This window comes from Mesoplodon bidens (assembly GCF_964165515.1).
Source record: "Mesoplodon bidens genome assembly, chromosome: 17".
NCBI lineage: Eukaryota > Metazoa > Chordata > Mammalia > Artiodactyla > Ziphiidae > Mesoplodon > Mesoplodon bidens.
The window spans coordinates 27,204,813-27,276,901 of NC_138174.1; positions in this window are offsets into that span (position 1 = coordinate 27,204,813).

Below are 72,089 nucleotides of genomic sequence, written 5' to 3' on the forward strand. Positions count from 1 at the left end.
AATAATGTGTACAAATGCCCTGCTTGAATATTTATCTCTCTAATCTACTTAGGGAGACATGTCCCTTAGTAAGAAAAGGAATTTTGCCTGAGAGTGGTTAATTGAATCAGTCCATTAGTTGAAGTTGTGGGCAGAGTTAAGTGATGTTCATGATTTCTCTCTGAGATACAAAATAAGAGCAGATAAGACACCCTCTCCATTTGGCTAGAGCAGTAGCCCAGATAGTTTCTCCCAATGCTTTGGTGCTCTCTCCGTTGCCAGCTCCTAATTACAAAGGAACAATACCAGGTTGGGGGCTCAGGATTCTGCTCCAAGTGAAATATCCTCCTGTCATACAGAAGGATGAAAACAGTACAGATTTTATTTAAACATATTCTGTCTATTGAAATTGAAAGAAAATAAAAAGGCAAATACTCCCCTTTTGACAGGTTTAAGTCTCTTAATAGTATGGAAGTTTCCTTTCATTATAATTAAAAGATTCAAAGTATAACTTCAACTGGAAATTAGAGGCATCCTAACTTTGTCCTAAGAAGCAAACACAGTTAACATAGGTATGAATTAGTGTTTGAGCATATTACATGAATGTTGAAAGATTTAAACTCCCATTCTTCACTCCCCAATGGGGGAAAAAAAGTTGCATGGATAAAATAAAAACATTTTGGACGTAATACCACTTGTTACCTTTTTCTACAAGCGCGTTTGTAATGTAACCTAGAGAATGGAAGAGGAGGATGCACTCTAAGACCAAGTTTATTTTGTAGAAATTGGGTCAAGGTTTGACAATATAAGATAAAGAAATTTCTCATACAGATCAGATGTGTATCTCCAAAAAACATGTTATTGCTTTGCTGTGACAAATGTGTTTGATTGATTTCAGATATTGTAGGAGAGAACCAACTACGGCCCAGAAAGTAGATATGCTGCATTCATGTACACCTTTTTCCTTGCCGAAGGTCATAATTTCTTATATTTTCCCCCAAATTGTTAAGGCTTTGTGGTATTTACTGGAACACTTCTATGAAGAACTATAAGTTGAATCATACAAAATTAGTTGAATAGAAGCAAATTCTATTGGGTCTCATCAGAATGAAGTATAATTTTTATTGGAGAATAATAGGTGAGGAGGTATATACAATAGGGAGGGGACAAAAGTACCCAACACCTCCTGCACCCCATGGCCATCTGAGAGGCATTTGCCGTTTCCTCAGTATGAACCACAGAGACCAACTAGGCCGGAGAAGCAGGATGATCTCTCTGGTAAATTTTCTATACCTTACAAATAGTAGAGGTGTACCATGAGGGACAGAAAAGCAAAGAATATGTCATACAGTTCATATTTTCTGATCTCACCTAGAATCTTTGGACTTTACTACAGTACCCCTTGGACCATAATCATCTAGAAGCCAGGCCCCAGAACCTATATATGAGTCGGGTGTAGCTCTGTCTCTTCCCCTAGCCCTACTTTGTGAATCATAGCCACTAAATTGAGTTTAAAAGTTGGGAGAAGAAGCAAAGCTGGCACTCAGAATATCCTTGCTGAGTGAGAGAAATATGATGCAGGCAGAAATGACACCAACCCTAGAGTGGCTGAAAAAGTGGAAAGACCTGGTGTTTCCCAGGGCAACTGCACTCCATGCTATTCAAATATGCAGTGTCCATATCCAAGTGTCCTCAAGAGCTATCAGCAAGGTTAGGCCACAGAGCATGCTTAGAGTAAACTGAGCACTATAAAAAGTTACAGTCATGTTTTTGCATGAGGAAGAAGAGGAAGCTCCATATCTGATATGGAGAGTTAGGACTCACTCTGCATACAGATGTCCAGCCTGAGATCTTGCACTATTGACCAGACCTGAGCTCCTGGGTAGGTCATGAGGTGGACAATACAGTCTGTTATTGTTGGCACTTTATTCTGGAAATTTTTAGTATACTTTGAGGTGAGTATGTCTAATTGTTAGCAACAGCAGGTTTTCTTTTTTTCTTTTTTTTTTTTTTCAGTCCTTTTAAGCCTCTTTATCAGTTCCATGCTGCTTTATGATGGGGTTGAGGGCAGGCTGCCCCAGAATGTGTCACTTTGCTGAGTGGATTATTTTGAGCTAAAGACAATCAAGGCCAAACAGACTCAAGAAGATCTTTTAACTTCTTCCTAAACTGCCAAAAAGAATTTAGATGGGGGCTTTACCAGGGAGAGAACTATTACCAGAGATAACTTTTTACGTCAGAAAGACTTACCTGCATGGCATGGCACACATTTGTTTACCAAACATTTGCTCTTCCTATCTTTCTGTGATTTGTCTTTCTCCCCTTTGACGTCCCAGACTCCTATCCCCTTCGCCTAAGCTCAGGATGGCATATAAGCTGCAACTGCCTGACTGTCAGGAAGGCTCATATTTGAGGGTTCCTATATGTATGAATTAAATTTGTTTTTCTCCCGTTCATCTTTATTATGCCAATTTAACTATCAGATCAGCCAAATAACTGATCTTTGGAAAGGATGGAGAGAAAAGTTTTCATCCTCTACATTTAAAACAGAATGAAAAATCCCTCAGTTTAGAGAATGTATTAATATGAAAATTCTCAGCCTGTGATTCCTCCAAGATTCTCTATAGTGTCAGCAAGCCCAGGCAGTGTTCAGGACTTAATATCTGTGCATGGAAGATTTAGACCAAAAAAACTACATGTGTTTCCCATTTCACAGAATCTTTTATGTGATCAGGAAGATATAATAGATGAGCTTTAAATGACCCTGTGGAAAAACATTACTTAGTTATATCCTGATTTAATAAAAATAAACAGAATTGTATTTGTATTCTCCTGATCTGCCCTATTTTATATCAGTGAGGGAATTATATACTATTATTCCACTATGGTTTTGATGTGAAAGATAAACTTTCCTCAGATGAGTCCCACCTGGAAAGTTCCCACTAGAAATTTTTCAGTGTTAGACACACACAGCCCTTTTGCCCTCCTTGTGTCTTCCATTCCTTACTCCCATGGCTACATTAAAATTAAGGATTATCACTATTTAACATTTTATAATTACCATGCCATATGTGTCTATTTAATTGAATTAAGTAATTTCTGTTGATTATATCAACATTAAAAACAGTCAAGTAAACACCAAACCAAAGTTCTGATAAGACCCTCCACTGACTTCTACTTAGCAAAAAAGTGAGTATATAATTTCATGGACATAGTGATAAAAATATTGATTTGCAAAAGACATTCTATGACAAATTTTAATAAAAGTTTTGTTGGATTCTACTTATTGATACAGTTCTTATTTCTCAGAAGCTTTATGAATCAGGAAGATGTAATAGAAAACATTGAATGACACTCTTAAAATATATTATTGAATTATATACTGAAAATCATTTTATATCATCACTAACCATGTTTATTTTTTATTCACAACTGACCCAACTGTAATGACAGGTTCAGAGAATTATGATAATGAAGATAAATAGCATTTCTATCTGTCTCAGCAAGTTTCTTGATGCTATACATTAGATTTTCCACTTCTATATAAATTCTTCCTTATCCATAGACAAGGCCTTGAAGAGACTGAAGTAAACTTATTTCAGATAGGAGACATTTGGGTCTGTTATATTTTTCTTGGTTGATTGCTACACATACCCATTTTAAAGTGTATCTATTTATTTCAAATCATATTCTGTTGGGGAAATATAGCTAAAAACAAAATGTCCCAACCCAGAAATCCTCTCCACAAACGTAGTGGAGCAAGAAAACACTTTTATTGTTGAATAAGCGTTGTTAAAAAACAAAATTCAACTGAATAAGTTTAAAGATCTACTTGGCTTTATTCAACAATTCATAAATGAGGCAGCATCCCTTTTAACGCCTAGAAGAGAGCTCCAGGAGTTGTACAAAATAGGAGGTTTTCATAGGCAGGAGGGTGGGACAAGGAAGTTAAAATATCAGATTGTTTCAGGCAAGGTCCCCTTTCCTTAGAGGAAGGCAAGAATTTTATCAAGATTACCTCAATAGTCTTGATCAGGAAATTCCAAATTGGTTTAAAATTCCACTCATGAAACTTCAATTATGTTTGCTATTATGGCTAGATGGGGCTTAGCATAGGGGAGTCCATTAGGAGCTGTTGTTTCTTTTTAACAGCATTAAATCAGAATATGATGTGTGTCACATGTAGTATGCTAAGTTAAGAGATGGCAAAGATGGAAAAAAAAAGTTTATTCCCTTATATAGTCGGCAGATGCAATTTATTACATGCATGTAATAAGATAAACAGTAACTAGTTCACAAGTAAGAGAACTTGACAGCACCATTTGTCACACATGTACATACTAACTCTACCTGGTAATTGGGGTGACCATCTGTGTTAGCTGATTGGCTACTAGAGGAAAAACAAACTTCTCATAGCTTCATAACAGGAGATAGTTTTCCAATTCAGAATAACTGAAGTTAAACTCCTACCCCTTCACAGAAACTGGAAATAATAATGCAATATCCCTTAATTTTTACATTTTAAAGAGATGACTCCTAGGTCTTTGAGAAAAGCATTCCTAGGTCATAAAGCTAACAAAAAGCCTGTCTAGTTTTTAAAAGGATTTATATACATTTCAAAGAAATGAGAAATACTTACAGTGACAAGTTTTCTAATGTAAATGTTTTAAGAAAATTGGGAGAGGGAGGAGTAAGTTCTTCCCTTATTTTCACAGAGGAGAATTAAGGATCTTATTTTTAATTTTTATTTTTCTTGATAATTATTCCAGTAACATCCCATAATATTCTAACAGGAAAAGACACAGTGTTTATGTTAAATATAACAGCATTACTTTCAAAGCTTACTAATTTTCCATAAGTACTATGTAGACATGAAACAGACTGCCAGATATTTCCCCAACAAAGATGGGTTCATTCAGGATCAGCAGAGGATTGCAACTCGAAGTCTGCAACCATTGCAGCCACATACAAGTCCTTGCATGGCAAGGGAAGGAGAACTCTTTTTTAGAGGAGAAAGGAAGTTGGGAGGCTACAGTCCATGGCTTTTCATTGGCTGAGTCCTTGCCAGGAAGGAAGAGGACTCTTTCTTCTTCCTGTTGGGCTCTGCTATAGTAGCTGGGCCTGAAAGCTCCTCCTTCTGGTTTCCCAACCCTATTTTTTTTTCTTAGTTTTAAGAAGATGTTGGGGGTAAGAGTTTATTAATTAATTTATTTATTTTTGCTGTGTTACGTCTTCGTTTCTGTGCAAGGGCTTTCTCTAGTTGTGGCGAACGGGGACCACTCTTCATCGCGGAGCGCGTGCCTCTCACTATTGCAGCCTCTCTTGTTGTGGAGCACAGGCTCCAGACACGCAGGCTCAGTAGTTGTGGCTCAGGGACCTAGTTGCTCCGCGGCATGTGGGACCCTCCCAGACCAGGGCTCGAACCCGTGTCCCCTGTACTGGCAGGCAGATTCTCAACCACTGTGCAACCAGGGAAGTCCGCCAGCCCTATTTAATTGAGATTTCTGTTTATTAATTTTTTACAACTACCATAGAGTGTGTCACTGTAAAAATGAAGACAAAAATGAATAAAAAAAGAAAGCCTGAAAGGCAATTGGGGTGGCTGTTTTCTTAAATGAGGCAGCTGTTGACTTAAAAACAAAACAAAACAAACAAACAAAAAAAAACTCACAACGTGAGAGTTGCGAGTTAAGTTTTATTTGGGGCAAAATGAGGACTGCAACCAGGGAGACAGCGTTTCATATAGCTCTGAGAAACTGCTTTGAGGAGGCGAGGCAGGGAAGCCAGGTTATATTGAAGTTTTGTAACAAAGTGCAGGTAGTCTGAACATCAAAAGATTATTGTTAATTAAAGAAAACCAGGTATCTTGAGTTAAGGAATTTAGCACTTTTCTATCTATGGGAAGATGCAAGAGTCTGGGCTCACTGAAATCATTTCTTTGATATGCACCTCAGCTCTCTGGGGTGAGTGTCCTGTATTTTCACATCCTGAGTTTCCTCAGGTCTCACAGTAGGGAGTGGCTTCGGGGAGTGGCTGCACTCTGATAGCTGCTAGATGGCAGATGTTCTTTTCAGCCCTCCATTTCCTCAGGGCTCACCAGCTCATGTTGGAGGGCTGCAATAATTGATGAGTGTGACATCCTTTGTTTACTGATATGGCAGGAAATATTCTATTTCTCAGAGTCATGGCATGCTAAGGGAAAGACTACTCCATGGTGTCACATGCTTTCCATTTTTTTACCACTGATGTTGTTATTTTACAAATCACTCTAAAGCTATAAGTGGCAGTCCTAACCAGATGATTTCTGGCTCTTAGGTTTTGTCCATGAATAGATTTTGACCTCCAGTAAACACAGGTATACTAGCCTTTCTCCAGTATCCATAAAGAAATTGATGGGACCATTCCTAATATTTCAGTAAATATATTTTTTTCTTCTCACCTTCCTTGGAAGGCATGAAATACATTTTCTTGTTCTCAGGACACTAGAAATTAGACTTTCACAGTGATACAGACCCAAAACACAGCACTTCATTTTCATGTTTCTGACATTTTTATCTGTTGTCATACATGCATTTCCTTATGTCATATTGGGAAAGGAGATCTCCTGTTGCAACAAGGATTCAGCAGAAGTAAAGAGGGAAAATGCAAAAGGTCAATGGAGCATTGGGCACGTATTTTCATCAGAGAAAAACAGACAGTGTATCCTTTTGGCAAGGCTGGAGCTGTCAGTCCCTGGTGTAAAACACAATGCAAAAGAAGAATACCCTAGAGGAACAAACCTAAATGGGAGACAGGGAATGACAAGAACAAACCAGTTAAATGCTCCCTGAGGGAAACATACATACAAAAGTACAAGAATTGAGGTTTAAAGCACTTTTTATAACTTTTATTTTGAAAAGGTAAAAGTGAAAAACAGTATGTCCACTTCAAGCTGACTTCTGACGCACTTAAATAATAAAATGCTTAGTGAGGAACATTGACACCTTCCTGTGGTGCTCCTGTTCCCCTTAATAATGGAGTCAAGTTACCTTGACACTTAGGCCCAGTGTTCCTTTAACAGGTACAAGAAGGCTAACTGTTTTTTCATATACCTCAAAGCTTATTTGATTGAATATTGGAAAGTATCTTAAACGTTCAAGCAGTTTCACTAACCCAATGAGGAAAATCAAACAGATGCCACATGGCTAATTGTGTTTTCCATAGTTTCAAGAAAAAAAGAAATGTGTTAATAGGGAGGTGCCTAAGGTCGCCTTTCTTCAAATTAGATACCTAATTATTTGTGTACTGAAATACATGAGCATCTGTTTTCCAAAATATATACATTCTAGTTTATATATATATATATATATATATATATATATATATATATATATATATATATATATGTATGTGTGTGTGCATGTAGTTTATATATATGTATATATATATTTATATTTAAACTTATTTACACTTTAGTGCCTTCCTTATCTCTTTAGAACTGTCACTTCTAAATATATAAATAATGACAATATTGGTTATAACAATCTAAAATGTAAAAGTACTACTCCTAAAAAATTACAATTAGAGTTGAAATTATACAAAACCTATAGATTAGAAAAATGAATAGAAACAAACTGTATTGCCCTGATGTTGCAAATACTTCACAAATTGCTTAGCCTGGCAAGACTCTGTGTCAAAGACTTTGTAAACGTTGTAGTATTTAATCTTTATAACATTTTTGAAACGGAGGCATTATTTGCTCCATTTTTATAGGAAGGAAAATGAGGTTCCATGAGGTTTGTCATAACTAATAAGTTCCATGAGGTTTGTCATAACTAATAATTATTTAACTAATAAATAAATTTAATAATTTTAAATAATGCCTGATAAAGGCCCTGTCCCCTCCCTAGACTCTTCTTACAATGCATTCCCTTGAGAACAATACTTTTCTATTAGATCCTCTATCACTCGGGCAATTCCATGCCTCATGGGTCACTCCTTTTACCTGGACAACTCACTTAACCCCACATCTTTGACATTTATCAATTTCTAGTCATTTTTCAGACCTGAAGTCAAGTGTAATTTCCCTGGTCAAAACTTCCCTAATACTTAGGACAGAAAAGATCTCCTGTTCATCTTTCATAGTACCATACATGCTTCTTCAAACTACTTACCAAAATTTTCAATAGTTCCTTTGATATTCAACTATTTAATGTGTGTCTCTTCTGGGCTAGAAGGTAAGTTGGATGATGGCAGGGGCTGAGTCTCTCCCGCTCACAACTATATCCTCTTTCTGTAGCACAGGGTCCTGTAGTGGCTGAAAGACTTAGTAGATGGGTAAATACATATAAACATAAAATTCAAAATTTTGACTCTAGACCACGCATCTTTTTTTTTTTTTTTTTTTTCCGACACGCAGCCTCAGAGGCCAAGGTTCATGGGCCTAGCCGCTCCGTGGCATGTGGGATCTTCCTGGACCAGGGCACGAAGCCGTGTTCCCTGCATCAGCAGGCGGACTCTCAACCACTGTGCCACCAGGAAAGTCCCTAGACCACACATCTTTAACTAATGAACTAGGCTTACCATGTGACTAAATTTCTAGAACAAATACTCTTAGCTCATATGGAACTGAGAAGCATAAATCTAATTCTAGAATGATTTTCATTGCTCCTGGGAGATTAAGGCATTTAGAAACACAATTTTGGTATAAAAATATCATTATGTTAATGACCACCAATATAAATAATTCCTTAGTTTGGGGTGAGACAAAAACTACATTAAATTAGTCAATATGTTGTTGTTAATGTAAGAAGATCAAAGGGGTTCACATTCAGCATGGCGACAAACACTCTTCCAGTAGATTTTTAGTCTCCCATTCAGAATAAATTTAGATAACCCAAGAGGGGTCAAATTCTTTGGAATTATCTTCACTTTTTTGTACAGTACAACAAATGGCTAATGTCTTGTGGGATCCCGATTTGCCAGTGTTGGAACAGTGAAATATACTTTGTTCTGAGCACAGAAAGGTTACATGTAATTCTAATCATATCAGGCAAAAAGGATGGATAAGACTAGTCTGTGGACAGGCATTTGCTGTAAGCTGCATCGCAATTTAGCATTTATTGCTGTGTACTATTGCCACTGCCATGTATTTGAAACCTAACATAGAAACTAAAACCAAAGAAAGACATAGAAGTCCATTTTTTATATATAATAAAAGTCAAATATAAAAATTTATATAAAGTTCATGGAATTTAATTTACACTCTTTCTTGCAGCACAAGATAAGATTATCTAGAACAAAGTTTATATCAAGTTCTAATTTAGAGGGAAACAAAAGTTCTAGACTGTCAGTAGTGGCCACCTAAATCTTTTAAAATGATGAAGTATTTATAATTATTTTTTAAAATTATTTTTTCTGGTGTATAGTTGCTTTACAATATTCTGTTAGTTTCTACTGTACAGCAAAATGAATCAGCTATACATATACATATATCCTCTTATTTTTGAACTTCCTTCCCATTAAGTCACCATATAGCATTAAGCAGAGTTCCCTGTGCTATACAGTATGTTCTCATTAGTTATCTATTTTATACATAGTATCAATATTGTATATGTGTCAATACCAATCTCCCAATTCCTCCCACCCCCGCTTCCCCCTTGGTATCCATACATTTGTATTTTTAATTTTTATTGCACATTTGTTATAATACTTACAGGCTAAATTTGTGACCCAAACGAGTTGTTCAATTTTCGTTTAACATATATTTACAACATGGTGAGATAGCCTATATGATGTGTTTGACATTTACCCATTTATTGTCTCACAACTGGAAATTCAAGCTTTGTATACCTGCTCTAAATAATAGACTCTTCGAACATTTTTTCCTTTACAGTGAGCATGATTTTAAGCTTCGTCGGTAGAGGGCGCTGGAGAAAGGCGGTAAGAAGGTTCTCCTTTTCAGGTTAGGATAAGTGTTATTTTGTTTTTTCTTGCTCCTGACATGCTGTCTGTCTGTCAAGGAGCAGGTGTGTGGGAACATTTAGCGTCACTCTGCCCCATCTGTGCACCCAGAACACCCAGTCCCTTGGTGACCATGCTGCCCCAGCCCAGAAGTTTTCTTCCCTGTTTGCTTGATGTCTGTAAACTAGCTTTGGCTCAGACAATACAACAAACTTCTTTACTCTTCACTAGGTCTGAACCCTATCCTGGCCCGCTGTGGGAGAGGGGGGTAGCATGGAGGGAAGTATGTCCTTACTTAGGTACATTTTCTTAGCTCTAGGAAAAGACAGAGGAATCCTTCAGAGTACATTTTAGAGTTCTCTTTTATTTTTACAGTTATGATTCTGTCATAGCTTAATAACTATTTATATTAAACTTCCCCTACTTCAGTTACTATGTCTCTCTGTCTCCTGATTGGACCCAGACCAATACACAGCCCAGATACACTATAATGAACACGTTTAAAATTTTTGTAACATGTTTTATTTTCTTACTTTGTAAGTAATTACAATAGCTGATATGCGTATATGTATATATATCATCATGTTTGATCAAGACTTCAGTTTAGAATAATGAACTTTATTTCCTCCAGGAAAAAAACATCATACACATACCAATCATATGCTTTATTTCAGTGCATCACAAAGAAAATCTGTGGTTTTATGTATAAATAAGTATGCCATATTTTTCTGCTGTGAGAATGCTGCTTTGAAAAGCAAGTATAAAAACTATCACTTAACTAATAGGTGACCTGAAAGTCAGAGCCTTTGTAAAATGTACACATTAAAAACACTGAGATTCAATTTGTAAATCTGCGGCCTTCAGTTATTATTTCTGTCAAAGAAAAGGAAGAAAGCACAACACAATTATTTTCTTCAAAGTTATGAAAAGAGGTAAATTTTATTAAAATCTTATTAATGCAATTGATTTACAATGTATTTTTAATTATTAGAGTGATATAACTGCCTGTTAGCTGTTGTACAACAATTGTTCTCTAACCAATCTGGGACTTGGCAGTGGCAGAAAAAGTTTAGATTGGATAGAAGTGGGACGCTAAAAACTAATGCTGACATAAAATCATCTCTTAGAAATTGTACAAGAATAAAGTGATGGAAATCCAGACAGACAGACAAAACATTTCATCTGGAGAATACAACAGTGAATACTAGGCAATAATGGATCAAGACAGGTGGACAGACAGGCAGGCCATCACACTCATGTCCAGAAAGACAAGCAAGAGTGTAAAGTTAGGTGTTAAGTAACTTTAAGTTAAGGCAGCTAAGTACTAAAGCAAAGATTCTAGACAGGATTACAGAAACACCAAATAAATTGAAGAGGACTGGCATAATTCTTGCTTCAGGGCTAAAATTTTCAAGATGGATTAGAATACAGAATCTACGAGAACATCGTGGGACTAAAATCCTAGGTACATAGGGGAGATGGGCAGGAAATCCAAACCAGGACCCTGGCATGAGGTTAAAAAAGGGCAGGAGACTCAGCTACTTGATATAGAATGTAGGATGGCTTCATCAAAAGCAAATCTTGGAAGGAGAACGTGACTGTAAGAAAGAGTGAAGTTTCCAAGAAGTTACCTCAGTGTTGAAATGCTGATTTACTGGATTGGAGTCTTTAAATTCTATCTGATGAGAATCTTTCTTGATCCTGGTGCTGGATTTGTCAGGATGTCAGGATGAAATTAAGTGTTCCTAGTTAAATTATAAGGGATGACAGTGAATGGGGCAGAGGAATAGATCAGGGAATAAATCTTCATCACATAAATAATGAATTTATATTTTGAAGTCCACTAAGAATTAAAAATTCAGCTATGTTTATTTTCTTCTTATGTGGGCTGAGTCTTAAAATGTTAAATAGTAAAAAAGAAATGTTAAATAATACAAGACAGTAAGATAAAAATTAAAAAAAGAAAGGGCATAAACATATTTGACTTTCATAAAGTTGATTATTTAATTTCTAAACAGTATAAGATAGCACTATATTTCTAAATATGCACTTTGTTAGGACGAAGAGGTATAGTTGAAATAAGAATAAGCCCTGGGTCTTGGCTTCACATCCCTGTCCTCCCCCGTATAATTGCATGAACTTGTGCAAATTACTTCATTTCTCCTTGCCATAATTTTTCTGTTAAAGATTTATCTTGTAAAAGAGAAGGGTTGTGTTCCAGTTATCTATTACTGTGGAACAAATGACCACAAAAGTTAGTGGTAAAAATCCAACAGTCATTCTACTGTATCCTATAAATTGTGTGGGTTAGGCCATCCAGTAGAGATCAGCTGGATAATTCTGCTACTCCATGTGACATAATAGAAGTCACTTGATGATATTCAATTGTTAAACCATCTGAACTAGAAGGTAGAATTTGCTTACTCACATATATGGTGACTTGGAGGGTATATGTGAAAAACTGAGTTCAGTTGGAATTGTCAACAAAATGCCTAATTGTGACCTCTTCCGTATGGCAGCCTCAAGGTTGAATTCTTACATGGTGGGTCCATGTGCCAAGATAAATTCTTCCAGTGAAGGTGAAAGCTGCATGAAGTTTTAAAATCTAGCACCACTTTTGCCCTACTCTGTTGGTTGAAGCAGACCCAACCAAGTGCATACTCAAGGTGGGGGACCACAGACATGAATACCCATGAGAGAAATTTCAAATAATTTGCTTCCATGTTTGAAACCACTTAAGTTAATGCCCTGACCACAAAATTACTGATCTTTCTTCCTCATGCAAGAACCACCAAAAGTCTCATCCTATTATGCTGTAAAGTTCAGGTTCAAGGTCCTGGATCTCGTCATTGAAATCAGATCTAGCTACAGAAGAATCTCCTTGGCCTTTATGCCTTGGATAAAGTTGCTGTTAGTCTAAAGACTTATGAAATTAAGAGACTATTTATCTGCCCCCTGTCCACCTAATGTCCAAAGATGAGACAGGCAAAAGATAACTAGATAAACACTCCTGTTCTACAAGGGGAAAAATGAGAGACATGTAACAATCACTGTCCTGCAGCAATTCTTAAATATAATCTTGTAGATGTGTTCATTTCCCTAATTAAGTCTCATTCTTGATCTCTGAGTATAATTCTACATGGCTCTGGGTTTTGGACCTGCCCTCTGAAAGTGTCCTAGTCCATATGCAATAATGTAGCTTTTTCCATAATATCTAGTTTCCTTAAAATCCAGTTTTCTTAGATTTTTTTCCCTGCTTAGAGAATTTGGGGCTTCTTATTATTATTTTTTTCTATTCTTTTGGTCCTTCTCAATCTATGCTAATATAATTCCTTTAAAATCTTGTGAGCCTCTTGTGTATCAGTTCCTAATCTATCCCATTAGATAAAACCATATCCATAAATCTATTTAAGATAAATTCTTCTCTAACTTTGTGATAAAAGAAATTTTCACATATTGGGTATGGGGAAGTCATTCTGGATTATACATGAGTTAACTTAAATTTTATGCTAACTATAATAGCCTACTTGTGGCCTCTCAAACATATATTATACATCTGCTTTAATTATTGAAGAAAAGGTCATATTGACCAGAAGTAAAGAATGCCCATGTTAAAAATAAAGATTAAATGCCTCCCTTCCTGGGATGCCAATACTGGTACTCCTTCAATGATAAGACTCCCTTCCCAAGTGCCAAGTTCATACTGAGTTTGTGTACGTGCTGATCTTTCTGGTTTTTTTTTTTTTTTTTTTTTGAAACCTTGAAACAATGTATCCCTGACTTCTTTGATATTCTTTTTTCTGACAAGGTATAAAACTGTTATGAAAACCATGCTTCTCCAGAGCAGTTCTTCAGAGTTATCTAGGAGGGTCTTCCAGGCCATAGTCCTCAGTTTGGCTTCAATAAAATGCTTTTCTATTCCTATTATAGATTATTTATTGATTATTTTCATCAACATTGGTTTTCCTGTGAGATTGCTCTTTCACTATGCACTAAGCACCGTTGTCTGTCTGAGGGTATCTATATGGCGTGCCTTTTTTTTTTTTTTTCTTTTTTTTTGTGGTACGCGGGCCTCTCACTGCTGTGGCCTCTCCCGTTGCGGAGCACAGGCTCTGGACACACAGGCTCAGCGGCCATGGCTCACGGGCCCAGCCGCTCCGCGGCATGTGGGATCTTCCCAGACCGGGGCACGAACCTGTGTCCCCTGCATCGGCAGGCGGACTCTCAACCACTGCACCACCAGGGACACCCCCTTTCTCTTTTTGTAACTAAGATATAGACTTAAATCCTTCTGAAGTCCTAACCAAGGTCCTTATGACCACAGCCTGGATTCGCTAAGGCTGGGTTCTCCTCAAAGTGCCCCAAATTTGATCTTTACCCTGAGACTGTCTCCTACTTTGAGGAGAACTTGCTGCCTGGAGAGGCTGTCCAAAGTCTTTTACATTAACTCCATATTCTATAAACAGTTTATTATTTAGTCCATCTCTCTTTTCTCTCCTTTAGGTAGACAGCTGGAAGAAACCAGGTGGCACCTTCAACATTTTGCCCAGAAATCATCTTAGCTCTATTATCAAGTTCATTAAGTCTATTTTATATTTCTAAGGTTATGTCGGGTGGCAATATTACCAAACTTTCTGCCAGCTCTCAGTATAATATTTTTTTCAATCTCCGTCAAGTCCTCTATACCAGTCACTTCAAGGCTTTTCAGACTTTTTATGTTGTCTTATCCCTAAACCAAAGTCACACATTTTAGATTTTGTAATGTTAACACCTCATTTCCAGGTACAAAATTCTATTTATCTATTGCTACATTAAAGAAAAAAAATGGTCCCAACTTAATTGCCTAAAATAATAATTTTATTATATTTAATAATTTTATGAAAGAGTAATTTGGCACCATTCAAATGGGTGATTCTTCTTTTTCATGTGACTTTGATGGAAGTCACTCAGGGGTATTCAGCTGACAGATGGGCTGGTATGGAGGGTCCAAAACCAATTCCAGTCACATGATGTTTCATTGGGAGTGGCAGGAAGGCTAACCTCAGCTGGAATCATCAACTAGAATTTTTCCACATGGCCTCTCCAGCATGGCAACCACTTCAGCATAGTGGAACTTCTCACAGGGTGCCTGAGAGCTTCTGGAGCAAGCCTTCTAGCTTTCACCTCTTGACGGGAGGAAGGAAAATAATTTGTGGTCCTGGTTTGAAAATGCCAAAACTGGATGAAATGATCATTAACATTGTAGTTTTTTGTCTCTAAGCGGTCTGTTTCAAAGGCAACAATAAAGACTTAGAATGAATATGAAATAAAAGGAAAAGCATTTTAACTTTTTATGAGTTATAAGCATCTAAACCTGCTGAAACATTAGTCTATACCATTCATCTCACAAAAGATTTAATTCCAAAGATAAATGTAGGTGATAAAGACATATATAGTTGACATCAGATGGAAAATATCTAAAAATATGTAACTTTATATCTGTTTCTATAAAAATGGCTGTATTGCTTATCACCTCTTGTGAAATGCTTTATTTTCCATGAAAGCCTATAAACAAACCTGAAAAACATAATTTTTAAAGATGTATTTTCAACTATATTGATAATATGAAAAAGAGTACCACCTGAGAAGTCTTTAATGAAATTCATTATTTAAGATAAAGTTACCAAAGTCAATAAATGATATTCTCCTCTTGATATGGTTCTATGTGGTACCTGAAGTAATAAAGCTATAGAGATTGGAATCATCTCAGAGAGCATCTTGACTAAATCCTTTCTGTCACAGATGAAAGAAGAGCCCTAGAGGGACTGTGAAGCTTGTCCAAGGTCTATTATCTGGTTAATGGGTAGAGTCAGGAGCTCTTTCTATGACCATGGTTCTGATAGTTATAACAGTACCCTTGAGAGAAATAAGCTTCTCAAATGATATGACTATTCCCTTGCAGTTTATGCTTTCATTAATTTTCTTTAACAAATCTTCATTCATCTGTTGTACATAATTTTTGACCCACCTTACTAAGTTTGAAATAAATTCTAATCAGGCTGAATTAGTGAAAATGAAGTTTCATCATTAAAAAAAATAATAATAAGTAACATTGTAAGCATATTTCTAAAAATAGTGAGAAATTAGTAAAGAAAAAAGTGTTTATTGCTTTATTTCTTTCATTCAGTATTTAAGGAATCACAGATTTTCTGCATGAGATGCTATTTTAAAGGCTACCTCCCTTTTGACTCAATTAGGAAATATCTTCTTAACCACTCTGAAATACAAGCATACCATGTAGGTTTGAATACTTCCAGTGATCAGTTGCTCTTTTTTTCTGGGGGGAAAAGAAAAGAGAATCTTTGGTATAACAATTGTAATTATTATTATATTCTACCTTATAAAAATATCTGTCTCTAAGCAATTTTTTAATCTATTTTTTTGGTCTATGTGCCATCACAAAATATGTCAAAATCCTTTTTTAGGTGAACATCTCCAAATATTTGAAGAAAAGTGTCAAGTTGTGACCAAGTGTTTTATAATTTAAATATACAGTAGTACCCCCTTATCCACGGGGAATGTGTTCCAAGACTCTCAGTGAATGCCTGAAACTTCTAGTAGTAGTGATTCCTACGTATACTCTGTTTTTTCCTATACATACATACCTATGATAAAGTTTAATTTATAAATTAGAGAATATCCAAATTGCCAGCATCATTACTCTTGGGCTTTGGGGACATTATTAAGTAAAATATGGGTATATTTTACAAGCAGTGTTATACCAAGGCAGTTGACTGGATACCTGAGATGACTACTAAGTGACTTATGGGTGGGTAGAGTATACAGTGTGGATACTCTGGACTAAGGGATGATTCAAGTCCCAGGTGGGACTGACCTAGAGGACACAAAATTTCATCCCACTACTTAGAATCATGTGCAATTTAAAACTTATGAATTGCTTATTTCTGGAATTTTGTTTTTAATATTTTCTGACCATGGTTGACCTTGGGTAACTGAAATCACAGAAAGCGAAACCATAGATAAGGGGGGAATGCTGTAAGCAATTTTCTCAATTAGAAAAGATTCTAAAATAGGATATATGCACATGGTTGAGGATAAGCTAAACTGGGCACTCAGCTAAAAGGACAATGTTATAGACCTCATTTATTTTGCTTCTGTCCCATTTCTCTGTATTCTTCTCATAGTGTGATTTTATCATTTATCTGCTTGAATTTACTTTTTTATTTAAAATACCTTCATGCTGTGTCTGTGGTTATATAAAACTGACACATATATGTGTGTGTGTGTGTATATATATATATATATATGAAATTATTGTATTTGCTTGATATTGTACATAAAGAAGGCAATATTTTTTCATAACAAGTGTTGAAAAATAAGGACTTTTAAAATTCTCATGTTTAGATGATATGCCTCAAGATACCAAGATTTCACAAGGTTATAAATTACTGACTGCATGAAATTCTTGTGACTAAACAAACTGGGGGCAAACTTGCATTTGTAGGACCACACTCTTAATTACTTCTGATGATTTTTTTTTAATAAGTAGGTTTTCATTTTGATGGAAGGAAAGAACTTTTGAACTGAACATAATAGAGTGCACCCATAAAACCTACGTAATTAACAGTGAATGTTTTTCCTTTGTGTAGATACGAGGTGTTTGCATTGCCTGCTCCCTTAATGCTACCAGCATTATGGAGTCATTCCATTTATTAAGACTTTATAATACCAGCTGAACTTTGTCCTCATTACATCATCCAAGAAGGTCAAGAATATAGTGGGTTGAAAGATGAGTTCAAATATAGTAATGCCCTCAGTTACTCTGTGCATAGGGTGCTTTCCTAAGTCAACTGCATTCATCCTTGGAGTATATACTCATTTTTTAAATTAATTTTTTATTGGAGAATAGTTAATTTATAATGTTGTGTTAGTTTCTGCTATAAAGCAAAGTGAATCAGTTATACATACACGTATATCCACTCTTTTTTAGATTCTACTCCCATATAAGTCATGACAGAGTATTGAGTAGAGCTCCCTGTGCTATACAGTAGGTCCTTATTTGTTATCAATTTTATATATTATAGTATGTATACCTCAATCCCAATCTCCCAATTTATTCCTTCCCCTGCTTCCCCCTCAGTAACCATAAGTTTATTTTCTGTATCTGTGACTCTACTTCTGTTTTATAAATATTTTCATTTGTACCATTTTTTTAGATTCCACATATAAGTGATATCTTATATTTGTCTTTCTCTGTCTGATTTACTTTACTCAGTATGACAATCTCTAGGTCCATCCATGTTGCTGCAAATGGCATTATTTTGTTCTTTTTTATGACTGAGTAATATTCCTTTGTATATACATACCACATATTTACCTATTCCTCCATTGATGGACATTTAGGTTCCTTCCATGTCCCACCTATTGTAAATAGTGCTGCTATGAACATTGGGGTACATGTATCATTTTTGTCTTTTTAAGATTTTTTGATGTGGACCATTTTTAACATCTTTATTGAATTTATTACAATATTGCTTCTTTTTTTTGTTTGTTTGTTTTGATTTTTTGGCCACGAGGCATGTGGGATCCTAGCTCCCCAACCAGGGATCGAACCCTGACCCCCTGCATTGGAAGGCGAAATCTCAACCACTGGACTGCCAGGGAAGTCCCACATGTATCATTTTGAATTGTGGTTTTCTCCAGAAGTATGCCCAGGAATGGGATTCCTGGATCATACGGTAATTCTATTAATCCCATTTCTCACAGGATTAAGAGGTATTATCTCACACGCTTCAGATGAATTTGTTATTTCACATTATGACAGTTCTTTAAGGATAAGGACTTTATTTTATATATCTTTGTAACTAGTTAATGAATCTAGTGTATGAAAAGTAGATAATTCAAATCAATTAGTAGATTTAATTTTAAGGTTTTTAGATTATTTAAAGTCATTTTAAAAAAATTGTTGCCTAGAAGTGAACCTGTTACTCTATTTGAGATATGACCCTTGCATAAGACTATTGTATAATTATCTTCCTTAAAAATCTCAAGTACATAATTTATTTCACTAACATAAGGATAACATGCATAGACAGTATTTTTGAGTTCATATTATACAAGTCATAGTTAACTAAAATTCTCAGATAGTATTTCCATAATTTTTTTCATGTTTTTTATCATCTAAGTTTCTCAGTTTTCTAAAAATTAAATTTAATACCACTATTCATTCCTGTGTAATTCTTGCCCTTGGTATTTATAGTAATATGACTTACTGTTTTATTTGCTTTTATTGTCCACCAAATATTTACTAAGTTTTAAGTATTTCATTCATTTTTTGGGGGGGGGGACTTCTTAACATTTTTATTGGAGTATAATTCCTTTACAATGGTGTGTTAATTCCTGCTTTATAACAAAGTGAATCAGTTATACATATACATATATCCCCATATCTCTTCCCTATTGCATCTCCCTCCCTCCCACCCTCCCTATCCCACTGCTCTAGGTAAACAAAACACCGAGCTAATCTCCCTGTGCTATGCGGCTGCTTCCAACTAGCTGTCTACTTTACATTTTTTATATATGTCCATGTCACTCTCTCACCTTGTCCCAGCTTACCCTTCCCCCTCCCCATATCCTCAAGTCCATTCTCTAGTAGGTCTGTGTCTTTATTCCCATCTTGCCCCTAGGTCCTTCATGACTATTACTTTTTTTTTCTTAGATTCCATATATAAGTGTTAGCATATGGTATTTGTTTTTCTCATTCTAACTTACTGCACTTTGTACGACAGACTCTAGGTCCATCCACCTCACTACAAATAACTCAATTTTGTTTCTTTTTATGGCAGAGTAATATTAAATTATATATATATATATATATATATATATATATATATGCCACATCTTTTTTTTTTATTTTTTTACATCTTTATTGGAGTATAATTGCTTAACAATGGTGTGTTAGTTTCTGCTTTAAAACAAAATGAATCAGTTATACATATACATATGTTCCCATATCCCCTCCCTCTTGCGTCTCCCTCCCACCCTCCCTATCCCATCCCTCCAGGCGGTCACAAAGCACCGAGCTGATCTCCCTGTGCTATGCGGCTGCTTCCCATTAGCTATCTACCTTACGTTTGGTAGTGTATATATGTCCATGCCTCTCTTTCGATTTGTCACAGCTTACCCTTCCCCCTCCCCATATCCTCAAGTCCATTCTCTAGTAGGTCTGTGTCTTTATTCCTGTCTTACACCTAGGTTCTCCATGACATTTTTTTTTCTTCTTAAATTCCATATATATGTGTTAGCATATGGTATTTGTCTTTCTCTTTCTGACTTACTTCACTCTGTATGACAGACTCTAGGTCTATCCACCTCATTACAAATAGCTCAATTTCATTTCTTTTTATGGCTGAATAATATTCCATTGTATATATGTGCCACATCTTCTTTATCCATTCATCCGATGATGGACACTTAGGTTGTCTCAATCTCTGGGCTATTGTAAATAGGGCTGGTATGAACATTTTGGTACATGACTCGTTTTGAATTATGGTTTTCTCAGGGTATATGCCCAGTAGTGGGATTCCTGGGTCATATGGTAGTTCTATTTGTAGTTTTTAAAGGAACCTCCATACTGTTCTCCATAGTGGCTGTACCAATTCACATTCCCACCAACAGTGCAAGAGTGTTCCCTTTTTTCCACACCCTCTCCAGCATTTATTGTTTCTAGATTTTTTGATGATGGCCATTCTGACTGGTGTCAGATGATATCTCATTGTAGTTTTGATTTGCATTTCTCTAATTATTAAAGATGTTGAGCATTCTTTCATGTGTTTGTTGGCAGTCTGTATATCTTCTTTGGAGAAATGTCTATTTAGGTCTTCTGCCCATTTTTGGATTGGGTTGTTTGTTTTTTTGTTATTGAGCTCCATGAGTTACTTATAAATTTTGGAAATTAATCCTTTGTCAGTTGCTTCATTTGCAAATATTTTCTCCCATTCTGAGGGTTGTCTTTTGGCCTTGTTTATGGTTTCCTTTGCTGTGCAAAAGCTTTGAAGTTTCATTAGGTCCCATGTGTTTATTTTTGTCTTTATTTCCATTTCTCTAGGAGGTGGGTCAAAAAGGATCTTGCTGTGATTTATGTCATAGAGTGTTCTGCCTATGTATTCCTCTAAGAGTTTGATAGTTTCTGGCCTTACATTTAGGTCTTTAATCCATTTTGAGCTTTTTTTTGTGTATGGTGTTAGGGAGTGATCTAATCTCATATTTTTAAATGTCCCTGTCCAGTTTTCCCAGCACCACTTATTGAAGGGTCTCTCCTTTCTCCACGGTACATTTCTGCCTCCTTTATCAAACATAAGGTGACCATATGTGCATGGGTTTATCTCTGGGCTTTCTATCCTGTTCCATTGATCTATATTTCTGTTTTTGTGCCGGTACCATACTATCTTGATTACTGTAGCTTTGTAGTATAGTCTGAAGTCAGGGAGCCTGATTCCTCCAGCTCCGTTTTTCTTTCTCAAGATTGCTTTGGCTATTCGTGGTCTTTTGTGTTTCCATACAAATTGTGAAATTTTTTGTTCTAGTTCTGTGAAAATTGCCAGTGGTAGTTTGATAGGGATTGCACTGAATCTGTAGATTGCTTTGGGTAGTAGAGTCATTTTCACAATGTTGATTCTTCCAATCCAAGAACATGGTATATCTCTCCATCTATTTGTATCATCTTTAATTTCTTTCATCAGTGTCTTATAATTTTCTGCATAAAGGTCTTTTGTCTCCTTAGGTAGGTTTATTCCTAGATATTTTATTTTTTTTGTTGCAATGGTAAATGGGAGTGTTTCCTTGATTTCACTTTCAGATTTTTCATCATTAGTGTATAGGAATGCCAGAGATTTCTGTGCACTAATTTTTTATCCTGCTACTTTATCAGATTCATGGATTAGCTCTAGTAGTTTTCTGGTAGCATCTTTAGGATTCTCTATGTATAGTATCATGTCATCTGCAAACAGTGACAGCTTTACTTCTTCTTTTCCGATTTGGATTCCTTTTACTTCCTTTTCTTCTCTGATTGCTGTGGCTAAAACTTCCAAAACTATGTTGAATAAGAGTGGTGAGAGTGGGCAACCTTGTCTTGTTCCTGATCTTAGTGGAAATGGTTTCAGTTTTTCACCATTGAGGACGATGTTGGCTGTGGGTTTGTCCTATATAGCCTTTATTATGTTGAGGAAAGTTCCCTCAATGCCTACTTTCTGGAGGGTTTTTATCATAAATGGGTGTTGAATTTTGTCGGAAGCTTTCTCTGCATCTATTGAGGTGATCATATGGTTTTTCTCCTTCAATTTGTTAATATGTACCATGTTGATTGATTTGCATATATTGAAGAATCCTTGCATTCCTGGAATAAACCCCACTTGATCATGGTGTATAATCCTTTTAGTGTGTTGTTGGATTCTGTTTGCTAGTATTTCGTAGAGGATCTTTGCATATATGTTCATCAGTGATATTGGCCTGTAGTTTTCTTTCTTTGTGACCTCCTTGTCTGGTTTTGGTATCAAGGTGATGGTGGCCTCGTAGAATGAGTTTGGGAGTGTTCCTCCCTCTGCTATATTTTGGAAGAGTTTGAGAAGGATAGGTGTTAGCTCTTCTCTAAATGTTTCATAGAATTCTCCTGTGAAGGCATGTGGTTCTGGGCTTTTGTTTGTTGGATGATTTTTTATCTCAGTTTCAATTTCAGTGCTTGTGATTTGTCTGTTTCATATTCTCTATTTCTTCCTGATTCAGTCTTGGCAGGTTGTGCATTTCTAAGAATATGTCCATTTCTTCCAGGTTGTCCATTTGATTGGCATAGTGTTGCTTGTAGTAATCTCTCATGATCTTTTGTATTTCTGCAGTGTCAATTGTTACTTCTCCTTTTTCATTCCTAATTCTATTGATTTGAGTCTTCTGCCTTTTTTTCTTGATGAGTCTGGCTAATGGTTTATCAATTTTGTTTATCTTCTCAAAGAACCAGCTTTTAGTTTTTTTGATCTTTGCCATCGTTTCCTTCATTTCTTTTTCATTTATTTCTGATCTGATTTTTATGATTTCTTTCCTTCTGCTAACTTTGGGGTGTTTTTGTTCTTCTTTCTCTAATTGCTTTAGGTGCAAGGTTAGGTTGTTTATTCGAGATGTTTCCTGTTTCTTAAGGTGGGATTGTATTGCTCTAAACTTCCCTCTTAGAACTGCTTTTGCTACATCCCATAGGTTTTGGGTTGTCCTGTCTCCATTGTCATTTGTTTCTATGTATTTTTTAATTTCCTCTTTGATTTCTTCAGTGATCACTTCGTTATTGAGTAGTGTATTGTTTAGCCTCCATAGGTTGGTATTTTTTTTTTTTTTGCTTTATAACAAATTTAATCAGTTATACATATACATATGTTTCCATATCCCCTCCCTTTTGCGTCTCCCTCCCACCCTCCCTATCCCACCCCTCCAGGCGGTCACAAAGCACCGAGCTGATCTCCCTGTGCTATGCGGCTGCTTCCCACTAGCTATCTACCTTACGTTTGGTAGTGTATATATGTCCAAGCCGCTCTTTCACTTTGTCACAGCTTACCCTTCCCCCTCCTCATATCCTCAAGTCCATTCTCTAGTAGGTCTGTGTCTTTATTCCTGTCTTACCCCTATATTCTTCATGACATTTTTTTTTCTTAAATTCCATATATATGTGTTAGCATATGGTATTTGTCTTTCTCTTTCTGACTTACTTCACTCTGTATGACAGACTCTAGGTCTATCCACCTCATTACAAATAGCTCAATTTCATTTCTTTTTATGGCTGAGTAATATTCCATTGTATATATGTGCCACATCTTCTCTATCCATTCATCCGATGATGGACACTTAGGTTGTTTCCATCTCCGGGCTATTGTAAATAGGGCTGCAATGAACATTTTGGTACATGACTCTTTTTGAATTATGGTTTTCTCAGGGTATATGCCCAGTAGTGGGATTCCTGGGTCATATGGTAGTTCTATTTGTAGTTTTTTAAGGAACCTCCATACCATTCTCCATAGCGGCTGTACCAATTCACATTCCCACCAGCAGTGCAAGAGTGTTCCCTTTTTTCCACACCCTCTCCAGCATTTATTGTTTCTAGATTTTTTGATGATGGCCATTCTGACTGGTGTCAGATGATATCTCATTGTAGTTTTGATTTGCATTTCTCTAATGAGTAAAGATGTTGATCATCCTTTCATGTGTTTGTTGGCAGTCTGTATATCTTCTGTGGAGAAATGTCTATTTAGGTCTTCTGCCCATTTTTGGATTGGGTTGTTTGTTTTTTTTAATTGAGCTGCATGAGCGGCTTATAAATTTTGGAGATTAATCCTTTGTCAGTTGCTTCATTTGCAAATATTTTCTCCCATTCTGAGGGTTGTCTTTTGGTCTTGTTCATGGTTTCCTTTGCTGTGCAAAAGCTTTTAAGTTTCATTAGGTCCCATGTGTTTATTTTTGTCTTTATTTCCATTTCTCTAGGAGGTGGGTCAAAAAGGATCTTGCTGTGATTTATGTCATAGAGTGTTCTGCCTATGTTTTCCTCTAAGAGTTTGATAGTGTCTGGCCTTACATTTAGGTCTTTAATCCATTTTGAGCTTATTTTTGTGTATGGTGTTAGGGAGTGATCTAATCTCATACTTTTACATGTCCCTATCCAGTTTTCCCAGCACCACTTATTGAAGAGACTGTCCTTTCTCCACTGTACATTCCTGCCTCCTTTATCAAAGATAAGGTGACCGTATGTCTGTGGGTTTAACTCTGGGCTTTCTATCCTGTTCCATTGATCTATCTTTCTGTTTTTGTGCCAGTACCATACTGTCTTGATTACTGTAGCTTTGTAGTATAGTCTGAAGTCAGGGATCCTGATTCCTCCAGCTCCATTTTTCGTTCTCAAGATTGCTTTGATGCCACATCTTTTTTATCCATTCATCTGTCCATGGACACTTAGGTTGCTTCCACATCCTGGTTATTGTAAATAGAGCTGCAGTGAAAATTTGGTACACTACTCTTTTTGCATTATGGTTTTCTCAGGGTATATAACCAGTGGTGGGATTGCTGGGTCCTATGGTAATTCTATTTTTAGTTTTTTAAGGAACACCCATACTGTTCTCCATGGTGGTTGTATCAATTTACATTCCCACCAAGAGTGCAAGAGGGTTCCCTTTTCTCCACACCCTCTCCAGCATTTATTGTTTCTAGATTTTTATTGATGGCAATTTTGACAGGTATGTGGTGATATCTCATTGTAGTTTTGATTTGCATTTCTCTAATGATTAATGATGTTGAGCATTCTTTCATGTGTTTGTTGACAATCTGTCTATTCTCTTTGGAGAAATGTCTACTAAGGTCTCTGGCCCATTTTTGGATAGGGTTGTTTGTCTTTTTGATATTGAGCTGCATGAGCTGCTTGTAAATTTTGGAGATTAATCCTTTGTCAGTTGCTTCATTTGCAAATATTTTCTCCCTTTCTGAGGGTTATCTTTTCATCTTCTTTATGGTTTCCTTTGCTGTACAAATTTTTTGTAAATTTAACTAGGTCCCATTTGTTTATTCTTGTTTTTATTTCCATTTCTCTAGGAGGTGGGTCAAAAAGGATCTTGCTATGATTTATGTCATAGAGTGTTCTGCCTATGATTTCCTCTTAGAGTTTAATAGTGTCTGGCCTTACATTTAGGTCTTTAATCCATTTTGAGTTTATTTTTGTGTATGGTATTAGGGAGTGTTCTAATTTCATTCTTTTACATATAGCTCTTCAGTTTTCCCAGCACAACTTATTGAAGAGGCTGTCTTTTCTCTACTGTAGGTTCTTGCCTCCTTTATCTAAGATAAGGTGAACATATGTGTGTGGATTAATCTCTGGGCTTTCTATCCTGTTCCACTGATCTTTATTTCTGTTTTTGTGCCAGTACCATACTCTCTTGATTACTGTAGCTTTGTAGTATAGTCTGAAGTCAGGGAGCCTGATTCCTCCAGCTCTGTTTTTCTTTCTCAAGATTGCTTTGGCTTTTCGGGGCCTTTTGTGTTTCCATACAACTTGTGGGACTTTTTGTTCTAGTTCTGTGAAAAATGCCAGTGTTATTTTGATAGGGATTGCATTGAATCTGTAGATTGCTTTGGGTGGTATACTCATTTTCACAATGTTGATTCTTCCAATCCAAGAACATGGTATATCTCTCCATTTATTTGTATCACCTTTAATTACTTTCATCAGTATCTTATAATTTTCTGCATACAGGTCTTTTGTCGCCTTACATATGTTTATTCCTAGATATTTTATTATTTTTGTTGGAATGGTAAATTGGTGTGTTTTCTTAATTTCACTTTCAGATATTTAATCGCTATTGTATAGGAATGCAAGAGATTTCTGTGCATTAATTTTGTATCCTGCCACTTTACCAAATTCATTGATTAGCCCTAGTAGTTTTCTGGTAGTATCTTTAGGATTCTGTATGTATAGTATCATGTTATCTGCAAACAGTGACTGCTTTATTTCTTCTTTTCTGAGTTGGATTATTTTTATTTCTTTTTCTTCTCTGATTGCTGTGGCTAAAACTTCCAAAACTATGTTGAATAATAATGGTGAGAGTGGGAAACCTTGTCTTGTTACTGATCTTATTGGAAATGGTTTCAGTTTTTCACCATTAAGCATAATGTTGGCTATGGGTTTGTCATATATGGCATTTATTATGTTGAGGTAAGTTCCCTCTATGCCTACTTTCTGGAGACTTTTTACCATAAATGTGTGTTGAATTTTGTTGAAAGCTTTCTCTGCATCTATTGAGATGATTGTATGTTGTTTTCTCCTTCAATTTGTTAATATGGTGTATCACATTGATTGATTTGCATATATTGAAGAATCCTTGCATTCCTGGGATAAACTCCAGTTGATCATGTTCTATGATCATTTTATGTGCTGTTGGATTCTTTTTGCCAGTATTTTGTTGAGGATTTTTGCATCTATGTTCATCAGTGTTATTGGCCTGATGTTTCTTTGTGACATCTTTGTCTGGTTTTGGCATCAGGGTGATGGTGGCCTCGTAGAATGAGGTGGGGAGTGGTCCCCCCCTGCTATATTTTGGAAGAGTTTGAGAAGGATAGGTGTCAGCTCTTCTCTAAATGTTTGATAGAACTCGCCTGTGAAGCCATCTGGTCCTGGGCCTTTATTTTTTGGAAGATTTTTACTCACAGTTTCAATTTCAGTACTTGTGTTTGGTCTGTTCGTATATTCTATTTTTTCTTGGTTCAGTCTGGGAAAGTTGTGCCTCTCTTAGAATTTGTCTATTTCTTCCAGGTTGCCCATTTAATTGGTATATACTTGCTTGTAGTAATCTCTCATGATCCTTTGTATTTCTCTCGTGTCAGTTGTTACTTCTTCTTTTTCAATTCTAATTCTATTAATTTGAGTCTTCTCCTTTTTTTTCTTGATGAGTCTGGCTAATGGTTTATCAATTTTGTTTATCTTCTCAATGAACCAGCTTTTACTTTTATTGATATTTGCTATAGTTTCCTTCATTTCTTTTTCATTTATTTCTGATCTGATCTTTATGATTTCTTTCTTTCTGCTATCTTTGGGTGTTTTTTTTGTTTTTCTTTCTCCAATTGCTTTAGTTGTAAAATTAGGTTGTTTATTTGAGATGGTTCTTGTTTCTTAAGGTAGGATTTTATTGCTATAAACTTCCCTCTTAGAACTGTTTTTGCTGCATCCCATAGGTTTTGAGTCATCGTGTTTTCATTGTCATTTGTTTCTAGGTGTTTTTGATTACTTCTCTGATTTCTTCATTGATGTCTTGGTTATTAAGTAGTGTACTGTTTAGCCTTCATGTGTTTTCATTTTTTACAGATTTTTTTTCATGTATTTCATATCTAGTCTCATAGCATTTTTGTTGGAAAAGATATTTGATATGATTTCAATTTTCTTAAATTTACCAAGGCTTGATTTGTGACCCAGGATATGATCTATCCTGGAGAATGCTCCATGAGCACTTGAGAAGAAAGTGTAATCTGCTGTTTTTGGATGGAGTGTCCTATAAATATCAATTAAGACCATCTTGCTTCATGTATCATTTAAAGATTCTGTTTCCTTATTTATTTTCATTTTGGATGACCTGTGCTTTGGTGAAAGTGAGGTGTTAAAGTCCCCTACTATGATTGTGTTACTGTTGATTTCCTCTTTTATGGCTCTTAGTATTTTCTTTATGTATTAAGGTGCTCTTATGTCATGTGCATAAATATTTACAATAGCTATGTCTTCTTCTTGAATTGATCCCTTGATCATTATGTATTGTCCTTCTTTTTCTCTTGTTATAGTCTTTGTTTCATTGTCTATATTGTCTGATATGAGAATTGCTACTCCAGCTTTCTTTTGATTTCCATTTGCATGGAATATATTTTTCCATCCACTCACTCTCAGTCTGTATGTTTCCCTAGGTCTGAAGTGGGTCTCTTTTAGACAGCATATATAAGGTTCTTATTTTTGTATCCACTCAGCCAGTCTATGTATTTTGTTTGAACATTTAATCCATTTACATTTAAGGTAATTATCAATATTTATGTTCTTCTTACCATTTTCCTAATTGTTTTGAATTTGTTTTTGTAGGTCATTTCCTCCTCTTGTGTTTCCTGCCTAGAGAAGTTCCTTTAGCATTTGTTGTAAAGTTGGTTTGGTGGTGCTGATTTCTCTTGGTTTTTCCTTGTCTGTAAAGGTTTTAATTCCTTCGTTCTATCTGAATGACATCCTTTTGGGGTAGAGTATTCTTGGCTGTAGGTTTTCCCCTTCATCATTTTAAACATGTCTTGCCACTCCCTTCTGGCTTGGAGAGTTTCTGTGAAAGATCAGCTGTTAACCTTATGGGGATTCCCTTGTATGTTATTTGTTGTTTTTCCCTTGCTGCTTTTAATATTTTTTCTTTGTATTTAATATTTGATAGTTTGATTAATATGTGTCTTGTCATATTTCTCCTTGGATTTATCCTGTATGGGGCTCTCTGTGCTTCCTGCACTTGATTAACTATTTCCTTTCCCATATTAGGGAAATTTTCCACTATAATCTCTTCAAATATTTTCTCAGTGTCTTTCTTTTACTCTTCTTATTCTGGGTACCCTATAATTCGAATGTTGGTGCATTTAATGTTGTCCCAGAATTCTCTGAGACTGTCCTTAATTCTTTTCATTTTTTTTTCTTTATCTTCTCTGCAGTAGTTTTTTTCACTATTTTATCTTCCAGGTCACTTATCCTCTCTTCGGCCTCACTTATTCTGCTATTGATCCTTTCTAGAGAATTTTTGCTTTCATTTATTTTGTTGTTAGTCACTGTTTGATTGCTCTTTAGTTCTTCTAGGTCCTTTTAAAGGTTTCTTGTGTTTTTTCCATTCTGTCTCTGATATTTTGGATCATCTTTACTATCATTATTCTGAATTCTTTTTCAGGTAGACTGCATATTTCCTCTTCATTTGTTAGGTCTGGTGGGGTTTTATCTTGTTCCTTCATCTGCTGTGTGTTTCTCTGTCTTCTCATTTTGCTTAACTTACTGTGTTTGAGATCTCCTTTTCACAGGCTACAGGTTCGTCATTCCCATTGTTTTTGGTGTCTGCCCCCAGTGGCTAAGGTTGATTCAGTGGATTGCATAGGCTTCCTGGTGGAGGGGACTAGTGCCTGTGTTCTGATGGATGAAGCTGGATTTTGTCTTTCTGGTGGGCATGTCTATGTCTTGTGGTGTGTTTTTGGGTGTCTGTGGTCTTTTTATGATTTTAGACAGCCTCTCTGCTAATGGGTGGGGTTGTGTTCCTGTCTTTCTAGTTGTTTGGCATAGGGTGTCCTGCAATGTAGCTTGCTGGTCCTTGAGTGGAGCTGGGTCTTGGCATTGAGATTTAGATCTCTGGGAGATTTTCACCGTTTGATATTACATGGAGCTGGGAGGTCTCTTGTGCCTGCCATCTTGATTCTCCCCTTTCTCTAAGATCTTGAGTACATTTCTGTAAACCCAGAGAACCTTCTCAGCCAGGAGAAAACCACTCCCTCTTTCCTGAGTGTGAGCAGGTGTCAAAACTCCGTTGGTAGAGTGCTGTCAGTCTCTGTGTGTTTTCACAAGATGTCTGAGGCAGCCCTGCTCTCTGCTCAAGGCAGCGTCACCTGGGAACCTCACATTGTAGACTCTATTTATCTTTCAAAAGTTGAAACCCAAACCTATTACCGACAGACAACCATATCTATTAGAGATGAGTGTTCTACTTCACTGGCCACATGTAAGTTTCTTTGAGTATTGAGTTTGCCTTTTTTGATATTGCTTTGTAAAGTACTATATCTATTAGGTATTCTAAAATAAATGTTTGAGTACAGAATATTGGATTTTTGTAAATGCCATATTGGAATGGAAAATAATACAGTATTTTGTGACTGACTTGGGACATGGGTTGCATAATTTCTCGTTTCTGTGCTTAGATACTTAAGGATAGGCATTTCTGGTTTAGTTTTTAAAATTTCACACAGAGCTTTCTCTTGTAAATGCAGGCTGAATACCTTTCTTAACAATGCACAGTTGATGGACAGAAAAACTAGATATACTTATTGAATTTAAAGTATACCATCTTTAAAGTCTGAGTTAAAAGTAAGTCTTGTATCAAATCCAATATATGAAGAAAACTTAAATATATGCCCAAGAAATTTAGCTGTATAATACATTTTTTTTGGCTAGATACATATTTTTATAAGTACCCTTCTTCAATGATACTTGCTGATTAGATTCCCAAGTAGCACTTACATTTCTGTTATTTTCCATTAGAGATGTATTTGTACATTTCTCTACATCCATTAATATCTTATGATTTTACATAAATCTCCTTCACTCTCTCACCACAAAATAAGTGCAAGATCATTTCACTGTTGTATCCCAACAATTCTATAATAATGATTCTATTACTAAAATAGCTCTCTTTCTTATAACTATGAGTCACTCTCAAATTTTCTCTTTTTATACAGTTACTATAAACTGATGGAAAAACAATTTACTACAAACTCTAATAGATGAGTAAAAATACTATAATTTTCAGGGAAACTATTCCTAAAGTGTGTAACTGTTACTTTAGGATACATTTCTTTTCTACCATTATGATCATTATTTTTGCTTGATTTTATATGTATTAAGAAACTGAAAAGGATATGTCTTCCTTTTCGTTTATTTTTTATAAATTGGGAAGACACTGGTTCTCTTTTAATGTCACTTCCTTTATATATAATGGAAGCGTTCATTTAGATCCATTAAAGGAATTTACTCCTGCTCAAAGTTAGTTGGAAACTTTAGGAATGAAATTGCATTTTTATTTTCAGTTAAATATATTGGACTAGACTGAAAATGTGAATGGCAAGAAAGGAAGCCAGGAAGTTCTTGGCCCAATTATTTATAATGGAAACTAGAACTTAAAGAATCACTTGAGTTCTCTAAATCTACTCTCACTTTTTCTTTGTATGTATACTTCTACTACCTGAAATACACTAATAACCATCCCTACTACTCATCTATAATTGTGCTACTCTGTGTAGTTTATTCCTCTGGTCCTTAAGATGCAACTCAGGCATTACCTTCTCCAAGAAGCCCTCTTATGACCTAAGGGCTTCTCTCATACCCATTTTTTTTTCTGTTGTAACATTGTCTCAATCTATTGTAATAAATCATTCATTTTTCTGTTATTTTCCCCTATACCCATTAGATTATGAGCACCTGGAAAGCAGGATTGTAACTTATTTCTATAATCTTGTTTTTATCCCCTTCATTTTACTCAAACCCACATTATTAAGGATTCCAGAGTTCCATGTATCTAACATAATTTATCCAGATTCACCATGCTTGATCTCAGTAGCATTTTGTTTTGCTGGTTTACTCCTGGAATGCCTTTCTTCTTTTGGATTCTGTGGCACTGAGCTCTTTTGCTGTTCTTTTACCATTTATATTGCCCTATGTATCTTCATTTTCTATTTCTTCCTGCTTTAAAGGAGTGCAATTATTTCATTCATTAATTCAACATTCTACCAAACATTCTTCTAGATCCTAAGGTTTAGGGGCACAAAATAATAATTAAAGGAAGGGTATCTTACGATTCTCTTCTGGTCCCTCTCTTTATGCTAACTCTATCCTGAGACACTCTTATGATTGTTTTTGACTTCCAATATCATGTACATTTTAAGGACTTTGAGGCCAGATCTCAATTATGAAAATAAAGTGATCTATTTAAATTCCTGTTTAATATTTCTGCATATAAATCTCACAATAAAGATATCTAAAAGTAATTTTGTTTTCCAGAAGATACTCTACATCTTACAGATAGAATGAAATGGAGAAAATTATTCATTACAAAAGGGCTTTTTGTGTGTGAAATTAAGCTCAGATTGCATGGAAAGACTCTGTGTCATAATGAAAAGGACCTTGAACTTGCATTCTGAGCCTAACTCTGAAAGTTTTGTCAATAACTAACATGGTAACCCTGGAGACCTCTCAGAATTTTATTTTAATTGCCAGGAAAATATTTTAATTTCTAAGATCTAAAAATGTCTTGTTTTCTGTGATTCTAAGGGCTGTGGTGCTGCTATTATAATGACATTTGGAAGAGGAATGAAAATGAAGGAAAAAAAACTGAATCTAGATGAGTTTTTCCAGGCCTGTTCATCAGATTATCTTGACTTTGCATTGTTGCTTCCTTTTCCCTATGGTTTGATCTTTTAATATCCCCTCTTGACTTCCACACCTTTTCTCCACTCCAAACCCACTGGATAAAACACAGAAATAAGACTTGATCATATGCATGATTTCCAAGCATGGGTCCTGTTGTTGAAAGAGCTTTTAGAGGATAATATGTCATTTTGCTTTACCATCATTTGATGTTGAAACTTACCAAAATGTAGGCAGTCTTTTTTTTTTTTTTTTTTAACAGTCAAATTTAAACTGAATTTGAATGTTAAGTGTTCCCTCAGAAATAACTATGCTGGAAGCATTCAGCTCAGTGGAGGATTAGCAAATGTGTTATTGTGACAGAAAACAAAAAACAAAAAAGAAAAAAAAAAAACCCATATGTATATCAACTGCAGATAGACCCAAATACATGATGTGTTGTATAGTCTAGCAGTGGTGACCTCAAATGTTAGTTGAAGATGTGGTGAACAGAAAGAAAGCAGTCATGAGAAGGGCAGGGAAAATTCAGCTGTAAGGAAACTGAGGAAATTGGGGAATGGGATGAAAGAGTGGTTTAGAATCAGAAGAGCTGACAATCCATGGAAGGGAGCTGGTCTGGGTAGAATCACACATGACTTGTTCTCGTCCTCACTTCAGTGGGCCCTCCTCACTCTGAGTGCTCTGGCCAGGTGGCTAGGATTTTCTTTTACCTTTGAGAGATTTACAGTCCTTTTGAAGAAATGTAACATATGCTTCTATTACTATTTATATTTAGCCTTACTCTCATTCCATCACTTTTAATCTAAAGAATTAGGAAATACATTTCTGATTTTGTAGAAAGAACAGTAAATGAAGTCTGGGAATGAGAATTAATTCTATCATAAATTCCATTTCTGGAGACTAAATTTCTGCACAGTAAAAGGGCTTATAGTTCTATGAACTATGGCAAAATTTATTTTATTTTTTGTTTGTTTTTATTTTTTAAATTTTTTTCTTGCTCTTTTTGATCAACAGTAAATTTAAGACTTTTTTTTGCTGTTGTTTATCTTCTTTTGTTTGGTTTGGTCATTCTAAAAAGATAGTACCTTACTTCTGTGAAGCCAAATAAAACTCTGATATATATATTTTGTATTAGTTTAGATGTGCTATTATTGATTGGTACAGTATACAGCCTCACTCATGATAATCAGTTATTAAAACAATCATATTAAAATGTCATTATTTTGCCATTCATATTTAATCAAATCTATTTATTTGTTAATCATAAAAAGGTAAATATTTTAAGTAATTAAGGATATCCAGTAAAAATTATACCTAATAATTTCCCTCATGGATATTTTATTCAAAAAAATAGCATTATACAGAGAATAGGTCATGCAAAAATTAAACATTCATATGCAATATTTAGGGGGCTTCCCCACTAAAAAGTATTTTGAGATAAGCAAATATTTAAGTGATTAGGACCTTCATTTATAAAATGTATATACTATGTTATTTTAAAACCAAAATAAATATTTAAGAAAATTTTTCATGAATTCTGGTGAAATACCTTATAGATAGGTGAAAAGAATGCTGAATTTGGAATAAAGGGAAATAAATAACCAGTGTTCTCATCATGGTTATTTCTCTTCCTAGCTAAAGGATTCTGAGAGGTTTATGACCTTTCAATTTCAAGTTTGATCATCTATTAAATTTGATAATAAGAATGGTACTAACCACATAATATTTTATTTTGGGATATTAGTTATATTAGTATATTAGTTACCCAAGTAATATGAAAACATTGAAGAGATTTATCATTGTAAAAATTAACATCATGTTCTTCCAATTTCCTACAAGTTCACAAATCAGTTTTTTTCTCCTTATTCTTCTTCCATAGTGTTTTATAGCACTTTTTTTTCTTTTTTGCAGAAATTACCATAAATAAAAATGAACATATCTTAGTGGTTTTGTGTAAGGTGACAATGTTGGGTTTTTCTACTTACTTGCTTACTTGGAATATTTACTGAACTACTCTATTTGTTTTGCTTTTAATCAGAAATGGGAAAGCAAAAGTAATTTTCCAATTCCCTGTTACTTAGTTTGTATATGCTAAAATACTGTTTCCAAAGTATTTTTTCTGCTTTTAAAATAATACATGGATAATGCATGGCAACAATTCTAGAAATGGCATGTCAGGTCTTTCAAGTAGCAGATAACAAAGCTACCAACTGATATTTAACAAAAATATGGATGTGTTTCCATTTTGTGTTTGTATTTTAGGGTTTACTATTATAATTTTATATATTGAAGGTAATGTAATTTTTCATTTTCTGGAAAGAACCTCATCAGTTTATTTTATAGCCTTAAACTTTAATTATAATACATGAAAGTTCTTTAGACAATGTACATTTTTAAAATATTCTTTTAAAAAATCTACCTAAATAAAAATTATCTACATATATAAAGGTACTTTAATATATGACACTCTATTTTCTATCACATAACCAAAAACTTAGAGCAGAGTAAGTGAGAATACCTATATCTCTATCTATACAGACACATATAGAGACATGTATATAATCTGGTGCACACAATATATATTATGTGATATATATAATGTGATATAAGCATATATATATATAATCTATTAACTTACCACAAGCAGAAACTAATAATAGCAGAGATCCTAAAAACCAAGCCTAGCTTATTTGCTCTTGCAATCAGCCCTTATAAACTTAAAGTGGTTAGTATGGACTTGGCTTACCTAAAGATTAATTATCTTGTTAAGTTGTACTTATATTACCATGTAAATATTAAGTCCTTATTAATGCAAATGGTTTTGTGCCCTCTGTAAAGCTTCAAGAAAAATATTTTTTTCTGATTTTGTTTAGTTATGAAAGTGAATTTATGAAGGTAATTAAATATATGTGTACTTGAGAGATTTAAGTTCTACCAGGCTAACCAAATCATTTATGTAACATTTTGTAAAGTAAGGGAATTCTACATAATGAACTAGTCAACATAAAGTTAAAATTCTCTTGTGATGCTTTCATTCTTGTTAAATGTCTTTCATGAGTTATAAAATCTGCCTAGCAGTTATGCAATACACTAACCTTATTCTCATATTATTAATGGTCAAAAATTCAAGAGAGACTAGAAGATGAAGGGATGGAAGACTAGAAAGATATAAAACAAAATACCTGGGGCCTGTTCCTCTTGAGATTTGCATAACAATTTTGATGACTGTGATGACTATACATAAAGTAAAAAGAATCAGAGATTTTATTGAGGGTATTTTTAAACGAAAAAGAAAAAGAAAAAAGGAGAAAGAAAGAAAGAAAGAAAGAAAGAAAGAAAGAAAGAAAGAAAGAAAGAAAGAAAGAAGAAAGGGGAAGAAGGAAGGAAAGAGAAAGAAAGAAGGAAAGAGGGAAGGAGGGAGGCAAGAAGGAGAAAACGAGGGGTTTTCTTTTTGCTTACTAAAATATAAACAATTACACTTATTTAAAACTTCAAATGAGGAGTTGTCTCTGGAAAAGTTGTTCCTAAAGCAAATACAGTCCTGATCAGAAAGCAAGGTAATTATTTTCTATCTAAGAAAAAATGAACTTATTAACAAAACAGAAGTAGAGTCATAGATGTAGAAAAAAAAACTTATGGTTACCAGGGGGTAAGGTGGGGAGGGATAAATTGGGAGATTGGGATTGACATATACACACTACTATATATAAAATAGATAACTAATAAGAACCTGCTGGATAGAACAGGGCACTCTACTCAATATTCTGTAATGACCTTTATAAGAAAAGAATCTAAAAAAACAACAAGGGGGGGGAAATATATATATATATATATATATATATGTATAACTGATTTACTTTGCTGTACACCTGAAGTTAACACAACATTGTCTGTCAATTATACTCCAATAAAAATTAAAAAACAAAACCAAAAACAAACATAAAAGAAATGAGGGTAGTCACCCCTGCACTGGGTCTAGTTGATGGTTTTGTCAAGTGGGGATTTCCTAGGTAAATAAAATAAACTCCCTCTCAGGAAACATCAAGAAAGACTTAGAAAACACACACACAAACAAACAGGGAAAGCAGAGATACACTTAAATTTTTTGTTTTCTAATGTATAAGCATGTGTATGTGCATGTGTATATGTGGGTGATTAATACAAACATATATAGGGATAGCTGATATCTCCATCAGCAGATATCTATATCATACATATATATATACATGTATCTTATATGTCTGTAGCTCAACTACACATATTTGTAATCACATTCAGTTTAATAACTAGATCAAATCAGAAAAAAATGTATGTATACCAGATAAACATGACACATGAAAGCAGATATCTGATTAAATTACAAAAGAGCCGTTTGTGATTTTTATGTATGGTTCAGCACTACATTGTTTTCTTTCAGCCAATGGCATATTGGTCTGGCTGTGAGCCCAGGTCTCTCACATAATGATCAACCTGAGACTAGCACAGTATCATCTGGTCATGTCTAAGGTAGGAAATACATTAAAAATATCTACCAATTTATGCATTTCATCCCAAAAGCATAAGAACACACAATGATATGACTTTTTTCAGTAATGGAACTTCTTGCAAATAAATAAAGTAGATAATATTTTATTCAATTTTTGTAGAAGAATGAAAAAATATACAAAATCTAGGAAAGTGGTGCAGAAGAATGACTTCTAACATGGTGTGAGAAATTTGAAAGTAATCACACATTTCTAAATATGGGGAGGGCCTAAACTAGTTACACAACTAAGGAGAGTGTAAGGAAAGATAGAAGAGCACTTCTGGGCCAGGACTGTGGTGAATCTAAGAAATGTCATCAGGAAACAATTCACAATCTCTGACTTTGATTACATAATAAAACAATGGAAAAATGACATTTTCCTACTAAATTATTTTGTTTATGAATTTAGCCCTTTATATAATCTGCTTGTGCCTTTGTCTTTCTGTTATCTAGTCATATAAATAGGTATTTAATTATTTTTTTACTTCATGTAAGAATAAGCCTGCTACTATGTGGTGATACTTTCTTCTTGTGTTCCATTGTTATAAATATCTCAGGTATTAAGTATTTGGTATTGGGATTTGCAGGAAGACAAGATTTTTGTTAACTTTACCTATTGCTAGGTCAAGAGTCTACCTTATACATGCTGAATTCATCCTATTCATTGAAGATTTGAGCATAATTTAGAACATTAGGTCTGTGTTCATAAAAGGTGGTTCATTTTCTTCATTTTATATTTTACTTTATTCATAAAGATGCCTTCATTAAGGATCTTCATTAAGATTTTTTTATGCTCTTCAAACTACATGTAGCTACTAAAAAGGTTTGATGTGCCTAGTAATATGGAACAAATAAATCTTGTATGATGATCTTATAAATACTTCTTTTAACTATAATGTAAAAAATGTCCTCTGATATATTTTCTTTTCTAGAAAGGACATTAGGGTTTACAACATGGTCAACACCACATTACTCTGTTATAGGTTAAAAAATGTTACAAGTAGATTCTTTTGCTGCTTACTCTAATGAATTCCCTTAGAATTCATTGGAGGAAGTATGAGATAGAAATACCTCGGACACAAATTCATCTTATAATAGGTCACGGTAGAGCAAGATTTCAGGGCATTTAGATATGAATTTCTTTTTTAGTTTATTGTCTCCTTTATTTTCCAAACTGAGGTTTTTTGAAAATGTAAAAATGTTTTTCCAAAATTCATCCTAATACAAGTGTTTTTCAGAGTCTAAGGTTGAGTAAACTTTGACATTGGTGGAAACAATAGTCTATGTACATTTCTCTTTATTCAAACTTTTCTTAACTCATCATTTTTCTAACTGATTTACAGTTCCTACTGCTGCTCCCATCCATTGAGAGATAATATTTTGGATATAGACATCACCTAAAAAAAATCTACTTCTCCAATTCTTACCTCAGTGTTTTCCTCAGTTTTACTAATGGACTTCAGAGCTGGTGGATGGTGACTTTAAATGCTAGATCAGAACACTAGATCATGAAAACTCAAACATGACCTTTTATTATAAAATAATAATAAGATTTCATCAAAGAATGATGAAATCATAAGATTCAGTAAACAGATATATCTAGTTTTATTATATGTTTAAGGATGTCTCTATTAAGTAAAAGCCACAATTAAATGGTTTACCTTTCTTTGAAAAAATATAAAAGCATTTGGTAATTACAAAACACAAAGATGCCAAAATTGAGGATTTACTGTTATTATAATTCCTACAGAGAGAGCACATTATTTTATAGTTGTTATCAATTGATTTGTCAGTGAATATATTAAAACAGTACTTTTATGTTATTAGGTCATGAATTCTAAATATCATATATGGCTACATTTTCTGCACATATGCAGATATTTCAGGAGAGATACATGTTAAGTTTGACAAAAGATCTTAGAAAATTTCAATCCATTGTTAAGTACTTTCTGAGAAAATCTTACTGTCATCCCCAATTACTTCACAAACTGAGAGAACTTAACATGTTTAACCGTTAAGGGGCCCAGAATTGTGATTAACGTTGCAGATAGAAATGGTAAAAAGCAATGTTATGCTAACAACTATATGCTTGTTCAAATGTTTAAATTAGAAATTTTAGCAAACTAGCTTTTTTAGCACTAGATTTAATCCCTTAAGGAAATGACAGCTACAAAATACTGACAGCTCTTTTTCTCTTTTTAACAAGCTATATGAGTCACTAGTTTAGAATAAAAATAGTTTGGGTGAGAAATATATATTTTTATGTTGTGATTAAAATTTTTTTTTGCTTGTTTGTTTTGTTTTTGTGTGTGTGTTTTTTTTTTTGTGTGTGTGTGTGTGTGGTATGCGGGCCTCTCACTGTTGTGGCCTCTCCCATTGCAGAGCACAGGATCTGGACGCACAGGCTCAGTGGCCATTGGTCATGGGACCAGCTGCTCTGAGGCATGTGGGATCTTCCTGGACTGGGACACGAACCCGTGTCCCCTGCATCAGCAGGCGGACTCTCAACCACTGCCCCACCAGGGAAGCCCTAAATTGTTTTTTTATAATTTATTCTCCACAATTCAGTCCATTGTGATATTTACTTAGAAATATTTTATGAATTGATTAATATGCCTATTTGATATATTGCACATTTTATTCTAATGTAAGAACATAAGACAATTTCTATTCTGAAGCAAGAGCGCGCTCTCTCTCTCTCTCTCTCAATGTTTAGCAAAACTTACTAAGGCAAGGAATGTTTTCCAGTCTCTGTTAATCTAGAAGGCAAATAACCAGAATTGTGCACTGTAGACCTATATTTTACTGCTATGGAAGAGTGCTTACCATCATCCAAACAAATCACAGCATTGAATATCTTACATATTTTATACTGAATATTATTATATGTACATATCACTGTAAAATAGTGCTTTCATTCTGAGCTTGTATAGCTTGCAGTAAAACACATTATATTTAAAGGAAAAATAAATTTAAAAGGAGGTTTAGTACAGTGCAATTACATGTACTGTAGCTTCTGTTTAAAGGGATTCACAGCTAAAATTTATTTTCACTATTGGCTTTCAATAGAGATTTGGATTTGTTGGGCACAGCCCTCTTTTGTATTTCTTTAATTTTACTTTGCTTTGGATGTTGGACAATTTTCTTATTTTTTTAATTTATTTGTTGGCTAAGGTAATATTCAGTAATATTAGACCACTGAGGGAAAGAGAAGAAAAGAGTTTGGGTTTTCTTTTGTTTGTTTTGTTTTGTCTTCTCTTGATTCTTTAAGTGTCTTCTGATTCTCAGAAAGAGGATTAAGGATTAAAAGAGGATTAAAATTAATAGAGGTATTCAGTTATTATTAACAGATGATAAATACTTGTTTCCCAATATATAAGAAAAGTATGCTTGGAAATTATGGTGTCCTTTTAGCTTGTCATTAGTTACAGTGTGACACTTTGGTGTAATATCTGACAATATTACTCAAGTGTATTCCTTTCATTATAGATATGACACCAGGATATATTTTGAAGTGTGCAGCAGGTACTTTTTCTGTAATTATTGGAATAATCATTTTCCCCCTGTGTTATTATAGTGAATTACATCTGTTTATCTTCAAGTGTTGAAATAAACTTCTATTTGTTGGATGATTCTCACATGATCAGGATGTATTTCACTTATATATTCCTCACATATTTGATAATATTTTGTTAAGGATTTTGTATCAGCGAGTGGGGAAAAAAAGATTTTGTATCTTATTCTATAAAAGATCTTGGTCTGTAGTTTTCTTTTCTTGTCATGACACGGATGCAAATGACTACAGCAGCATGTCTGCTGTAATGGTGATTGCATGAGGCTAAGGCAAAGTTCCTCAGGTGTGGTGCTCCCAGGGACACTTCAGACTTAGTGCAATTTGGAAGAGACAGCAGAGAAGTGGTGATGTGATAGTCCCACTGATATAGGTACACAAGGATGGGAACAATCACAACCTTTAAGACCAAAATCAGAAATTGAGAGCTAAATTACTTTTACCGAAACCATTTAGTATGGATTCACAGAATATTTCCAGATGGGTTGAAAAACAAATTCCTTGTAAATGGGTTCAAGTACCAAAGAATCATAGAACACCTATTTTGAATTAGTTTTGTTATATTTATTTAATTACTTGCTTAAATATTTATTTTTAATCTACAAATTCATTTATAACTTGTTTGTTTAATCTGAAATTCTTTGCCTTCAGATATTTTCTTAGTGACCTGTTAGTAGGGTACCAGTTTTAACAACATGGCACTTTCCCCCCAAAAGCCTTCTGTACCATTTAGTTTAAATTACTTTCTATCTGATCACTATAACGTCACTCTGTTTGAGTTTCTTCATTGAATTTATCATTCACCTGCCCAATTTTTTATTTATCTCTTCTTCGCCTCTAAAATGTGTGTGTGTGTGTGTGAATATTTGTTTGTATATGTCCAGTGGATGAAATACATAATGATAGAGTGGATTAATTTAATTTAATTTTATCTAAAATGTGTAGCCTGTATGCTTCCAGGAAATCTTGAGGCTACTGAAATATTAGCCATACTTTACCAAACTAAAAGAGACCCTATAAAAAATATTGAGTGAAGGGGACTTCCTCAAATGGAAAGCATATTATATTAAGCATGAAAATATGTATAAAACAATGTGATAATGATAACTTTGAAATACTGTTACCAGTGAAATATTATTTATACAAGTGTCATGTCAATTAACAACTCAAGGATCTGTTTTTAGCTGAGACCTCAGGATTTGACTCTACTAAGAGGATCAAGTAATAAAACTGTATTTTGTGATTTCAAAATGTAAACAGAGTTGATAAACACTCTTTATCAGACTGGAATGCTGATAATAACACAGAAATAACATATAGACAAAGAACTCTGAAAACATTATGGAAAGAAAGAAGCAATCAGTACTTTGGTGGTTAATAAAGGAAATGAACATTTTCACCACTTATTGGATGAGAACATAACTCATAAAAAACAATTTGTTAGAAACGATGCCTAAAGTTAACTTGAAACATTTACAGCATACTCAGAAATAGCAAATGGCATGACTAAGTGATTCTTGCAAATAATGATAATAAATTTAAAAAAGGCATCTGATTTTTGGACTTACTCTGTAGTAAAATACAAGAAAGAGGATCTACTACACCTAGAAGAAAGTCATTTGGGGAATGGAGAATTTTTCATTAAATACTTTTGTTAGGGTATGCTATCATATTCTATCAACAGATCCTAGGGGAGGAGGAATTGAGATGTGCTTTCAGAACACCAAAGAATACTATTTATAATTGTATACTTTTATGATTGTCATTAGTATAACATGTGTATAATCAATTATACCTGGATTATATATATCATGTCAATTATATGTCATGTCAGCATATTTGAATGGATACTTATAAAATTTTAAGAATTTAATTAATTTATATTTTTTGTAAGCATATTTGTTTGCTGATCAAGCAGGACACTTAAACAATAAAATGTTCACACCCTAGAGACAGCAAAGTGACCAAATACAGGCTTAGGAAAGTATAAATAGAGTCTGCCAAAGTGATTTGTTGATGGCCTGTAACATATGATACACATTTTTTCTGTCAGATGGAAATGCAAAGTAGGTGTGCTATGACACCAAGATGTAAGTTTATTGCAATATTCACAGTTCTAACACCGTTTTCCTATGTTGTGCCCTTCCACATGGATTACATCTTCTTGGTTATTCAAATGAAGTGTTTCATTAGATTAACCTTATCACATTTTGCTCATTATCTCATTTCTAATCTCCTTCCTCATTTTTCATTGCTCTTTGTTCAACTGCATTCATTTTAGGCTTTCATTTCAATAGCAGTCAATTTGATCTTTTCTCTAATGCCCTGTTAGCATTACATGTGTGATTTCTCAGAATTCTTATATTCATTTAAAACATTTTCACTCCTCTTAACACATTTACAGTTTGATTAATTAAAGGTGCTCAAAATACAAAATACTGAAAAGCATATGATTTTATATAAATTTTTACATGTGATTTGCTCAAAACTTACGTTTCAAAAATGCAGTGAAACGTCTAGAGTTTTATTTTGTTTTGTTTTGTTTTAACATCGTTATTGGAGTATAATTGCTTTACAATGGTGTGTTAGTTTCTGCTTTATAACAAACTGAATCAGCTATACATATACATATATCCCCATATCTCCTCCCTCTTGCGTATCCCTCCCATCCTCCCTATCCCACCCCTCTAGGTGGTCACAAAGCACCGAGCTGATCTCCCTGTGCTATGCAGCTGCTTCCAACTAGCTATTTTACATTTGGTAGTGTATATATGAAAATGTCACTCTCTCACTTCATCCCAGCTTACTTTTCCCCCTCCCCATGTCTGCAAGTACATTCTCTTCTTCTGCATCTTTATTCCTATCCTGCCCCTAGGTTTTTCAGAACGATTTTTTTTTTATTCCATAAACATGTGTTAGCATACACAATCTGTTTTTCTCTTTCTGACTTACTTCACTCTGTATGACAGTTTATAGGTCCTCACTACAAATAACTCAATTTTGTTTCATTTAATGGCTGAGTAATATTCCATTGTATATATGTGCCATACTTTCTTTATCCATCATCTGTTGATGGACACTTAGGTTGTTTCCATGTCTTGGCTATTGTAAATAGAGTTGCAATGAATATTGTGGTACATGATTATTTCTGAATTATGATTTTCTCAGGTTATATGCCCAGTAGTGGGATTGCTGGGTCGTATGGTAGTTCTATTTTTAGTTTTTTGAGGAACGTCCATACTGTTCTCCATAGTGGCTGTACCAATTTACATTCCCACCAACAATGCAAGAAGGTTCCCTTTTCTCCACACCCTCTCCAGCATTTATTGTTTGTGGATTTTTTTTTTTTTTTCTTTTTGCGGTATGCGGGCCTCTCACTGTTGTGGCCTCTCCCGTTGCGGAGCACAGGCTCCGGACGCGCAGGCCCAGCGGCCATGGCTCACGGGCCCAGCTGCTCCGCGGCATATGGGATCCTCCCAGACCGGGGCACGAACCCGTATCCCCTGCATCGGCAGGCGGACTCTCAACCACTGCGCCACCAGGGAGGCCCTGTTTGTGGATTTTTTGATGACAGCCGTTCTGACTGGTGTGAGGTGATGCTTCATTGTAGTTATGATTTTCATTTCTCTAAGGATTAGTGATGTTGAGCATCCTTTCATGTGTTTGTTGGCATTCTGTATATCTTCTTTGGATAAATGTCTATTTAGGTCTTCTGCCCATTTTTGGATTGAGTTGTTGGTTTTTTTTTTATATTGAGCTGGATGAGCTGCTTGTAAATTAGGAGACTAATCCTTTGTCAATTGCTTCATTTGCAAATATTTTCTCCCATTGTGAGCTGCTGTATTTCTGTATTGTTTATGGGTTCCTTTGCTGTGCAAACTTTTTTAAGTTTCATTAGGTCCCATTTGTTTATTTTTGTTTTATTTTCCATTTCTCTAGGAAGTGAGTCAAAAAGGATCTTGCTGTGATTTATGTCATAGAGTGTTCTCCCTATGTTTTCCTCTAAGAGTTTTATAGGTTCTGGCCTTACATTTAGGTCTTTTATTCACTTTGAGCTTATTTTTGTGTATAGTGTTAGGGACTGTTCTAATTTCATTATTTTACATGTAGCTGTCCTGTTTAGCAGCAGCACTTATTGAAGAACCTTCCTTTTCTCCATTGTATATTCTTGCTTCCTTTACCAAAATTAAGGAGACTATATCTGTGTGAGATTATCCCTGGGATTTCTATCCTATTCCATTGATCTATATTTCTGTTTTTGTGCCAGTATCATACTGTCTTGACTACTGTAGCTTTTTAGTATAGTCTGAAGTCAGGGAGCCTGATTCATCCAGCTCCGTTTTTCTTTCTCAAGATTGCTTTGGCTATTCGGGGTCTTCTGTGTTTCCATACACATTGTGAAAATTTTTGCTCTAGTTCTGTGAAAAATGCCATTGTTAGAATGATAGGTATTGCATTGAATCTGTAGATAGCTTTGGATAGTATAGTCATTTTCAAAATGTTGATTCTTCCAATCCAAGAACATGATATAACTCTCCATCTATTTATATCATCTTTAATTTCTTTCATCAGTGTCATAGTTTTCTGCATACAGGTCTTTTTTCTCCTTATGTAGGTTTATTCCTAGGTATTTTATTCTTTTTGTTGCAATGGTAAATTGCAGTATTTATTAATTTTTCTTTCAGATTTTTCCTCATTGGTGTATAGGAATGAAAAAGATTTCTGTGCATTAATTTTTGTATCCTGCTACTTTACCAAATTCACTGACTAGGTCTAGTAGTTTTCTGGTAGCATCTTTAGGGTTCTCTATGTATAGTATCATGTCTTCTGCAAACAGTTACATCTTTATTTCTTTTCTGATTTGGATTCCATTTATTTCTTTTTCTTCTCTGATTGCTATGGCTAAAACTTCCAAAACTATGTCAAATAATAATGGTGTGAATGGACAACCTTGTCTTGTTCCTGACCTTAGAGGAAATGGTTTCAGTTTTTCACCATTGAGAACGATGTTGGTTGTGGGTTTGTCATATATGGCCTTTATTACGTTGAGGCAAGTTCCCTCTATGCCAACTTCCTGGAGGGTTTTTATCTTAAATGGGTATTGAATTTTGTCAAAAGCTTTTCTGCATCTATTGAGATGATTGTACGGTTTTTGTCCTTCAATTTGTTAATATGGTGTATCACATTCATTGATTTGTATATTTTGAAGAATCCTTGCATTCCTGAAGAAACCCCACTTGAACATGGTCTATGATCCTTTAAATGTGCTGTTGGATTCTGTTTGCTAGTATTTTGTTGAGGATAATTGTATCTGTATTCGTCAGTGCTATTGGCCTGTAGTTTTCTTTCTTTGTGGCATCTTTGTTGGTTTTGGTATTAGTGTGATGGTGGCCTTGTAGAATGAGTTGGGGAGTGTTCCTTCCTCTGCTATATTTTGGAAGAGTTTGAGAAGGATAAGTTTTACCTCTTTTCTAAATATTGATAGAATTCTCCTGCGAAGCCATCTGGTCCTAGGCTTTTGTTAGTTGGAAGATTTTTAATCCCAGTTTCAATTTCAGTGCTTGTGATTGGTCTGTTTATATTTTCTGTTTCTTCCTGGTTCAGTCTTGGAAGGTTGTGTTTTTCGTAGAATTTGTCCATTTCTTCCAGGTTTTATTGGCATATAGTTGCTTGTAGTAATCTCTCATGATCCTTTGTGTCTCTGCAGTGTTAGTTGTTACTTCTCTTTTTCATTTCTAATTCTATTGATTTGAGTTTCTCCATTTTTTTCTTAAGGAGTGTGGCTAATAGTTCATCAATTTTATTTTCTCAAAGAACCAGATGTTAGTTTTACTGATCTTTGCTATTGCCTCCTTCATTTCTTTTTCATATATTTCTGATATGATCGTTATGATTTCTTTCCTTCTGCTAACTTTGCAGTTTTCTTCATTCTTCTTTCTCTAATTGATTTAGGTGTAAGGTTAGGTTGTTTATTTGAGATGTTTCTTATTTCTTGAGATAGTATTGTATTGCTATAAACTTCCCTCTTAGAACTGCTTTTGCTGCATCCCATAAGTTTTGAGTCATTGTGTTTTCATTGTCATTTATTTCTAGGTATTTTTTGATTTCCTTTATGATTTCTTCAGTGATCTCTTGGTTATTTAGTAGTGTATTGTTTAGCCTCCATGTGTTTGTATTTTTTACAGATATTTTCCTGTAATTGATACCTAGTTCATAGTGTTGTGGTTGGAGAAGATACTTGATACTCTTTCAATTTTCTTTAATTTACCAAGGCTTGATTTGTGACCCAAGATATGATCTATCCTGGAGAAAGTTCCATGAGCACTTGAGAAGAAAGTGTAATCTGCTGTTTTTGGATGGAATGTCCTATGAATATCAATTAAGTCCATCTTATTTAATGTTTCATTTAAAGCTTATGTTTCTCCATTTATTTTCATTTTGGATGATCTCTCCTTTGGTGAAAGTGAGGTGTTAAAGTTCCCTCCTATGATTTTGGTAAAGTCGATTTCCCCTTTTATGGATGTTAGCATTTGCCTTATGTATTGAGGTCCTCCTATGTTGAGTGCATAAATATTTACAATTTTTTATCTTCTTGCATTGATCCCTTGATCATTATTTAGTGTCTTTCCTTTTCTCTTGTAACAGTTTTTATTTTAAAGTCTGTATTGTCTGATATGAGAATTGCTACTACAGCTTTCTTTTGATTTCCATTTGCATGGAATAACTTTTTCAATCCCCTCACTTTCAGTCTGTATGTGTCCCTAGGTCTGAAGTGGGTCTCTTGTAGACAGCATATATAATGGTCTTGTTTTGTATCCATTAAGCCAGTCTATGTCTTTTGGTTGGAGCATTTATCCATTTACATTTAAGGGAGCTATTGATATGTATGTTCTTATTACCATCTTCTTAATTGTTTTGGGTTTGTTCTTGTGGGTCTTTTCCTTCTCTTGTGTTTCCTGCCTAGAGAAGTTCCTTTAGCATTTGTTGTAAAGCTGGTTTGGTGGTGCTGAATTTTCTTAGCTTTTGCTTGTCTGTAAAGGTTTAATTTCTCCATCGTCTCTCAATGAGATCCTTGCTGTGTAGAGTAACCTTGGATGTAGGTTTTTCCCTTTCATCACTTTAAATATGTCCTGCCACTCCTTTCTGGCTTGCTGAATTTCTGCTGTAAGATCAGCTCTTAACCTTATGGGGATTCTATTGGATGTTATTTGTTGCTTTTCTCTTGCTGCTTTCAATATTTTTTCTTTGTATTTAATATTTGATAGTTTGATTAATATGTGTATTGGCGTGTTTCTCCTTGGATTTATCTTATATGGGACTATTTGCACAACCTGGACTTGACTATTTCCTTTCTCATATTAGGGAGGTTTTCAACTATAATCTCTTCAAATATTTTCTCATATTTTTTTCTTTTTCCCTTCTTCTTCTGGGACCCCTACAATTTGAATGTTTGTACGTTCAATGTTGTCCCAGAGGTCTCTGAGACTGTCCTCAATTCTTTTCATTCTTTTCTGTTTATTCTGCTCTACAGTTGTTATTTCCATTATTTTATCTTCCAGGTCACTTATCTGTTCTTCTGCTTTAGTTATTCTGCTATTGATTCCTTCTAGAGAATTTTTAATATCATTTATTTTTTCACTCATCATAGTTTTTATTTTTTTTTTTGCTCTTTAGTTCTTCTAGGTCCTTGTTTAACATTTCTTGTATTTTCTCCATTCTATTTCCAATATTTTGGATCATATTTCCTATCATTACTTTGAATTATTTTTCAGTTAGACTCACTATTTCCTCTTCATTTGTTTGTTCTGGTGTGTATTTACCTTGCTCTTTCATCATCTGTGTGTTTCTCTGTCTTCTCATTTTGCTTAACTTACTGTTTTTGGGGTCTCCTTTTCACAGGCTACACATTCGTAGTTCCCATTGTTTTTGGTGTCTTCCCCTAGTGGCTAAGTTTGGTTTAGTAGGTTGTGTAGGTTTCCTGGTGGAGGGGACTTGTGCCTGTGTTCTGGTGGATGAGGCTGGATCTTGTCTTTCTGGTGGCCAGGACCGTGCCTGCTGGTGTGTTTTGGAGTGTGTGTGACCTTAATATGATTTTAGGCTGTCTCTCTGCCAATGGGTGGGTTTGTGTTCCTGTCTTGTTAGGTGTCTAGCATAGGTTGTCCAGCACTGTAGCTTGCTGGTCGTTGAGTGGAGGTGGGTCTTTGTCTTCCAATAAAGATCTCTGGGAGAGCTTTTGCCATTTGATATTACATGGATCTGGGAGTTCTCTGGTGGGCCAGTGTCCTGAACTCAGCTCTCCCACCTCAGAGGCACAGGCCTGACAGCCGACCAGATCATGAAGACCCTATAAACCACACGGCTCAGAAGAAAAAGGAGAAAGAATGAAATAAAAAAGAAAGAAAGAAAGAAAGAAAGGAAAATAAATTAAAATAAAGTTATTAAAATAAAATTTTTTTAAATTTTTAAAAATTAAAAAGTAATTAAAAAAAGAAAAATAATGAAAAGGAAGAAAGAAAAAAGAGAGCAACGAAACCAAAAAAAATATTCCACCAGTGATAACAAGTGTTAAAAACTATGCTAAAAACAAAACAAAACAAAAATACAGACAGACAGAACCCTAGGACAAATGATATAAGCAAAGATATACAGAAAAAATCACACAAAGAAGCATACACATGTACACTCACAAAAAGAGAAAAATGAAAAAAAAATCTATATATAAAAATAAAAAGGAAGACAGTGACCAAATCAGTAAACAAATCTACCAATAATAATAAACTCTTAATACTAAACTAAGATAAACATAAAACCAGAAACAAATTAGATGCAGAAAGCAAACCCCAAGTCTGCAGATGGTCCCAAAGTCCACCACCTCAATTTTGGGATGATTCAATGTCTATTCAGGTATTCCACAGATTCTGGGTACATCAAGTTGATTATGTAGATTTAATCCGCTTCTCCTCAGGCTGCTGGGAGAAATTTCCCTTTTTTGTCTTTGTTCGCACAGCTCCTGGAGTTCATCTTTGGATTCAGCCCCACCTCTGTGTGTTAGGTCACCTGAAAGTGCCTGTTCTTTGTTCAGACAGGACGGGGTTAAAGTAGCAGCTGAATAGGGGGCTCTGGCTCACTCATGCCAGGGGGAGGGAGGGGTATGGAATGCAGGGCGAGCCTGTGGTGGCAGAGGCCAACATAACATTGCAACAGACTGAGACGTGCCTGTGTTCTCCTGGGAAAATTGTCCCTGGATCATGGGACCCAGACAGTGGCAGGCTGCACAGGCTATCAGGAGGGGAGGTGTGATAGTGTGACCTGTGCTTGCACACAGGCGTCTTGGTGGTTGCAGTAGTAGCCTTAGCATTTCATGCCTGTCTCTGATTTCTGCGCTGATAGCTGTGGCTTGCACCCGTTTCTGGAGCTTGTTTAGGCGGTGTTCTGAATCCTCTCTCCTCATTCACCACATAACAATGGTCTCTTTGCTCTTAGTTACTTCCAGTCTTTTTCTCGAATTCCCTCCCGGCTAGCTTGGTGCACTAGCCCCCTTCAGGCTATGTTCATGCAGCCAACCCCAGTCTTCTCTCTTAGATCTGACCTCCAAAGCCTGAGCCTCAGCTCCCAGCCCTCACACGCCCCGGTGGGTGAGCAGACAAGCCTCTCAGGCTGGTGAGTGCTGGTTGGCACTGATCCTCTGTGCAGGAATCTCTCCACTTTGCCTTCTAAACCTCTGTTGCTGTGCTCTCCTTCCCACCCCCCACGCCCCGTCTCCACCAGTGAAGGGGCTTCCTAGTGTGTGGAAACTTTTCTTCTTTCACAGCTCCCTCCGAGAGGTGCAGGTCCTTTCCCTATTCTTTTTTCTCTGTTTTTTCTTTTTTCTTTTGCTCTACCAAGGTACGTGTGGAGTTTCTTGCATTTTGGGAAGTCTGAGGTCTTCTGCCAGTGTTCAATAGGTGTTCTGTAGGAGTTGTTCCCCATGGAGATGTATTTCTGATGTATTTGTGGGGAGGGAGGTGACCTCCATGTCTTACTCCTCCACCATCTTGAAGGCCTCCCTATAGTTCTTATAAATAATTATACCTATTAATGCATTTTTTAGTATTTATCAATTACTAGGATTGTTTTTATATGATCTCTGGATATCTTTTTATTGATTGGTTAAAGTGACTGCTTGAAAATCATTCTAAACTGAACATAGAGAAACTCATCTACACATTATCAGGATAAATTAATCATCTTGTCATTGGTAGCTATTATTATAATCATCTTCATTACCAATGCAAAATAGTATGGATTCATTTTTAAAAGGTGATTTTTACAAGTCAACCAAACCCCTGTTAATGATTTCCACCTCGCAAGTGCAGATAAATTTTACATACTTCATTGGTCATAACGTTTTGATTCTGAAGAAACCAGGAATACTATTTCCTTTAAAGAAAACTCTTGGTAAGGATTATGAATAGCTGATTGTGGTACCCATTTTCAGAAGTGAACAAACCTTCCTTTCTATCTAGAATAGGGATAATGTTTTTGTTACTAAATTACCTCTTTATGTAACTATGGAAATCAACTCCCACATGGATTAAGGAGCAGCTTTAACTTGGTAGATATGAAGAAATAAAATCATGTTTGAAAAGATTCATATAACAATAGCAATCTCTTCTGTGCTTTACAAAGATTCACAAGCAACAGATTCAGCTTTAGATGATGAGAATAATTGAATTTGAAGCTAAATTATATCTGTTATGAATCTTTATTATGAAAAATAAAGTAAAATAAAGTTCCACTAAAGGCTTAAGTTATACTCAGAATGAAGTTTACTGCATCAAAGATGCTTTGCCATTAAAATAAACCTTTGTGCATGTTAGGAGAATTGAGGCAAAATTCTGATTTTGTTACCAGATGATCTGGAATAAGTTAGCTACCTCATTTTGAATAGAGGTATTAAATGAAAATGTCTTTTTACTCTGAAAATCTGTGTACTTCTGTAGTGAATCCTCTCAGATATGTAAGGATTTTTGAATGACAGTTTTAATTTTACAAAGTGATACAATAAGAAAACTCAAACATTCTTTCACTGATTGCTAAGGGCTTTATCTTGAACTGGTTGTTAAATTGGAAAGTCTAGCCCAAGCAGCGTTCTGTCATGCAACAACGTCTGACACACTCATCGTTCTTCCGTTGGGTTTAATTAGGTGCACAAAGACAATTTATGACTCATGAGATGCTTATGAACCTTAAACATGGACTTAAGTGAATTTTGTGTACCTAGGGAACTTGGGTCAATGAGGAATTTTGTTATGTGCTTAGAAATCTCTACCCTTTCATAAAGCCTTTGAAAAAGTGATCTTGGAAAATGGAGTCAGAAGAAAATTATAGAAAAAAACCCTTCTCTGTAGATTATTTAATCAGGCTTTATAAATTATATTTAATAATAAGCTTTGGTCCTGCAACTTTGTTGAATTGTAACCCAGTAGACAAAGTAAAGTATCTATTATTTTAGACGTTGGAGGGAATTATCACCTAAATATAGATGGAGCCCTTCTCATTAATGGCTACAGTCAGTTACTATTGTAAAAGTTATATAATGCAACATCCTTAAAAATGGCTTTGCTCAACTGCTAGTCTAAAATGAGCAGAAGTAAAGAGAATAGATGTAATTAGACTCTGATGATAACCCGTAGTAGGGGAGTCAAGGAGTTGCCACATCTCTGCACTTCCTGTTCAGAATCTTTAGGTTCAGCACCATGGATAGGCTTAGCTCTCTCTGTCCCAAACTTCCAGATTATGCTTAATAAACATATCATATTCCTTCATTTGGCACCATATTGTATGTCTATAAATTCTTCCAGTATCTAAACAACTTCCTATGAAACACTCCAATTTTGTTAACAAGTTTTAAATCACCTAAGTCCATAAAGTATCAATCCAACTTATTATAATGGACTGACAGCTGGTCCTTAAGAGCTTTTTGCTAAATGTGTGGAAAACTTCTATATATAATCCAATAGACTTTTTAAGATGCAATTTAATCATGAAACTATTGTAAAATACAAATATTTAGAAATATTCCAAAATACATGTAAAATGGAGTCCAAATGATTATATTCTGTTCAAAAGTCAAATATAAAATTCAAATTCCATCAGAATACTGTGAGCACATAAAATTTACTTTTCAACAGTCCATTAACTATTTGCTTGGGGGTGATTTGCCTTAGGAAAAGGGGAAAACTCAACAACCCATTTTGTGCCAAAATTAATTCTAACAGTAATACATTTTGTGCTCCACTGACTTTCAATTTATTACCAGTGGAGCTTGGTTGATTGTTTTGATCTTCAGTTTATTGGTAATGAAGTAGGATTTACTGTGCCACCACCTTTCAGTAACATAAATGTTACTTCATTGAGCTGGTGCCTCAGTGCAAAGCATGACAAGAAAATAATTTGTCTGTCTTTGCTTAAAATCATAATACTTTTGAGTGTGGTAGAATGTTTAATGTCAAACTTGTCTCCATGCATATTTATTTTTGTAATTTCAACACTTAGGAAGTGAAATGTGTTAGTCTAAGGAGCTGCCATTGCAATTTGATTACACTAACACCAGATAGCAGTAGGGATAGGTCCCAAGGTATTAGATATTAGACTGTAGGTAGGTTTACACCCAAAGCACTATATAGACTTTAAAAAGAGGTAATATTAAACTTCAAACAATACACTCAAGGACTGTTTTTAAAACTTGTTAAAATAAAGATAAATCTAACGCTACATATATCATTCCTTAATAAGGCTCAATTTTTTTACATGTAATTTATTTTTGGATTTGAAAACCTAGTTTCAGTGTCAAATAAAGGATTATTTTCATGTTTTTTTTTTAAATTTTGTTTGGATTTTTGCTTTATTTCTTATTACCAGTATTTTCAATACCAGTTTTCTGGCAATTTCCCAATAAGTACAGACTTTTTTTTTTTTTTTTTTTTGGTCTCAAAAAAAAAAAAAAAAGGAGGGTCTGCATTCTTTTTGCCCCATATATATACATCCTAATCTGACCCTTTTACATTTAGTTTAATGTAGACACTCTTTCAAAATTACTTTCACCAGATGATATTTTTTTTAGATTGATTGTCTAGAAAGCAATAATATATTCTTTCACATATTCTAGTATATGACTTTTACCTTTCTTTGAAGAATTTCTAGAAGGACTTTAGGGTTTAGATGGCCCAATGTTAGCCATGTCTTTTGTGAACATTGAGAGGCCAGACATAACAAGACATAGAGGGGATGTTTGTAAGGGAAAACAAGAATCTATACTCTCCTCTAAAAATCTTGCTTGGGAAAATGCTTAGATGGTGTTTTCATTCACTAGGATAGGTGTGTGGACTAGAGACAGGGCAAACAGTTTTTGAAGTACAATAATGGATTATTTCTGATATTTTGTATTTGAAGTGCATCTGTGAATTCCAAGTAGTGACATATCATAGTAGTTATGCATATTTGTTTAAAGATCATGCATGAGATCTGGCATAGTTATATGGATCTAAGAATAATCACCAACATATAGGTAATAGTTGATTCTGCATTAAGTCTAATGGTGAATTACAGGGTTCTTCTAACATTTTAGAAACAGACTAAGAAAGTGGACTGGAGATTGATATCCACTATATGGAAGAGGCAAAAATGCTGGTTTCATGAAAACCAAGGATGAAGAACTTTACAAGAAGGAGAGGAATTAATGGTGGCCCATTCTACAGAGTACTCCAAAATGAAAAAGGAAAAGAAAAGAACAACCAAAGAAATGTTGCCCATTGTGGTCAGCAATGAGGAAGTTCCTTGCAAGTTCAGTGTGGGCCATTTCTGTGGAGTGTTGTAGGCAGAAGCCAGATCACAGTGGTAGTCTATGTTGAAGTGGACAAGTTGATGAGATATTATAGTAGTTTGCCTGTGAGTAGACTACAGAGGAGAATACAGAATCATATAGTGAGGTATTAAAAGTTGAACAAGATACTTAAGCACATTATAGCAGTGTTGGTGTATTGTAAGGGTTTAATATACACTAACAATGACTATTTGTACTGTGAAACACTCTTTCCACATTTCTGATATTTTCGTGTGTAAATGAACAATTAGTGTCTCTTTTGATGTCCATTTGAGGGAGGAGGAACAACTTATTTGATTGGTGAGTTGTGTAAAATAATTCAGAAAAAAATTAATTTTTAATGTAATATCCCTTTCTCTTCATATCTGTAACATTAATCTAGTGTAGGCCTTCCTAATCTCTGGGATTAATCTGAAAATCTCCTTATTGTTTTACAGCTTTCAGGTTCAATCTTGGTTATTATATCCTGCCCACTATCACAAAAGCCAAGAGATCTTTATAATATGAAAATCTGAACTTGTCACTTTGTTCCTGTTAGATTATTTATTGAATTGAATTGAATTGAATAACAAACTACCCCAAAACTGAGTGACCTAAAACATAGTCATTTTTATAATGTTTTATGATTGTATTGGCCCAGAATTCCAGGCGGGAAAAGATGAATTATTCCTCTTTTACATTTAACATTGATAGAGTTCATTGTGAGCTGTTCAGGGGCAGAGGTTCTGGTCTGGAGGATCCATGGCAGCTTCACTCACATGTCTGATGCCTGGGCGGGGATGGTCAAAAGACTGGGCTGAGCTGAGATAATCAACAATAGTACCTATGAGTGGGCTCCTGCAATCAGACTTCTTACAGGGAGACTCGGGACTCCCATAGAGAGTGTTCCAAGGAATTTGAAGTGGATTCTGGCAGTCTCTTAGTGCATGTGCCCAGCACCTGACATATCGTTTCTACCATATTCCTTTCATCAATGTTATTACGAAGACCAGTCTATACTCAAAAGGAGTAAAATCAATGGACTCCACTTCTCAAAAGGGAGAAGCGACAAACAATTTGAACCATCTTTAATTTACCACATCACTCTTCTGCTCTAAATGTCTTCTCTATATATCTTTTTTTAAATTAAGTAATTAATTTATATTTATTTTTGTTTGTATTGGGTCTTTGTTGCTGTTCATCAGCTTACTCTAGTTGCAGTGAGCAGGGACCACTCTTCGTTAAGGTGCAGGGCTTCTCATTGTGGTGGGTTCTCTTGTTGTGGAGCACAGGCTCTAGGTGTGCGGGCTTCAGTAGTTGCAGCACACAGGCTCAGAAGTTGTGGCTCGTGGGCTCTAGAGCTCAGGCTCAATAGTTGTGGCACCTGGGCTTAGTTGCCCTGTGGCATATTCCTGGGCCAGGGTTTGAACCTGTGACCCCTACATTGACAGGCGGGCTCCCCACTACTGCACCTCTAGGTAAACCATCTATATATCTTTTTAAAAGCATTTAAGATTATTATCTGACTGCTTTGTTTCATCCATGCATTTATTAAAGTTTATATTTCAGAAAACATGAAGTTGTCTAATTGTATTGAGCAAACAGGTATTATTCTAAGCACTTCACATATATTTACACATGTTATTCTCCTAATAACCCGTGATATAGTTTTCTTCTAACAAATAAAGAAACTGAAACATAGAGAATTAACTTTTCCTAAGTTTTCAGTTAGGTGTGGAGTTGTGTTTGAACCTAGAAAATGTGGTCCCAAAGTCCTTGCTCTAACCATTAACATTGGCTTCTAGATTGTCTCTTTTCCCTGGGTAAACATTTGTTTTACTTTTTATTGGCTTATCCATGTGGCAAAAAATTGTGATTTTTTTTTCAATACGAGCTCAGTTAATACCTCCTCTGAGAAGCTTCTTTAATACTTTTGCACATGCATCCACTTTAGCAATGATTATATTCTTTGATGATTTGTTTTTCCCAGTTTGCACACTAGAGAGCAGTACATGTATCCTCTAATTTTACAACCTAAGTCTTAGCACAGTGCCAGGCACATGATTGATGCTCTGTAATTACTTTATGAAAAAAAATTTATGGCTAGAAGTGTCTCAGTGAACTAGTTTTTCTTTCACATTATACCTTGTGGGCTTACACTGAAGCCTGAACAAGTTTTATGTTATTATGTTCATACTAGAACATATTTTAAAAATATAAGGAGATGGACAAATATTCTCCTTGGGTCTGAATCCTAATATATACATTTTATAATCTTAAGATTTTTTCCCATGCTAATAATACTTAAAGGGTTCAGTTTTCAATGGAATGTTTTATTTTAGGAGCTCTCACTTTGTGTGAGGAGATTATAAATGTTGTACATTTCTAGCTAAGGTTTCACAGTGAGACATTGACTATATAAATATTCAGTGGAATTGGAGAATACTAAGAATATTATTGCAGTTAGAGTAGCTATCTGGAGAATGAGCTAAGAAAATCCATATTTAATTAAAACTAAAATTGCAGGGCATATTATATGAAGGAAAGAAATGATATACATGTATGATATTCATTTAATGCTTAAATGAGAACATCTGGTCATATTCTAGATTTTAAATTTAGACTGCAGAATAGGGAAAGGCCTTCTTTCCCACAGGCTATAATAGAAAGTCAAAGCTTAAGTGATATAATGAATAGATTTATGCTATTCAATTGTGGTGACTCTAAACCTTACTATAAAATTAGACTGCAGAGGATGAGAGGTGCTCACAGAAGACAGGAACAAATATTTATCTGGTAATCAAGGAGGTGTGCAAGAAAGAACAGTGAATGTATAATACACACAAACCCTTGCCAGATAAATTCTTTTGTCAGTAATCCTTCAGAAGGAAATAGAGCCTTTAAAAGAGTTTGATAGGAACACAAAGAGAGAGAGTGTTCATAGAATTATATTTTCAAATGAGTGATTTTCAATGACTTGAATGAGGCTAACTGGGTATCAGTACAACATTATATAAACATATCTTCGTCAGAATGAGCTCAACAGAAATTCTTAGGAAGATCCAAATGGTACTTTTGAAATAGCATACCACCTAATTAGTGTTGAGCCTTGGTTAAAATCAAAATGGCAAACAAAATGTAAAACAATTTTTCAATTATAATGAGATTAAAAAATGTTTAATTATTTGCTAAAGAAGTCCAGGGGCTTCCCTGGTGGCGCAGTGGTTGAGAGTCCGCCTGCCGATGCAGGGGACACGGGTTCGTGCCCCGGTCTGGGAAGATCCCACATGCCGCGGAGTGGCTGGGCCCGTGAGCCATGGCCGCTGAGCCTGCGCGTCCGGAGCCTGTGCTCCGCAATGGGAGAGGCCACAACAGTGAGAGGCCCACGTACCGCAAAAAAAAAAAAAAAAAAGAAGTCCAAAAAAGGATACAACAGAATTGGATATGAATTAATGGTGGTGATCCTTACATTGGTAAAGAAGGTGATGTTACACAAAGAAAAAGTGAATTCAAAGTGCTTCTGTAAATATTTATATTAATGCAGAATAATTTTTCACTGGGCTCTGATTGGAAATACTGTTATCTTATATTTTGTATAGTATTAGGTCAATGAATAAATCACAGAAGACATTTCAAATAATCATGAAATAATAATCTTAATAACCAAGAACTAGAATAATCAAGGGAAAGGCATTAATTTTATTCTTCGGACTTTTAGCAGCCATCTCTCTCTTTGAACTCTAGATGCAAAGGTTACAAAGATTAATTTTATAGATATAAAAATTGTCTAGTTAAATAGTGCATATGGTGTGCTAAACAACTGAAATATATAATTACATCTTTGTTAACCTGAACTCACTTGGACCAATTATTACACATATCTTTTACTTCTAAATCTAGTGTAGGTTAGGAACTGTTTGTATGAAAGAAAGATTCTGTAATGTACACTCCAAATTACATGTTAGTGTGCCTGTGCTTTGCCAATTGTTTATTCTGAACAAAAATAAATGGTTTTTGCATTTTGGAAAGTCCATCAAAATTTAACATTTAAAGCTATTATTTTGGTTTCTTGAATCAAAGTATATTTGGCTAGGTACTATTCAATATAAACAAAATTGATGTACAATAATTATTTATTTTACCCCCTGTTTATATTGAAAATAATTAAAGCAGACTCTTTAATTAGAATTATAACTTTTCTTTCTTCTTTACCGGGGACAAAAATAAATGGATAAGGAAAGACTGCGTCATGCTCACAGACCATGTGTGTATATATATATATATATATATATATATATATATATATATATATATATATATATATATATATATATTAATTGATGTTATATACCCAACACCTATTCAATATTAGGTGCTCAATAAATATTTATTGAACGTTTGAGTGAATACATGGCACAGGCAAGTGATGCTGGCCAAATCGTATGAAACTGCTTTAGAAGTTTATGCTTAATGAGAATCTAGCAGTTTGAAACGAGCTCCCAAAATGCCCGGCTTTTGCCTCGAATGGCTGGCTCTCCCTGGTCGCCTGAAGGTGAGATTAACCTTTGTGAATTCTCAACAGAAATAGCTTCTAACTCTAAGTTTAAGAAACTAGAATTGTTCAGAAGACTGATTACTACTTAAGATTAATCACTGGTGAAATTATTTAGTGACCAAGACTTTTTTTGCAATACAAAGTTAGTTTCATGAGTCAAGTGTTTAATTACAGAGTCTAGTCTATGGATTCTGCTCACATCCATTTCTACATTAGCATGTAGGGGATAAAGTTCTTCACTCCAGGATCTTGGGTGTTGTCTTTGACAGGAAATAGATGAGCACACTCCATATTTGTCCACTTGACCAAGTTCCTGTCAAAAGACATATTCTTTTTCTACACCTGTAGTAGCTTCAAGTCTGGCATGGGAAACTTTCTATTTCTTTAAGACTACATATTTCCAAGTGTGTAAATTTAATGCTGCTGTTCCAGCTAAATTTTCAATTGCAGATATCATTTCTTTCATTTCTAATGTATGGGGATGGTTGATGTATTGATTCCTCACAATTTCTACAAGAATTATTTTAAATTTTATTGTAGTTTCTGAACCCATTTGAGATCTGATAAAAATATTGATACTCTTACTAATAAAAATTACATCTACATAAGAATTATATATACTGTAATTATATATAAATACAATTTTATATATTATACACATAATTATACTAATATATATATATATATATATATATATATATATATATATATATGAATTATATCATTGTGCTATTTTTTCCCTCCTCTTCCTAGTTTTTGTATTAGTGTTAAATAAGATACTGTCCAGATTCTTGAAATATTTTCATTTCCGTCATGGTTATAACATCAAATTTGATGTATGCCCAAATTGACAACAGCAATCATTGAGGGAAAATGTTTTGAATCTTACTTTGTGTTATGAAGTTTGTCATCTCTACTTTCTTGAGATTTTTGTTATTTTGGGGTTCGGGGTGTGCTTTTTTGTTTTGATTTTGCCAACTGTAACATGAAAGCAGATACCACGGCTTTAGTTATGTTGATATAGTTTAAAAATTTACATATATTAAAAAAGAATATATATATGACAGAGAGCGATATATTAATATGTACTAATAAGACACATAATGAACATATCTGGAATTTATATTTGTATAATATGCCACAAAAGTTCATGGGACCAAATTAGTTCAATATTCTGTGGTCAAGCACCTTCCTTTCCTTCTTCCCCCAAATTTAAAATATCTCTTTTTTTTCCCCCAGATCTTAACATTTCCTGCTTTCAGGAAACCCTTGGGTATTCAGAAACAAATTGCATTGTAGGTATATTTTGGGGCAAAGATCAAGAGAGACTATTTGCTCCTTGTCAGATTCCAATTTAATCAAAAGCAGTAAATGAATACTTTAAAACAAGAGACAGACATTAATTGAAAGGAATTTTCAGTAAAATCCTTTTATTTTCTTATGCTAGTTTAATCAATAAAAATCGAACCTTAATTTGCGATAGCTTTTAAATCTCTGGCAGTGGGCTTTTTCTCCTCAAATGGCTTCCAAGGGCTAAGGTGAATGAAAAATATTCCCCATCCTTTGGCTCACCGGGGCTTCTGTTGAATCCACATGTAAGACCCCATCCTTATTTTGCCTCCTTCTATTGACTCTGTGCCAATGATTGTTTGACATTGGTAACACCCAGTTATAATGTTTCCTTTCTCATTTCACTGAGAAATTTGTTGATTCTTTAATAAAGATTTACAAAGCATCAAGTTTGCGAACAGTCTCCTGGATAGACCCCAGTTATACAAACTAAAGACTATATCACATAAATTCACTTTCTCTTGGTATAACATAAATTATCTTAGATTTGATGTAACATGTTCTCCTAATGGTGGCTTACAAATTATGTATGTTCATAAATGAGCAGGTCTCCTTTTCCAGGCAAATGATCAAGAATTCCCCTTAACCCATTGAGATGGAAGCATTCCAGAGGACCCCTGGTACAGGGACTTGGAGATAAGAGACAATATTACATAGTTTGACTGACTCCTGCATTTAGGTTCAAATAACCTTCTCAGTTATCTCTATCACCCAGGAAATCTTACAGTGCCTGAGTCTCAGCAAGTCACTTACTAGGTAGAAGTTAAGTCCAACCCACTTGTTTGCTGCAAGGTCTGATCCATTATCAGTTCAATGATGAAGAACAAAGAAGAATTTAAAGATGAAGAGAAAACATTGTTCAGTAAGAATATCATCTGTTACTACCAGGTCAACTATAAGACAAGTAAGCCCACCACAGTTCTAACTAAAGGTAGTACCAGGAACTAAGTGAGAAAAGTCAGACCTATAAATAAAACTATTTTTCACACAAAAAGTGTCTCTTTTTCTTTACTTATATTATTAAAATATTATTGGTAATAATAAAAACAAAATGCAACCATTTTTAGAGCTTTTATGAAGCAATCACAGAGGAAGATATCTGTGAATTATTACATGAATACAAAGATTCATCTCATTCGCGAAAACTTGCTCTCTTCTCCTGAGCCTCTCAACTTAGCAGAGCTCTACTTAGTGAGAAGTTCCCTGTATATACATCATTTTATTTTCCATGGTCTTCCTAAATTGGAACATAATTTCATTTCTTAGTCTCCTGTGTGCATTTGACCATGTCACCTTTCCCAACAAATAGGTCACCCTTAAGAAAACAATTATTATCCAAAGTAACACTAATAACCAGTACCACCACCTACAAAAGACTGATTTTTTTAACTTGGTGCAGGACATATTTAAATGAAAAAATGTTGTGGTCAACAGTATACTTACAACATAAGCCAGTTTGTTTATTCCATCAAGCCTGTGCAGTAGACTCTGGGCCAGGAGACCTTAGCATTAAGGCTTGCAGCACTGCCTCAACACACAGAGCTGTCTTTGTTAGGTGGGCAGAACAGGGAAATCTCTTAGCATAACAAATCATAACAATGATGCTTGTATATATATTTTTTTATTTTTATTTTTTTTTTACCCTTCACAAAGTTAATAGTGAGTGTCAAATACTTTTTCTATGACTACTATATTCATGTTATAGAAGCAGTATAACCAGTATGTTGTTATGGAATACTCCTCCTGAATATGTTTTTAGGTTTTGCCAATTTGGATGTCTTTTTCATTTAAATTGAAATCATGTTGGAATGAGAATTTTTAAAGGAATCTGAAAATTCTAGTGATCCATGTTTTAAAGAAAAAGGCACAGGTCTTCCCTGGTGGCACAGTGGTTGAGAATCTGCCTGCTGATGCAGAGGACACGGGGTCGTGCCCAAGTCCGGGAAGATCCCACGTGCCATGGAGTGGCTGGGCCCGTGAGCCATGGCCGCTGAGCCTGTGCTCCGCAACAGGAGAGGCCACAAAAATGAGGGACCCGTGTACCGAAAAGAAAAAAAAAAGACACAAACAGTGATCCTAACAATTATTTAATGAAGTTGAATACTTCTTTACACAATTAATATAATGAACATATATCAATAACACTTGGAAAAATTTTTAACTGTTATTAGCAACAGTAATATCAATAGTTAATCCCCTTTCATTGTCTATTGTTTCATCAGTTTGTCATTTGAAAATTCATTTTTTTTTAAACTAAGCACTTGCTCACCCTTAGGGTTTGCTGCATGCAAGGAATTGAGGGCCAATTTCCATTTGGGTAACCAATTTTGAGACCTATCAAAGGGCGAAAGGCAAAAGTTCCAAGTCCCAAAAATGTCTGAGAAATTAAGTTGTGAAAGAAAGTACTAATCTTTATCTTTGCTTCTGGAGCTTGGATGGGAAATTTCCTTCCATTAGCACCTAGTGAAATCTACCCTAGAGGCTGGGAAATGATAACACCACACATACTACATGGATGCTGCTCTAGGTTGGCTGCCCCTGATGCATTTGGAAAAAGGATGTATCTGCCATCTCTGTGGCCACTACCACCTTTGCTACCATGGTGGATCTGACAGCAGAGTCTTCATTCATTTCCTGGACACTCATGAATTGGCTCAAAAAGTAATCCATGGCACTTCCAGCATCTATTTTAAAAACAAGGTTCCGTCTGGTAAGGTGAGGGAATTCTTAAATATAGGATGGAGATTCAGATGCTGGGCAGAAAAATTAAAACAATAAATGTTCTTATAAGTTTTAATCCACAATAGTCTCGACTGTGTCACTTTTTCTTTACTCTTTATAGTGAGACTTTGTTGCCAGCATTATCAAATTTCAGTTGATTTCTTTAAGGTGTGTAGATAATAATTTTGTGAGCCTGTTAAGCTATTGACAATCTATCAGCTCAACAGTCCGATCAAGATTTAAAGAAGCGAAAAAATGAGCACAGTGTACAGCATGGCAGAAATGGGCAAAAGGGAATAGCCAAGGCTGTAATTTTAGGTAAAGGTACGAATTACACAATCCTGTTGTTAAACCCCTGATAACAGCTATGTTTTATGTGATCAGACTTGTCTTGTTTTAAGAATTACCTTGGGAACTTGTTATAAATAAAGATTTCTAGGATCAACCCAGATCAAGTGAATTAGTCACTCTTAGTCCTTGACAGTTTTAAGATGTTCATGAAGATTCTTGTGCTCAGACTAGTTTGGGAAATTCAAGGAAATTCGATCTTATTTGTTGACATTAGATTCTAAATTGCAGTCAGATAATCTAAACTTCCCCAGTGAGTCCTCAGTTTCATGAGTTGGCTGTGATAACTAGGTAACTGCTGTTTAAAGAGACTAAGCCCTGCCCTTTGGCTGGCATCTAGGAATTCTTGACCTGAATTTCTTGTATTTACTAAATAACTCCCTAGGATTTCCATTAACTCTTCTGACCTTTAAGATACAGTGAAAAAATAACTTACTATGTCAGAGTTATAGCTTGTAAATTCCCTCCTGTCCTAACAGCTTTTTAAATCCCTCAACCATGAAAGCATGGTATATGATATATATCTGTTCAATAAGACATTTCTTCTGATTTTTCTGCCTATATCATTTATTTTAAAGTGTCCTCTTTCTATTGATCCAGATACTTGGGACAGATTCATTTTAAAAGTCACGATAATAAAAGAAGCATTTAACACTTTAGGTCATATATATATATATATATTAAGATGCATTTCCTATGAAAAAGTGTTAATATACTTTCTATTAAAGTTATCTACTTGACTTTCCAAAACTATAGACTTTTTATCTACAATTGGGAGGAAATGTGTATTTTGGACTTAGTTATCTGACCTCTTTAGGACTAAGGGACATGTGTGTGATGTGTCATGTTTAATGTAGGCTTCAGGGTATGTGTCTGTGTGTGTGTGGTATGTGGTGTATATGTATGTGTGTTATCTGTGCTGTTAAGGTATGTTTGTAGGAATCTGTGTGTATGTATGTGTGTAGTGTATAGATAGAGATAAAGATATGTGGGTATGTTATGTGTGCATGTTTGTGTGTACCTACATATTTTTATTAAAGATTTTAGGCCACCTTTACTTTTGGCACTCTCAGGAGGAATACCATGATATGTCCAGTGTCCTTTTTAATATTAGTAGATTCCGCAGGTACTTAAAAAACTTCCACCTGTTGCTGGCACAGATAAGCATTTCTGAATTCTTTGTGCTCCTTTATTCTTCAATATCTGGATTTTCTTTGAGAATAAATTGAATCAAGGGAAATGATGTAAAGATATTGGAATAAATCAATTAGCCTTTATGAAACTAAATGCCTGAAAAGGCCTCAAATGTTTATTTTTAGTCTATTTCCATACTTCAAGGAAGGGATGTCTCTAAATTTCCTGTTTGATGCCTTTCTTTTCCCATTGTTTTTCTTGCATTGGGACATTTGTTTAGTTAATTCTGGCTGTGATATTTCCATTTTGTGACACATAGCTATTTTCTCCCTTTATAAACATTTCACCACAATAACTACCTAGTTAAACCCTTAAATGAATCTCAAATAGTTTTGGTTTATTACTAGCTTTCCTCATTTCTCTCAAATAAAACAACAGACTTCATGAAAGGAGAGGAACTTTCACATATATTTCTTTTTAAGTTTCCTAGGCTTAAAACCTGGGTGCTAGGCACAAAGTGTGTGTTCAATGAATAATTACTGATTTCAATGATAAGATTTGGATCATGAAGTTTTTTGATATATGTGTGAGGTCCACATTTGACCTGAACTAATAGAAATGTGGGTGAGTCTCATAAAAGAGCTTGAAAAAGAAACTGCCTTCTTCTCATTCATTGCATATTTTAGAGACATCTCCTAAAGTTTATATCTTCTCCAAAAAAAATTCTAAACAAGAGGAAGAAAGGTGTTTTCATGAAGTGGATGGAGTATTGGGAATAAAATGTAACAAGTGGAAGAAAAATCTATAATGAGAAAGATGAATCCAAAAAGGAAGTAAAAGGAATACATGTGAGAGAATTATTAAAGATTGAACCAACATATTAGAAGGAGTAGAGAGTATAATAAGGAAGAAAGTGGAAGATCTAGTATTTAAAAACATGAGTTAGTAAAATTCAGTAGAAACAGCCTAAAAAGTATTATACACTATCATATAAATTCTTCAGTCTGGATAATATATAAATTGTGAATAGAAAATAAAAATCAGTTTCAACTGGAATCTCTCACTGAGTTCAAGGGTATATAATAAGTTCTATCTTCTTATATAATAGTTGGTGACATGGACCAATCGAAAATTGACCTTGCTGTGACATACGGGGAGATACGGTGGCTCGTTAAAAAAGTTCCAGTTAGAATACATTCACTCCGTGCAGAAGATACTGTGAGACCACGACGACTCTGAGCACCCTCTTCATGTCCCCTACTCTCCTCTATTCTCCATACATGTGATACAAAGGAGCTGAGGGACCCAGGAGAGCTGAGATTCAATGTCATTATCACTGCATTTAACATACGATAGCATTCCTGAAAGAAGAGTGTACAGAAATAGAAATAGGTTGTCTTAAGAATGGAAGTAGGAGAATGGGAAGATTGGAAATTGTCTAATTGTCTCTCTCCCTACTTTTAATCTGCCTGGTATAAGCATAATCTTAAAATTTTTGTACTTTCTATTCCAGACACCATTTTTCAGTAACAGGTAAGATCAAGTTGGTTTAGGGTAGTAAGCACTGTAAGTTTCAGGAAAACTGAAATATTTTAGTAGAATTTATTGTTTTACTTACCATCTTTGCATTTATAATCCATAACACACTTATTAAACTTTAGGCACTTTCTTGTTTTAAACCCCAAATTGGTTACTAATGAAATTTCTCTCCTTAGCCTTCTCTAAAAGATATCTAAGATTTAGTAAACACAAAGAAGGCATCTGTGGAGAAAAGGGAATAGAATACACTTATTCAGAACTAGAAGAAAAATATAATAATTGTGGTAGGCAGAATTCTAAGATGACTCCCATGATTCTTGAGCTCTGGTGTATACATTCTATATAACCTTCTTTATTTAACTTAGAATATAATGGAATATCACTCTTATGGTTAGTTTATGCTATACGGCAAAGAAGAAATTTTTCAAATGTGATTAAAATTCCTAATCAGTTCATCTTAAAGTAATCATAGAAGAATCTCCTAGATGTGCCTGAATTAGCAAGGTGACCAGGTGAGGGCACTTTAAAAGAGGATTCAGAAATCAGAGAGAGAGAGAGAGATTTTCTCTTGATGGTCTTGAAGAGGCAAACAACCATGTTATGAACCAACTGCTTACGGACAGGGTACATGGAAAGGACCCTAGGACAACCTCTAGGAGTAAGAAAACTTTGATCAACAGTCAGCATGAAAATTAGAAATTCAGTTCTACAGTTGCAGAGAACCAAATTCTGTCCAAAAATCAGTGAGTTTAGAAAAGGATGCTGAGAAACCTTTTTATGATTACTGTTAGAAATTATGTACCATTTTTCATTATTTTACTTTTAATCTATCATTTTCTTTATACTTAATTGCTTTATTTGGGTCTTGCTATTTTATTTGGTCTGTCAATATTTGCCTTTAGATCAGAGTGCTTCATATGGTCACCTTACCTTTGATAAAGGAGGCAATAATACACAATGGAGAAAACACAGCCTCTTCAATAAGTGGTGCTGGGAAAACTGGACAGCTACATGTAAAAGAATTAAATTAGAACACTCCATAAAACCATACACAAAAATAAACTCAGAATGGATTAAAGACTTAAATGTAAGTCCAGACACTAAAAAAACTCTTAGAGGAAAACGTAGGCAGAACACTCTATGACATAAATCACAGCAAGATCCTTTTTGACCCACCTCCTATAGAAATGGAAATAAAAACAAAAATAAACAAATGGGACCTAATGAAACTTAAAAGCTTGTGCACAGCAAGGAAAACTATAAACAAGACAAAAAGACAACCCTCAGAATGGGAAAAATATTTACAAATGAAGCAACTGACAAAGGATTAATCTCCAAAATATACAACAGTTCCTGCAGCTAAATGTCAAAAAAACAAACAACCCAATCCAAAAACAGGCAGAAGACCTAAACAGACATTTCCCCAAAGAAGATATACAGATTACCAACAAACACAGGAAAGGATGCTCAATATCACTGATCATTAGAGAAATGCAAATCAAAACTACACTGAGGTATCACCTCACACCGGTCATAATGGCCATCATCAAAAATTCCACAAACAATAAATGCTGGAGAGCATGTGAGCAAAGGGAACCTTCCTGCATTGTTGGTGTGAATGTAAATTGATACAGCCACTATAGAGAATAGTATGGATGTTCCTTAAAAAACTAAAAATAGAACTACCATACGACCCAGCAATCCCACTACTGGGCATATACCTTGAGAAAACCATAACTCAAAAAGAGTCATGTACCACAATGTTCATTGCAGCTCTGTTTACAATAGACAGGACATGAAAGCAAACTAAGTGTCCATTGACAGGTGAATAGATAAAGAAGATGTGGCACATATATACAACAGAATATTACTCAGCCATAAAAAGAAATGAAATTGAGTTATTTGTGGATGGACCTAGAGACTGTCATACAGAAGGAAGTAACTCAGAAAGAGAAAATCAAATACCATATGCTAACACATATATATGGAATCCAAAAAAAAAAAAAAAAAGTTCTGAAGAACCTAGGTGCAGGACAGGAATAAACACACAGATGTAGAGAATGGACTTGAGGACACAGGGAGGGGGAAAGGTAAGCTGGGACGAAGTGAGAGAGTGGCATGGACATATATACATTACCAAGTGTACCAAAACAGATAGCTAGTGGGAAGCAGCTGCATAGCACATGGAGATCAGCTCCGTGCTTGGTGTCCACCTAGAGGGGTGAGATAGGGAGGGTGGGAGGGAGACACAAGAGGGAGGAGATATGGAAATATATGTATATGTATAGCTGATTCACTTTGTTATACAGCAGAAACTATCACACCATCGTAAAGTAGTTATACTCCAATAAAGATGTTAAAAAGATACATATATACATACATACATACATAAATTTAAAGAATAGCCACTTTTATAATTGATTTTGTAATGGTGAAGCTTCATTATGCACATAATTAAATCACGCAGTTGAATATTTTTTTAAAAAAAAATCAGAGTATTTGTACCATTTATATTCAGTGTCCTTAACCAGTAATGATGGGGTGCAAGACTCTCATCTTATAATATTTTTATTTATTTCATCTGCTAATTTTTTTCCTCTTGTTCTATATTGTTGTATTGTTAATTGTGGTAAAATATTTTTATTTCACCCTAACATAAAATTTGCTATCTTAATCTTTGTTAAGCATATTCACATTGTTGTGCAACCAATTTCCAGTACTTTTTCATCTTGTAAAACTGTAATCTTATACTCATTAACAACAACTCCTCATTTCCCTCACCCCACAGCCTCTGTTCAGCAAATTCCAGCTATCTAATTCCCTCTGAGCTTCGATTTCTTTTTCCTCAAATCACATCTTCACCTTCTTGTAAATGAACCTAAAATTGCTCCCAAGCAGAAACCTAGGGTAACTGGAGTACTTCCTTTTTTTGTCTTCATTCTCTTAGGAATCACAGTCCTGGGTTGTTGTTGGTTTTGTTTGTTTGTTTGTTTGGTCTAATATCTGAAAACTTTTCTTTTATATATTTTAGCCAGTATTCCAATTTTCTGTTAAGACAAGCAAATCCATCCCCACTTATTCCATCATGGTCAGATGCAAGAACTCACCTTGAGTTTGTTTTTAAGGTTTTAACCGGTACTGTGTCTCGGTGATAATGGCTACCATAAACAAATAAATTGATAGTTTATTTAAATTTTGGCAGTTGCTAAGCATATCGTCTCCTACAAAACACTTAGAAGCAGAAAGCAGAATGTGGTTTCTAGAGACTAGGAGGAGAGAAATGGGGAACTGCACTTCAACTGCTGTAAAGTTTCAGTTGTACTAAATGAATAAGTTATGGAGATCTATTGTACTACATTATGTCTGGAATTAACAATACTGTATTGTGCACTTGAAACGTTTTTAAGAGGGTAGATCTCATGTTAAGCGTTCTTACCACAATTATAAAAAATAAATAAATAAATAAATTTAAAAATGGAAAGATGGCTCTTGAGCATTTTGGAGAGTTTCTAAAGGAACAGGATTTGAATTAAACATGTAAATATGAATGCTAAGTAGGAAGAATAGGAAATATTAAACAAACTTTCCACTTTCTGAGAAGGATGATTAGAATGAGTAAAGTCATAAAGGTATGTGGTAGATTGAGGGCTCTATATTAATATGATTAGGCTAGAATATGTGGTTATAACAAATCAACCATAAATTTTCAGTGACTTAACCCTATAAAGGGTTATTTATTGACTGCACCCGTTTGGTTTAGAACTGGGGATCTTCCTCCATGTTGTGGAAATGTCTCTAAAGCAAGTAGCCTCTAAGGTCATCAGAGAATGGGGAGAAATAACAGAAATAATACAGAATGTTTTAAGGGTCTTGGAAGAGGTTTGAAAAAAAAAGTATATATATATATATATATATATATATATATATATATATATATATATATATATATATATATGAAATTTTAAGCATTTTACACACACACATAGATCAGTAGATTTATCTATCATCTACATATCTATGTCTATCTATCGAATACCTATCTATCTAGAGAGATTAAGGCTAGGCACTTAGATACTGAGATGGAAGTGAGATACAACAGTGAGCAAATCAGAATAGGATGTTGATTCTCAGAACTGACATTGGAGTGTAAAAACTCACAAATGACAGGCAAACAACATGGATAAACAAAATAATTTCAGATAGTGACAAGTTTGATAAAATAGAGATGGAGCTTACACAAAGTGTGCTTGTTTGTGCAGGTAATAATTGGGTATACCTTGTGAAGAGAGTTCCAGAAGTATAATAAGGCTAAATTGCAGAAAAATGTGGTCAGATTAGAAGAGGTTTACCCAGAAAAGGGGGAAATAATCTGAGATAAACAGGGTGGTAGATGGAAACCAGATTAAGCAGAGTCTGTGAAACCTGTTAAAGAGCTAAGATTTCATTCTAAGAAATGAGAACATGGAAGAATTTTAAGTATTATAGTAGTACACTCTGATTGACATCAAATTGCCAAAAACACAAGTGGCTGATACTAGAGAATAGACAGTAAAGAGCACGAAAAATACGTAAATTTTAAATATACTTGGAGACTGAACTGAAAGGATTTACTAATATATTTGGTGTGGTTCCTGAAGAAAAGTAGGAATCAAAAAGAATTCATAGGTTTGGGACATGAGGAACTAATTAGGGGATAATATTTTCAATAAGATTAGGAAGACTGAGAAAGGCAGAATTTTATAGAGAAAACCCAGAATTTCCTTTATGATAAGTATAAGTTTAGTGGACATTTCTATCTGATAGGACCCTTTTAGTTGCAAGTGAGAGAAACCCATATAAAACTACCTGCATTTTTTTCCTATGACAACACTTTTTCTCGTTTGCCCAGGTTCAACTGCTGTCACTTATATGGACAGTGTTCCTTCTTACTTTACGGTACTACCCTAGAAGAGGAGATCTAGGTAAAAATTAATGATGAATAGAAACAACAGGAAGTAATTGCTGATGTAAAGGGAGCCAATAAATGGATAGGAGAAAAAGGAGAAAAGCCAACAATACTTTGTACCTTATTAGATGATATAGTATCTTTGCAGATGTCTGTAAGGGTGAGGCTGTTGGCCTTCAGAAATCTCCCTTTATTTGAAGCTGAATGTCCAGTATGGGTCCTAGTGTCTATAAGAAACACTTAAAAAATTCTGTGTTTGCTTTTAGTTGTCTAAGTCATTTACACAGAGAATTAATTTAAATTGTTCTATTAACAGTCCTTATTAATCTTAATTTCTACTGGCCAAATATATTTCACATAATAATCAATATTTATTTGGATTGATAATGATTTTAGACCTACAATGATATAGAACTTTTGGTCTACCTCTTCCCTTAAAAAGCAATGATTTTACTATTATTTTGAGAGAGAAATTATGTTCTCATTTCCCTCTTTTTTATATCACCCATGTAACATTTTGTAGTAAATTATTCACCAGTCTTTTATTTTTCCCATCTTATGAATAAATTTACCAGAACTAATCTAACATTGTCAAATTTTCAACACATTTTATTGTTACTCATCAAACCTATTCTTTGCAGTTATTATAAACCAAGTCAAATAAGGTTCACAGCTTCTCAACCTGGAATTACTGATGTGATGTATCTCAATGACATTAATATTTCCTTGTGAATGAACACTTGGAGTACTTCCAATGTTGCTTTTTTCCTTTGGTCCTCATTTTACAGGTTTCATCTAGTATGGGGAACCCTTTTGGGATGCAATATGCAGGAACTGTTGCTTCTCAAATACATGCAAAATACTTTTTTCATCAATGAAATAACAGGCCCTGTGTGACTATTAATCTGAGTGATGATCTCTCTATTATGAAACATGCCCAGATA